The sequence below is a fragment of the Phodopus roborovskii genome, unplaced genomic scaffold (assembly GCF_943737965.1).
Source record: "Phodopus roborovskii unplaced genomic scaffold, PHOROB, whole genome shotgun sequence".
Taxonomy (NCBI): Eukaryota; Metazoa; Chordata; class Mammalia; order Rodentia; family Cricetidae; genus Phodopus; species Phodopus roborovskii.
The window spans coordinates 29926123-29998211 of record NW_026125295.1 but is presented as its reverse complement, the minus strand read 5'-3'; the positions used below and the strand labels follow the sequence as shown (position 1 = coordinate 29998211).

Below are 72089 nucleotides of genomic sequence, written 5' to 3'. Positions count from 1 at the left end.
TTGGCTTGTGTCTTCTGATTGGAGAATTGACAACATTAATATTAAAGTTATTTTTCAAATGTGTGAATTAATTTTACTTATTGTACTTTTGATTTTTGGTGTTGTTTATTTGTGTTCTTAGTACTCTGTGTTTTAGTAACTATGGCTGTGCTGTGTATGTTTATGCAAGTCTCTTGGTTATTCTTATTTCTCTCTTCAGATGAAATATTGCTTCTTGTATTTTTTTTTTAGACTTGATTGGTTGGATATAAATAATTTTAGTCTATTTATATTGTGGAAGATTTTTTTCTTTAAACTACAACAGATAGCTTTTCTTGGTATATTAGTATAGGTTGAAGATCGTGGTCTTTTAAGACTTGGAATGCATTGCTCCAATGTTATTCTGGCTTCCAAAGGTTCTATTTAGAAATCAGCTCTTCCTGATCCCGCTGCTCCTGTGTCCTGTCCCCATCAAGAGTACCCTTGGAGCTTTGATACACCCCCATTCATCCTGACCACGAGACTGCCCCCGCTACCCTGTGCCCTACCCTGCCCACTGTCCTGCTGCTCTGGTTGAGAACTGGGACAGAGGGTGGAGCCAACAGTCCACCCTACTTCCGGGACTTCTCTGAGCAACTCTGAACAAAGGAGACCGGCCTATCCATGTGGGACCGTAATTTCCACCTGCTTGGTCTCTGACACCACCTCCAGTCCTCTGCTGGAATCCCGGGCCCCTTCCAGAGACCTGCCTATCTCTGCGGGAACACTCTGAGTTTCTGCAGGCATCTTCTACTGCATCCTCATCTCTGACCCCATCCCTGGATCCCTGTCTGTGGAGAGACCTCTTATAGAGCTTGGACCACCCAGAGCTACAGATATTGAATCTCTGACCCACATAAGCCCACCGGGGAAGTACCATAGAGAGAGGGGGAGACCCCACCAACACCTACTGGAAGAAGCTATGGGAAGATGGCAATACAAGAAAACACCTAACAACAGAAAGACAAGCATGACACCACCAGAGTCTAGGGAATCTATACCAAATAGAACGGAACACAACAACAAAGCAGAGGAAGCAGAAGGGAACGACTTAAAAATTACTGGCATAAAAATGATAGAGGCCCTCAAAGAAGATGTGAGAAAATCCCTTAAAAAATGGAGGAAAAAAGAAACAAAAAGTGAAAGAAATGAACAAATTCCTTAAGTAAAGAAAGTACAGAAAACCAAAAAAAAAAAAAAAAAAAAAAAAAAAAAAAAAAAAAATTAAGCAGGTGAAGGAAACAGTTCAAGACTTGAAAACTGAAATAGAGAAGATAAAGAAAACACAAACCGAAGGAATGCTGGAAATAGAAAAACTGGGCAAAAAATCGGGAACTACAGACACAAGTATAACCAACAGAATTCAAGAGATGGAAGAGAGAATCTCAGGCGCAGAAGTTAAACTAGAAGAAATAGATTCATCGACCAAAGAAAATCATAAATCCAACAAATCCTCAACACAAAACATCCAGGAAATGTGGGACACCATGAAAAGGCCAAACCTAAGAATAATAGGCATAGAGGAAGGTGAGGAAGCCCAGCTCAAAGGTGCCGAAAACATATTCAACAAAATCATTGAGGAAAACTTTCCAAATCTGAAGAAGGACATGCCCATGAAAGTACAAGAAGCATACTGAACCCCAAATAGGCTGGACCAAAGAAAAAAGACTCCTCGACATATAATAATCAAAACACCTAGCATACAGAATAAAGAAAGAATATTAAGAGCAGCAAAGGAAAAAGGACAGGTAACATATAAAGGCAGACCTATCAAAATTACACCTGACTTCTCCATGGAAACCCTCAAGGCCAGAAGGTCCTGGATAGATGTTCTACAAGTATTAAGAGAACACGGATGCCAGCCCAGGCTACTATACCCTGAAAAACTCTCAATCACTGTAGATGGAGAAAACAAGATATTTAATGACAAAACCAGATTTTCCCAATATGTATCTACAAATCCAGCCCTACAGAAAGTATTGGAAGGAAAACTCCAATCCAAGGAAGGTAACTATGCCCACAAAAATGTAGGCAACAGATAATCTAACTACACCAGAAACCAAGGGTAACGAAGAACTAATATATTCACAATACCACTACCAACAACAAACCTAAATCAAACAGGCATCAACAATCAATGGTCCTTACTCACCCTCAACATTAATGGTCTTAACTCATCTATAAAAAGACACAGGCTAACAGAATGGATACAAAGACAGAATCCATTCTTCTGCTGCACACAAGAAACACATCTGAGTTACAAAGATAAACATTACCTCAGGGTAAAGGGTTGGGAAAAGATTTTTCAATCAAATGGAACCAAGAAGCAAGCAGGCATGGCTATCCTAATATCTAACAAGTTACACTTCAAACCAAAATTAATCAAAAGAGATGAAGACAGTATTCAACACAGGAGAAATCCATCAACACAAAGTCTCAGTTCTGAACATCTATGCACCTAATAGAAAGGCACCCACATTTGTAAAAGAAACACTACTAAAACTCAAAGCTCTTATAAAACCTCACACACTTATCGTGGGAGACTTCAATATAGCACTCTCAACACTAGACAAGACTGACTCAGGCCCCCCTGAATATGGGTCTCAGCCAGAAGGACTGAGAGTCTAAGGGACCTCAGACAGTGGAACCAGGATGTATCCCTGGTGCACAAAAGGACCTTGCAAACACATCCCCCATGGAGGGATAACTGCCTTAACCTAGAGACAGGAGAGAAGCCTTAGTCCCTACTTCACATGACCTGTCAGATCTACATGACCCCAACTGGATGGCATTCCCCTACATATGGAATTGGAATGGGGGGATGGGAGGGGAGGGTGGTTAGGGTGCATGTGAGAGGGCAGAGAGGGTAAAAGGGAGGAAGGGAGGGAGGGATGGAGGGAGGGAGGGAGATGGAATTGGGATCAACATGTAAAATAATAAATTAAATTAAAAAAATGCTTTGACTCCAAAATTTAAGTTCAAGGACAAGTTACAGGGGAAAAGGATTTCTATTTTTGTTTCCACAGAAAATGCAAAGATGTGGATTCCTTCCAGACTAATGTGGTTTGATCAAGCCAGACCACCTGAAACAGAGTACCAGGTGATCCTACATTCAAAACAGCTGGACAAAGTAGCCTTGCAGACTACAGCCATGATTTCTGCATCTTCTTAGAATCCCGCATGACAGTGCCCCTTACCAGTAGGATGTAGTTTGGAAATAATGACGCCCAAATTCCCAAATATTGTCTATAAATGTTTGTTTTGAGTTAAATGGACTTGGTTATAAAAAAAATTAATTCAGCTCTTATTTTGATAGGTTTTCCTATATATGTCACTTGTGATTTTTCTTTTCTAGCTTTTAGTACACTTTCCTTGTTCTGTATACATAATGCTTTAACTACAATATACTATGGGACTTTTTTTTTTCTGCTTGTCTATTTGGTGTCCTGGGCACTTTTTTTTTTTAAATCTGAATGGGTGTACCTTTTCTTAGTTCTATGATCTTGTTGATGATCTTGTCTATACCATTGTCTTGGGATTTTCTCCCTCATCTTTGCCGTACTTTGAAGGTCTCAATTTTTCACGTTGTTCTACATTTCTTATATGTTTCTTTCTTGTATTTAACATTTTTCTTATTGTTTTCTTTTTGCTAGATTCTGTACTTTACCTTTGAGCCCCGATATTCTCTCTTCTTCTTGGTTTATTCTACTTGCAAGGATTTCTTGTGAGTTTTCTGGTTGGGTTATTTGATTTTAAAATCCATCTTCATTTCAGCACGTATCTTTTTCAATTTTTCTCTTATTTACTGCATTCTGTCCTCAAGTATTAGGTTGTTTTCATCATATTTACTAGACTTATGTTTGTGTTTTCTTAGGCATCTCTCCAGTATGTATTCTGAGTTCTTTCTCTTTACTTTTATTGCACTGTTTATTTGTGCACTCTTTAAACTTAGTTTTTTTAGAGGGAACATGCTGGCTTGATTGTTCATATTGTTTGTAAATTTGTTATATGATCTGTTCTTGTTGGCTTCTTTTGTTAGTTATGTGTCTGATTTGGGCAGGACAGCTTAGGGGAGAAGAGAAGATGTGCAGGTAGTTGGATACTAGAAGCTGGAAATGGCTCAGGTGAAATGAAATTAGGTAGACAGAAGGGATTTCTCTGGTATGCAGGTTATGCATCCTGGTCTAAGCCTGGAGTGCTTACGTAGATCTGTGTTTTGATAATGGATGTACCATGACAGTGACTTGTGGCTTGTGGGATAGGCAAATGAAGACCTGGCAGAAGCCTAGAGTCCTATTGTGGCATAGGCAGGGCTTTCAGACCAAGGCTAGATATAGAGGATTGAAGAGAGTGCATTTACATAACAAAAGAATGGGTTTTTGTCAATCTCTATCAAGGATGAAGGACTTTTTTTTTTTAAATCTTGGTAGGCAGTTGTGTTCTAAACACATTGGAAAATCACTTTGATACACTTGAGTGTTATATAGTTGGAATTAATAAAACAAAAAAATATCTGGAAGTTCTGTAGCTTGTGACTGCTAACTCTGCATGCCATATACCTAGAGAGTCTCATATGAAAGGTGACTAATATGAGATGACTTAACAGAACCCATGAGAATGTATTAATGGCCTCCTGCTAGAGAAACAGGAGTTAGTCAGGGGAAGGGACATGTGTGTAAGAAAGTATCTTCTGCAAACCATGCAGTCATATGGAAAGAGAAAGAGAAACAGCACAAGGAGACAACATTATAGAAGAAAAAGAAAAAGAATGCACATATTTAGCTGAATAAAGCACTATTTGCAGGGAGTGGGTGCACTAGTATGGAGGGTTTTTTTAATGTGTAGCCCCAGCTGGCTTTGAACATGTGATCCTCCTGCCTCTGCCTCCTTCAGCAAATTCTACCAGCTTGCATCACCACAACTGGCGGGAGTTTTTTTTTTTTTTTGTAAAGTTGTATGCTTAGGAAAACAGCCCAAACAATTACTTTAAAATGAAAAGAGTGTCTGCTAAGGTTGCTAGTTGCTTCGGAAAATGTTGACTCATTTGAAGATGTTCTGAACAGTGAGATACTGAGGAAGGAGATGGAGAATTAAACAGGGAAAAATTATGTAATCATACACTCACTAGGAGCAATTTCACAGCTCAGGCATTTGACTTTTTAAATGGAAGTTCTTTTGGTGTTGTACATTACATCCAATTGCTCCCTTTGTTCATTATATTAGTGATCATAAAAGAATCATTACTTAAAAATTACTTCTAATTCCCATTTTCCTTAGGAACTGCCATACTGATCTCGAAAATGGCTGTATGAGTTTGCAGTCCCACCAGCAGTGGAGGAGTGTTCCCCTCTCTCCACATCCTCTCCAGCATGAGTTGTCCTTGGTGTTTCTAATTTTAGCCATTCTAGCAGGAGTAAGATGGCATCTCAAAGTTGTTTTGATTTGCATTTCCCTGATAGCTAAGGATGTGGAGCACTTTCTTAAGTGTCTTTCAGCCTTTTTAATTTCCTCTGTGGAGAGTTCTCTCTTCAGTTCTGTACCCCATTTTTAAATAGGGTTATTTGGTGTTTTGTTGACTAGTTTCTTGAGTTCTTTGTATATTTTGGAGATCAGCCCTTTGTCAGATGTAGGATTGGTGAAAATCTTTTCCCAGTCTGTGGGCTGTTGTTTGGTCTTGTCTACTGTGTCCTTTGCCTTATAGAAGCTTCTAAGTTTGAGGAGGTCCCATTATTAATTGTTGATCTCAGTGTCTGTGCTCCTGGAGTTACGTTCAGGAAGCAGTCTCCTATAGCACAGGACCCAGCAATCCCCCTCTTAGGCATATACCCAAATGATCCACATCCATGCAACAAAGACATGTGCTCAACTATGTTCATAAGCAGCATTATTTGTAAAAGCAAGAACCTGGAAGCAACTTAGATGCCCCTCAACTGAAGAATGGGTAAAGAAGATGTGGCACATCTACACAATTGAATACTACTCTGCAGAAAAAAAAATAATGGAATCTTGAAATTCGCATGCAAGTGGATGGAACTTGAAGAAACCATCCTGAATGAGGTAACCCAGTCACAAAAAGAGGAACATGGTATGTACTCACTCATATATGGATTTTAGACCTAGAGCAAAGGATCATCAGCCTATAATTCACACCACAAGAGGAACTAGGATACAAGACATATTCTAAGAGATTCACATAAAGTCCCTCACAGAAGGGGAAGGGATAAGCCCCCCCAGAGCACATGCGAAGTGTGTGTGGGGTCAGTGAATGGAGAGAGAATTAGGAGAAAGAGAGCGGGAGGAGAGGAAAGCACGTGTGACTAGCAAGATTGAGTTAGGGAAGGGATAGAAGACAGGAGAGAGAGAGAGAGAGAGAGAGAGAGAGAGAGAGAGAGAGAGAGAGAGAGAGAGAGAGAGAGAGAACATAAAAGAGGAAACCATTATTGCTTTGAAGAGAAAACTGAACCTAAAGAAAAGTCTAGAGAGCTACAAGACTGCTGCCAACTAACAATTTGAGCAACCATGGAAAGGCTACCATAAATGCCCTTCCTGGATAGTGAGATCAACAACTAACTTCTCCACCATCATGGAGCCCTCATTAGTACCTGTTGGAAACAGAAGCAAACACCCATAACTAAACACTGAGTCAAACTAGAATCTAGATGCAGAAGGAGAGGACAAGACCAGGTTGCAGAAACACAGAGAGACAGCTGACCTGAACAAGGAGGAGCTAATGGGCCCCCAGACTGATAGCTGGGAATCCAGCATGGGACTTACTCAGATCCACTGAATATGGGTCACAGCCAGAAGGACTGAGCAGTCTGAGGGACCTCAGACAGTGGAACCAGAACGTATTTGGTACACAAAATGACCTTGTGGACACATCCCCTATGAAGCGATACTACATTAACCTAGAGATAGGAGAGAAGTCCTAGTCCCTTCTTCAAATGATTTGACAGATTTATATGACCCTACCTGGATGGCATTGTCCTACATGTGGAATTTGGGTGGGGGGATGGGAGGAGAGGGTTGTCAGGGTGCATGTGATGGGGAAGAGAGGTTAAGAGGGAGGAGGGAGAGAGGGAGAGGGAACTGGGATCCACATGTAAAAGTAATAATAACAAAAAATTTACTTCTAAGTTCACCTTAACAATATTAAATTTAGATGCATGAGAAATTGTTGTTCTTTTGTTCCAGTTATAAGGTAAAGCTGGAGAAGGGCGGAGGTTCCCACATGGGGGTCCCAAGTTAAGGAACCACGTGGGGGAGCATAGCAGGTTCTGGAGCAGGAGGGGATATCATGCCAGGCAAACTGAGCTTGAGTGAGAAGTTTATTTAGAAGGGGGAAGTGAGGGAAAAGGGGAAAGAGACAGAGACACTGGGAGCAGAAGTGAAGAGCAGAGAGAGCGAGCGAGCAAGAGAGAGAGAGAGCGAGAGAGCACAAAGAGCAAAGGGAGCATAAGTGGGCGGGGTCTGCCTTTTAAAGGGGTCCTTTGTACCTGCCTGCTGACTAGTACTCATAGAACCCTAATATCAATGTCGCTTGTGTATTTGAAAGAGACTTACAATCCTATTTATTCTTGCACTAGTATCCTCTGTGTGATCAGAATTATTCAATGACAAGTGAGGTAATCAATGCTCTTCTACATTTACACAAGGTCTGAATGATGAGTTTATAATTTCTGAGTCATGGAAACACTCATGACTGTGGAGTCTGTCACGACTAAGATATAAATCAATGCTATGGGAAAGACTAAAAATATCTAATGCCTTCTGCAAACAGCCATCCTTCTGGTGCAGCGGCTTCTGTTGATTTCCTGAGAAGTAACCAGACTGTAGTACTATTAGCATATCTAAAGATATAATAAGAGAGATTTAAAACTATAAATTTTATAAAAAACATTGGTCTAGTGAAAAATAAAAATTTCTAGCTATTAATTCCTCTTACCTCTTTCCAAATGACAAAGACAATGCTGTTAAATATCAAATTAACCTGAACTATATTAGTTCAAAAGTTTAGAATAGAGTTATGAAATTTTTATATCAATTTGAGGCCCAGGAAACTTAGGAGGTGCTAAAAGTGCATATGACAAAAAAAGTCTCTTGTTTCTGTCATGAGAAAACCATTCAACTATCAGTGAACCCTTGAGGTAAGTTATCATCTACCACCAGTTATAATGATGTCTGGATGAAGCCATGAGGTCCAGAAAATAGAGGAATAGAAAGTGAATGGTGTAGCAGTCCCATATTTATTTCATTTAAGTAAATATGGTGAGGTTTAGGAAAACCAGTGAAGGTTTCCCCAGGATGTGAGGCTTTCAGTACTAAAATTACAAATGGCCCAATGCACAATGAAAAAAAAAAAAATCTGGTCACTGTGAATTATAACTATCTAATATGAATCAGAATTCCAGGCAAACATTCATTATCTCTTCTTACACTCAGAATCTGTAAGCCAGTACCCTGCCTGAAAAGTTGTTTGTACTTTTGTTTATATTTACCCAATGCACACAGTGTCACTGGCCTATTAGTTTTCAACTCTTGAAACTATCATAACTCATCCAATATATTTATGCCCTGCCTTTTCAAATATTTTTTACTGCCTTTTAAATTTGTTAAAATGTCTCTTCATTAATAACAATACCATATTGTTGTGTGAATAGTTCTAGTATAGAGTATTGATGTCATGGTGAGTTATTACAAGATAGTAGACAACTTGTGTGTTTGTTTGACTAAGATTCCTCCCATGGCCTCAGGCACTTAAATGCTTGTTCTGTTGGCAGTTGCTAGAACAATGTGGGAAGGATTAGGAAGTATGGTCTTGCTGGATGAAGTATATGACTGGGGATAGGTTTTGAATGCTATCCTAGAGCCTTCACCCAGTAGCTGATGGAAGAAGAAGCAGAGACCCACAGCTAAGCACTGAGCTGAACTTCTGGAATCCAGTTGCATGGAGGGAGGAGTGATGAGCAAAGGGGTCAAGACCATGGTGGGGAAACCCACTGAACCAGCTTACTCGAATAAGGGGGAGCTCCAGGACTCCAGCCTGACAGTTGGGGAACCAGCGTAGAACCCAACCAGATCCCCTGAATGTGGGTATCAGTTAGGAGGCCTGAGCAGTCTATGGGGCTTTTGGCAGTGGAACCAGTATTTATCCCTAGTGTACATATGGTCTTTGAGAGCCTATTCTCCATGAAGGGATACTCTCTCAGCCTAGATACATGGGGGGAGGGAGTAGGCTTTGCCTCAAATGATGTGGTAGATGTTGAAGATCTCCTATGGAAGCCTTACCCTTCCTGGGGAGTGGATAGAGGGTGGGATGAGGGGGTTTGTCGGGGGGCATGGGATGATGGGAGAGTGAGGGAACTTTGATTGGTATGTAAAATAAGATTGTTTATAAATTAAACAAAAATTTATATAAAAACGAAAGTCTCAAAGCTTCAGGTCATTTCCAAATAGCTTTCCTTTCTCCACTTGTGGTTCAAAATGTGAGCCTTCAGCTTCTGCTCCAGCTTCTGTGTCTGCTACTTTCTGTCATGGATCCCCACCATAGCAGATTTAATCCTCTATAGGTGTAAGCCAAATAAACTCTTCCTTCTACAAATTGCCTTTTTTGTGGTGTTGTATTACAACCATAGAAAAGTAACTAATACAACTTTCAAAACCAAATATGTGTCAGGATAGGTAGTAAGGAAAATGTGTTCATCAGGAATCAGTCTGAGAAAAAATTGTCTCAATTCAGACAAATTATGTATTTGCATTTGGGCCATCACTAAATATTCATCAATGCTTTCTTTCTTCCATAACCACTTATCAACTTTGCTTTGATAATGATATATTTATAAAAGGGTAAGTCTCCATATAGGTACCAGAGCAACCTGAATTTACTGATATTTTTTTCCCTCACATTCTTAGCATGACATTATTATCATCTGGCTAATAAGGAAATAGACACTTAGATTGAATTGAATAATTGATATGCTATTATCACAAGGATACAAGTTTTAATCACAGCCAGTGTCTTATGCTTGCAGAGATTTTTCTTTTTATTCAAAGGCAGAATTAGCCTTAGTAACAGCTTCACAGACACTTGAGCATTAATACACAGAAGAACTTACATACACTCTTAAAAATTTACTAGAAGTACTTGGTACCTAACGTTCATTTTTGTTAGAAGCAGATACATATGCACACTTAAAAAAACTTCAACAAAAATTTAAAACATCACAAATAAGAAAACATGTAACTCACTTTGTCCTTAGTTCAAAGCATTCCATTTCTCTCCCCAAACCAGTAGCAGATGCTTCCTAATGGGCTATGTATTCACCCCTACTTTGAGATGCAGTTAAGTTAAATAAAAATCTCATCTTAATATCACACTAACTGTGTGAATGGATAGCTTGTGACAGATCTACTCTCATTAGTTCTGGATTTTTGTGCCAGGAAAATCTTAGCAAAACCTCATTTTCATCATGTGCTTTCACAAACTGATAATTCTGCTCACAAAATGAAATCCAGGTTCCTGGTTGTCTCACAGCCAACATTATTCCAAACTGTTTCTGTCATTTTGGTCTTTTTAATAATTTCTTTCATTGCAAACCACCTACCTTAAAAAGCTTAACTTTTCCTTGTTTTTTCCTCTATGACTTGGTTTTTCAGAAGCAGTCAAAAACATGGGGTAATTGTGACAGTTTCCACTTTTTTCAAGATGAATTTGCATATATTTTCAGTTTATAAGCAGTAGCATGATCTAATTAAACTTGTCATTCATGCTTTGGTTGGAACTAGAGGAAAAAAGGTTTAATAGTAATATTTTACTCCTTTTCAGTCTTGCACTGTCAATACAAGAAAAAATAAATGTAAATAAAGATATCATATGTACATTCAAAAGAAATAATGAAGACTACACCTACATTTTTTCAGAATTGCATAATAAATTTCATGAAAATTATTAACCTCATTATAATGAGGTAACATCATGTCTCAGGGGGAGGAATCAAATTGACATGATTCTAAGATTTATAAATAGCAGAATCAGAATAAAATAAGTATATTTTAACATATGAACATATTAAACAAATTAATTATTTTCTACTTTACAGAATGGTGCTTATAGGGAAGGGTCTGAAGATAGAGATTCACTTGGTAAAGTGTCCTATCTGTCATGAGTTAGTTTATTCAGCTGATAATTATGAATTACCTAACCATGCCATATAGTATGTTTAATACCAGAGATTTAACAGTGAGTACAACATGGTCCTTGCCATCAAGTTCCCTATAAGCCAGAGAAAGTTTCTCACAGTGAAAGTTGTTTTGAGACATTTGACATGGGACTTAATTTTACATAGTATATATTTATTGGGCTCCTACTATGGGTTTGGAACTCTCTGATAAAAAGTGTAAAACATTTAAATTATTGTTAAGTGATGACAAAGTGAGATGGTTATCAAATTGTATGTTAGTGCACTTCCCTTTGTTTATGAGGCAGTAGCTGTTTGGCACCCCCATTAGGCAGCATTTCTAGTACTAATGTCAAATTAAATTTGTGAATTGTTTTGTATTAAAATGATAAAATAGTAAGTACTTCCATCTATTCTTGCCTTCCTTTATTTGCCAGAGGAATTATATCACTGAGGGTGATTATTGAGAGTTCAAAGCCTCATGTTTTGGACTTTTTCATCCTCTTTGCTTTCTGCTTGTGGTTTAAGATGTAAGCCCTCAGCTTCAGCTACAGTCTCCATGTGTGCTTTTGGCTGCCATGTTTCTCCATCATAATGGACTCAATTCCTCTGGAAATGTAAGCTCAAATAAACTCTTCTATAGTTGTTTTATTTCCCTCTGAACCCACATACAATTTAACTGAGTACTGAACATTGTGTTTCAGGCTGACAAAACAGAGACACTCAATAAAAGTTTTTAATTGAACTGAGTTGAATCCAAGAGTAATACAGAACACAACTTAAATGAACAGGCAAAAAATTGCTTGCTCAGGGGCCACACTAATTTTCTTTGTATTGTTCTAATTTTAGTATGTGTGCTGCTTTTCACATATGTGACAGTTGTGTAGCTTGGCCTATTTGTGGGATTCATAACAATGGGAGTAGGGGCTGTGCCTAATGCTTTGGCTGACTTTTAGGAAACTATTCTTCATACTGGGTTGCCTTGCCTGGCTTAATACTTAGTCTTACTGCAATTTTATATGCCATGCTTTGTTGATTCCCATGGGAATCCTGCCCTTTTCTGAACAGAAACTGAAGAAGTGAGAGTGGAGGTGGGGTACAGTGGGGATGGGGGGAGAGGAAGGAGGAGAAACTGTGGTCAGGATGTAAAACAAACAAGCAAACAAATAAAACAAAACAAAACAGTTTGCAATTGGAAATGCATAGTAACTATCTTAACCACCCAAGACTTTTCTTAAAACCTGACCAGCCACTTGCACTTGAAAAGATGACCCCCAAAGTACTTATAGCCAGTATACCATCTATACAACCAGGCAGCTATTTCTGTTGAGTGTATCATGTTCTTTTGCTCAGACTAGTCATTCTTATCAATTTTTCTTTTCTACTAAATGGAAATAAGCAATTGTAGGTTTATATTTTTCTTAATTTTGATTTTCTAAGAGTAGGTCTCAGTCAATGAGAATTTAGACTATATATTTTATATCTTATTGCAATCTTTGGTTGCTTAGTATAGTTACACACACACACAAAAAAAAAAACTAGTAAAAACAGAATTCTAGTCAAGTTGTATAATGGGGTGTGACATAAAAATTCATGGCATGTAGTCCCATTCTGCTATATCTCATTTGAGAGATTAATTGTTCTTTTTAAGTACCTAGGTGGAATAGAATGTAAAAACTTACCTATGTATAAAGACAGACCTTATAATCCCCAAGCAAAATGCTATCAGTTGTTTTTCCAGTCTTACATGCCTACATGTTGTCCCCACTAATACTAATACTAATAATCTGCTACAGACAGATCAAAACAAAGAGATCCAGCATTTCTGTTTATGAAACCCCCAAGATAACACAATTGTCAGGTAACTGTAATACACAGATACACGATTGAATGTTTCATAAGTTATGGCTGCCAAGTAAAATTTGGATGAGCTCAAGTTTGACCCTAATTCACTATTATTTTTATCGTCCCTCTCAGCTTCCTAACTCTCCTTTTCATATGTAAAATGGATGAATGGAGGGACTGAAGAAATGGCTCAGTGGTTAAGAGCACTGGCTGTTCATCTAGAAATGCTAAGTTCTATTCCCAGCAACCACATGGTGGCTCACAACTATCTATAATGAGATTTGGTGCCCTCTTCTCGTGTGTAGGTATCCATGCTGGCACAACATTTTGTACATAATAAATACATCTTAAAAAAATAAAATGGATGAGTGGAGCAGGACAGAAAGCCAAGAAATGAACTCAAACATCTAGTAGGGTAATTGAATTCTAAAGAAAGAACAATAAAGTCAGATCCATATATTTCATCAGTTTCAAAAATCAACTCAAATGAATTAAAGATTTAAGTATAAAAATTGAAGCTGTGAAGTAACTTAGAAGAACACATAAGAGACATGTTTTAGGACCCTGAAATTGACAAGTTTCTTTTTCTTTTTTGCATATGACTACAAAGTGCATAAAACAAAAGCAAAACTAGACAAATGGGGTCTTACTACATTAAAGAGCTCCATCAAAGAAAAATAAATAATTAACCCAGGAAAGAGGTAACCTGTACGATGGGGAAAGTATTGAGAAACCATACAGTTAATGAGGTTGAAATTCAGAATAGGTAAACGGTATAAATAATTCATCAGGGGAAAGAAATCAAAATCTAACTGAATTAAAATGGAAAACAGACATTCCTCAAAAGAAAACATACACATAGCTAAGAGGTGCACAAAGAAATGTTCAACATCACTAATCACCAGGGAGACGTGAATGAAAAACAGAAAGCATTGTCAGCACACCCTAGTAAAGTTGGTTAATATTTGTAAAGTTAAAGCTGATCAGTGCTGGTAAGAATGTAGAGAAACACACATACACACACACACACACACACACACACACACACACACACACTTTAAAATAAAAATTAATTAAAAAATAACAAAGTCACTTGCCTGTGGAGACGTTTACATAATTATCTTATCTGTTTTCTACATGGGTGATAAGTTAAAATTAAGATATTGTAGGTCAACCATGAAATCCTTATCTTTTTTTCTAGATGAATACTTGCAATGCCATTTGCCAAATATTGAAAATTAGATTGGTGTTTTTGCAAAGTGATGTATTTATGTGAGACTGAAAGGTGTGTGTGTATGTGTTTGTATATGCTGTCTTGATAGTAATGTGACATTCCAAATTAACAGCATTCTAATATTTTAACATAGAATTACTTTGAGTTTCATTGCATAATATTCAGAAGTTTCTTTAAGGTTATTGTTGTTGTTATTATTATTTTTGTTTTTCGAAACAGGGTTTCTCTATATTGCTTTGGAGCCTGTCCTGGAACTAGCTCTGCAGACCATGCAGGCCTTGAACTCATAGAAATCCACCTGTCTCTGCCTCCTGAGTGCTGGGATTAAATGTGTGCACCACCAATGCCTGGCTTATACTTTCATAATGCTAGTTTCCTGTTTCTTGATACTACCACACATTTCCTGGTTTCCCAACTGAAGACTTGCAACTTTGTTCTGACAGCATTTTCTTCTCCAGTAGACTCTTCATTTTGTATCTTGACCTGATGGTGTTCACCATCTAAACTGAATTGCAATTTTAATGTGAATTGTAGTCGGAACACAGCCCCTAATTTTAGAGAATTATTATTTGAATATTTAATTGACTTTTTTCCTATGAAGAGTTGATGGTATCTAATTGTCCAATTCACAGTACTCAGGCAGAAAGGAGAGTGAAGTTAGTATTTTATTTTTTTCAATTATAAATATCAAACTCAATGTTTAATACAGTCTAGGTAAATACTCAATCTTTGAACTACACCCCTAATTATTAACTTCTATTTAAGGAAAACAATGAAGTAAAAACAATGAAGGCTGTTAGACATTTCTTATGTCTGAACAATAAATGCAATCAATATAATATTTTTAATTAATAAGCTCATAGCCTACCTCTAAGTGCTTGGCATAAATTAATTTACCAAGCCCATTAAATTTATACAACTTGAAAATTAAAGGACATTCACCACCAACTACCTAAAATCAATAGAGAATCTATTCAGCAACAAGATGAAAGATAGTTTGTGTAAGTCTCCAGTAAAATATACATGGTTTCATATAAGGATCTCTTTCTCATTAAATTCATTGAGTTTCGAAGCTCTCATAGTGCACGACATTCTATGTGACTTTTTAGCATGCATTCCTTTTCATCACAAGGCAGAATGAATCAATAGACATGTTCCATTTGGAAAATCAGCCATCAATGGCCACATTAATTACCATTTCTAGACTTTATACCTGAGACCTAGTAGCCATTTTGGGGACAAATACAAGGATATTAGATAAACATTGCTGACAATTGACACTGAAGACATGAAGCAATAGAAATATTCTCACCAGCCTTTTCTGCCTGAGTCATATAGGTTCTTATTTTATTACATGTCCCAAACTTAATACCAAATAATAAAAAAAATTAGTTCTCATCAAATCACATTCTGATCACTGTTAGTATGAAGAAAAACAAAACTTCAGGTTGTCTAACTTAATGCCTGTTTTATGTAAAATCAACTCATGGGAAACAGAAATCCTCACTTGTTTCCTTGGATTATGGACCCCCCCAAGAAGGGGAAAGGTACAAGATCTCCTGAGTAAATTGGGAGCACGGTGGGGGAGATGGGGAGGAGAAGGGGTAGACTTTCCCCTGTAAAGAGACTGATGACTTCTTAAAATGCCATCATATAGCCTTCATCCAGTAACTAACTGATGGAAGCAGAAGCAGAAATTCACAGTTAAGCACTGAGCCAAACTTCTGGAATCCTGTTGTAGAGAGGGAGGAGTGATGACAAAGGGTCAAGAGCATGCTGGGGAAACTCACAGAGACAGGTGACCTGAACAAGTAGTGGCTCACAGACCTCAGTATGACAGCTGGGGCATCAGCATAGATCCCAGGCTCCCTGAACTCTGAATGTGGGTGTCAGTTGCGGGGTCTGGGCAGTCTGTGGAGCCTCTCTGGCAGTGGAACCAGTATTTATCCCTAGTGCACAAATGAGCATTAGGAGCCCTTTCCCCATGGTGGGATACTCTCTCAGCCTAGATACACTGAGAAGGGTCTAGGTCCTGCCCTAAATGATGTAACAGACTTCGATGATCCCCATGGGAGGCCTCAACCTCCCTGAGTCATGGGCCGGAGGTGGAATGTGGAGTTGGTAGAGGGGATAGGAGGAGAAGGAGGAAGAGGGAACTGGGATTGGTATGTAAAATATGACTGTTTTTAACTTAAATAAAAATTAATTGAAAAAAGAGAACTTACACAGCTCACAAGAGGATTATTTTACCTACAAAACTGAAAATACATATAATACTCAAGCCCTCATCTAGTAGCTGATGGAAACAGAAGCAGACACCCACAGCTAAACACTGAGTTGAACTCCTGGAATCCAGTTGCAGAGAGGGAGCAGTGATGAGCAAAGGGGCCAAGACCAGGCTACAGAAACTCACAGAGACAGCTGACCTGAACAAGGGGGAGCTCATAAACCCCTAGTCTGATAGCTGGGAAGCCAGCATTGTACTGACTCAGAACCCCTGAACAAGGGTCTCAGTTAGAAGGCCTGGGAAGTCTAAGGGACCTCTGACAGTGGAACCAGGATGGATCCCTGGTGCACAAAAGGACTTTGGGAACATATTTCCCATGGAGGGATACTCCCTTAACCTAGAGGCAGGAGGGAGGGCTTAGTCCCTACTCCAAATGACTTGACAGGTTTTGTGGATCCCTCCTGGAAGGCCTCACCCTTTCTGTGGAGTGGGTGGGGGAAATGGGATGGGAGGGAGAGGCAACTGGGATTGATATGTAAAATAAGAAAAAATAATAAATATATTTATATATAAAAAAGAAAATCCTATCACCTCTCTTGTCCTTCAGCTATTGCTGACTATGTTCCAGCAAAAGACATCTGGTAACTAAAGGAAGCCTTTCTGAAGTGGGAATGTGCTGACTTGAGTGCTAGTAGAACAAGAAGTGGAATGTATGATTGAAGGAATATCATGGAATAAAGTAGGACTCCCTGGCACTAAATGGCATCAAATGCCAAGTTCAGTGCTCAAAGGATACTTAAAACAGCTAAGAAAGCATTTGGTAAAAGACACAAGTATTCAGTTCTGTGCAGAAATGTGAAGAGGACTCCACTGAGGGGCACATGGTTTATAGATGCTTCTGTGCATTTGACATCGGGATGCAAATGTGTTCCCTTTATATATGCATGTGAAATCCTTCTCACAATTATTTGTAAAGAAAGCAGCAGGGAGCTTACTGGCAAATATATGCGTTCATGGGAGGGAATGGAGCAGAGGGACAATGCTAATAGATATGAATCTTTTTAAAAGCATGGCCAGAGCAAGGTCCCACAAAAGAGCACTAAACATAAGGCTAGAACTGTAACTATAAAAAATAAAAAAACCCCAAGTCCTTCACTGTAAGAGAACAAAGAATAGTATGAATGTAAAGAACTGGGCGGATGTTGAACTGGGCGGAGCCACAGTCTTTTTCACCTTTCTTTGAACTTGTTTTGTTTTCCATCCATGATACTTTCAGGGTTTAGGAAAAAATGTCTGTGTGAGGGATATCTGGAGGTTTTTAAATGCATAATGTTGTTTTCTTTACTCCATGTTCTTCTAGAGCTCCATGTGACTTGTTTTGAATCTCCTATCAAAGATGTTTGTTGCATATAGCTTCTTTCTAAAATGCATTGTGTTCACTCATCAGTACTAATAGCAAATTATGTTGAATGCTGGCAAAGAAAATTACATTCTGTTGCTGGTTGTATCCATAGGCACTGCCTTTGGTCTACAAATCTGTCTTGTGCATTGCCTATCACAGAACACATGAACAGGGAAGCCAAGTGCAAAGAGGCCCTGTTGGGGACCGCTTGATTGTGAGTGTTTTGCCAACCATGATGGTCTAGAGGAATCAAAACATGGCTGGACCATCAGGTGTACACCAAACACACCAACAAGGGGAAAGCTTCAGGGACGCAGTTCATATTTCCAGGAAGCAGAGGGAGGAAGTAGCTCATTCTCAGTCTTTGAAGGGGGAACCTCCTATTTCTAAAAGATAGTGGGAGAAATACCAGCACTCACAGAGTACTATAGTTTACCCACCAATGATAGTTTTCCAAGTTTTTTTCAAACTGAGAGCAAACTGTCTCGAACATTCTATATAAAATCATAGCAAAATCTTGTGTGTAGATTAGCTAGCTATATCAGCCCAAAAAGGTACGTTTACTCAATAAAACCCAACAGAAACAAGAACAACGGACTCTTCGCTTGCCCTCTACCACTGCCCATCAGAAAAAAATGCAACAGTTGGTGAGAATGATACTATTAAAATAGAATTCACACCTTTCCACTAGACATTTCACACACGTTAATTCCAGCTACTCTCTTTGTTTTAAGCACGTAGTTAAGTGGTATGATTGTAAGGAGTACGGGTTTTTCTGCCTGCCGCTTGGTTTTGTCCTGCCGCTGCGCCGCCAGCCCCAAATAATACACAGAGACTCTGTATTTGATACAATGCTGTTGGCCCTGTTACTTGTTTCTTATTGGCTAGCTCTGCCTTAATTATTAACCCATTTCTGCTGATCTATGTATTTTCACATGGCCTTCTCTTACCGGGGAGGCGGCTGGCGTCCAGCTCTCTCCAGACTCTCCATCTTGACTCCTCCTTCCTACTTCCTATTTCCTCCTTGTCTCCTAGTCCCTCCTATCTTCCTTTCCTATTGGCCAACAGTGCTTTATTATTAACCAGTATGAGAAACATATACAGAATGGCATCTCCCATCATCTCCTCTTTTCTGTCTAAATAAAAAGAAGGGTTTTAACCTTAACATAGCAAAATATATCACATAACAGTTATCAAATAAGAATCACAATTAACAATATTTAGTCCATTGACATTTAGCAAGATTAAAGGAAACTATTCTATCATCTATCCTATATTTGTGAATCTAAAGTCCTATATGTATCTTATCTTTAAACCTAACTAAGGAAAACTATAACCATAACTATTTGTCTTCAACTCCATCAAAGACCACAGAAGGATAGTATATAAACTCTAGAAATGACAGAGACAACTCACTGCCTGGTCACCCGAAGTTCTTTTTTAATCTTCCATCTTCAGCCCATAGGCCATAGTGTGTCTAGCAGACTCTTCAGCAAAGCAGGAAACTTTAAACTGTCTTTTTGTATTGGCAGTTTGACAGTCACTTTTCTCTGTGTCCTGCATACTGTCTCGCAGACTCTTCCATGAAGCAGGAACTCTGTAGCAATGTCCATCTTGAATCAGCAGTCACTTTTCTGTGAGTCCTGCATGTCCAGTTTATACAGCACAAAGTCAAACATTCCAGACAAGAGCAGTATCTTGTCCAAATGGCTAGTCTTGCCGTATTGGAAGTAAACTCCATAATGAGTTTCTTAAATGTCCATCTTCCTTTTTGACGCAGGTGGTGTTACCAGGAGCATTTATGTCTCATTGTCAAGTAAAACCCTAAATCATTTTAAATGCCATATTCTGTAGGTCTTTGAAAGGTTTGAAGAATGCCTATTCATCTCAAATACATCTCTGTATATCTAGAAAACTTAACTAACTTAACTATAATATCTGACTATCATAGGTACTTATCTATAATCTGTACTACATTATACATTACATTTCTAAATAAGCTATACAAACAAGAGGAGAAATATACATATGACAAAATTGACCTTAAATTGTATCAATAAATGAAAATCCATTCCAAAACAAACTATGCATATCTATATCATAATTCCCTTTTTACCTTTAAAAAGAACTGGCTGTGATCATTAACCATTTATACCCAAGTCCATTTAAATGAAAACAAACATTTATAAACAATGTTTGGGAATTTGGGCGTCATTCTTTCCAAACTACTTCCTGCTGATAGGGGGCGCTGTCATGGGGATCCTAAGAAGATGCAGAAATCCTGGCTGTAGTCTGCAAGTCTGCCTTGTTTAAGCTGTTTTGAATGTTGGATCATCAGGAACTCTGTTTCAGGGGGCCTGGCTTGATCAAACCACATTAGTCTGGAAGGAATCCACAGCTTTTTATTTCCTGTGGAAACAAAAATAGAAATCCTTTTCCCCAGTAACTTGTCCTTGAACTTAAATTTTTGAGTCAAAGCATTTTTAAAATATATAAATTTAATTAATCCAGCAGCATTTCCTTTATCAGTTGTTATTTTTTCAGCAGTCAAACAATGTAGAGACAACACAATAGCATACAGTAACCAGATTCTCTCTGAGCTTTTCATCTTTACGTGCCTTTATTACTCTGTTTATTTTACTTTTATTTTTTTATTTTTTGACATAGGGTTTCACTGTGTAACTCTTATCTGTCCTGGAATTTACTCTGCATACCAGGTTTACTTTGCAAATCACAGAGATCTGCTTGCCTCTGTCTCCTGAGTGCTGGGATTAAAGGCGTGTGCTACAACACCCAGTTCCTCTTTGTCTCTTTAAAACCATTTTTTTTCATGTCTACGTATATTTTAAAACACACTGTAAACCTTTAGAGGTTTTTCTTAATATGAATCTGTCTTTACTGTAAATCTTTATCTTCGTCTGGCCACAAGTCTTTTATCTGGTAAACAACAACATTGCTAAAATGAAAGTCATAGCTGTGTCAGCCATGGTTATCAAAGATGGTGGCGGGTGCTTTTACCGCCAGCAATGAAAACTGTGGTCACTGCTCTGGTCAACGCTGCCATCCAGCAGGCATGCTGCCGGCTTGGAGATGTGGTCACTGCCATCACCATCTCTCATACACACCAATAAACTGTTAGCTGTGCGGTTTTTTGCCGTTTATGTTGAGTCAGGAACCTTCCCTTAAAGGAGCCACGCGAATATCTGCTTGTCTCTAGCAAGTCAGAGTCCAACCGAGAAAAATGCTGTTACCAAGAAACCTTGCTTGTCTCTGTTCTTTTGTTTGTAAAACCCTTTTTAAAGCTTTTGTTAAATTTTAAGTGGAAGTTCTTACTAGCCACGTGGGCGCCATTTGTAAGGTGTACGGTTTTTCTGCCTGCCGCCTCTGGTCTTGTCATGCTGCTGCGCCAGCCCCAAGTAATGCACAGAGACTCTGTATTTGATATTATACTGTTGGCCAGTTACTACTTTCTTATCGGCTAGCTCTGTCTTAAGTATTAACCCATTTGTGTTAATCTATGCATTTCCACGTGGTCTTCTTACCGGGAGCCGGCTGCTGCATACTGCTCTCTTCAGACTCTCCATCTTGACTCCTCCTTACTACTTCCTATTTCCTCCTTGTCTCCTAGTCCCTCCTATCTTCCTTTCCTATTGGCCAACAGTGCTTTATTATTAACCAGTATGAGAAACATATACAGAATGGCATCTCCCATCATATGATTATTTATGCTAGAAGAAGAGGAATGTCTGAAAATTGTGTGTTCTGTGAAGGCATGAGTAAGCTGTCTAGAAAAGATTGTTGGTCTGTGTAAAATTTACAAATTGTTGAGATGCTAATGGACTTTTTGTTTGATGTTCTATACTCCTAATAGACTCTGTATTACTTCTGGGAAAAGTGTCCTAGAAAAAGAAAAGGCAATTGCTTTTTTTTTGAACAAACCAGTAATCAATAACAGTTTTCTTTAATGGTAGCCGATTCTCTTCTATTTATATAACTATAAATCTATAAACACATTTTGTATCATACTCCACCCCAGATTTTCCTTTCTCTGAAACCAACTGTTAAATTTATTTTGTGTTCATGCATTTAGACCTTCCCCAAAAGCACATCTTTCTGTGACTGCCTTCAGGAACAAAACTTGAACCTTCAGTTTCAATACTCTTTGTGGTCTATGTGATTAAAAAAACCAACCAACCAAACAAACAAACAAAAAAACTCAAGAAACCCCATTCATTGAAATCAATCTTGGGAAAATCCACTGATCCACAATTTAAGATTATTTGGCTGATCACTGGCAAATGATTACACAGCACAGTCATTTAGTTATTCTTGATCTGAATTTTCTGAAATTCATTCACACGCTGTGTTGCAACTCACAGCAGAGAAAGGAGAGAAAAATAGCAGCAGGTTCCTGGGAACTGAGCTCTTTCACAGCACCGCCTTTGCAAGTGAAACTGAAAAGCTTCTGGGAGACTCAATGATCACTAGGATTGTCTCAGGTGTTTCATACTTGTATACAGACTAACAGACACATGTATGTGTGCATTCACACACAAGCACACATGTGCACTCATGCAAACACGGACTTCTTATGATGAAACTCATTAAGAAGCTTCTCTTTAATTAGGTTCAAGTTTGTGAGGAAGTCAGCTGCTCTTTATGTTTTCCTGACACAATTTCACTAAACACTATCCAGGCAGTATTTATTATCTTGTAAGTCCAGAGATAATCATTCCATTCAATCAGAACTGATGAATAATTCAGTAACCCCAACTTCACATAGGTTTTGGTTCTACTTTTACAACCAGTGAAAGAATCATTTGTATAATTTATTTATTTTTGGTGACAATGAGTAAAAGATAAAGGAGGTTTTATTTTGAGAATTTCTTTTCAAAGAAAATGAGCTTCTTGGTTCTTTCATTTCAAATTGGCCAAAAGCAGAGCCATACGAACAGAACAGCAATGAAAACGCACAGCAGTTACCTCTGAGAATTGTTTCTATATAAATTTGTTGAGGGAATTTTAATCATTGTAAATAGTTTAATATTATTTTATACACTACTGCCAGGAAACAATTATAGTTTCTGCCAGACTATTTTAGCTATAATTTCAGGGGTCATTTCAGCAAAGTGCAATTTGAAAACTACATTTGAGAGTATGAACTGCTTTAAGTACCAGGCAGAAGTTGATATCATTTATTCTTAGAACAGAAAATGTTGCTGTTTCTCATTTCCTGACACAAATGCTGAGAGACAATAAAAGACATTGTCTTTGCCCTTCACAGCGGTTTTGTCCTGTGGAACTTTCTACAGCACTTTTGTCTATGCAATCCAGTTTGAAAGCCATTACCCTTAAGCTCCTACAGGATATTCACTGTGGCTCCTAAGGAGGCTGAAGCTTTAGCTGTGGCTTTAAAAACTTTATTTAAATTTAAATGGCCATATGTGACTAGTGGTTCCACATTTGTCATTGAATTCTGAAGTCCAAGGAGAACAGTTTGTCAATTGTAAATATCAACAGGTAGATATTGTTCACATTCTTTTCTTAAGTGTGCCATTCCTATGAAATCTCTCATTTTTTTATTATGGATTAGCCAGACATTTGTTTAATCCATCATTTGCTCTCTTTTTGGTAATGTGTTAGGCAGAGATAAGAAACAGTTTACAATTGCTGTCTTTGATAAGATAGACTATGATGAGTTATGAAAGGCACTGTTAGCATGGATCAAGGTGAAGTAACAGAGATGTTGGCAGAGGCATAGCTTTCATTTCTATTCTAGCTTCTTACCAAGAAACAAAATGGAATCATCAATTTAAAAGATATTAACAGGAATGCTATTTGGCAAAGATTTCTTTTCTGTCTGTCTGTCTTCTATCTACCATCTATCCATTTTCTATATTTCTCTTCTCATCCCTTTATTTACTTTCTTGTTGGCTTCCTGAAATGATCATAAATAAGAATAAATCATGAGCTGAGATTGTAGCTCAGTTGCTTGCCCTAGTTTCCACCTCCAGTGCCAAAACGATCAGACCCACAGAATAGACACATAAATCACCTTTGTGCATTGTTTCTGCTTACAATTATTCTAAACATCCTTTCACCATTTATTGAGCACTTTCATTTCTGAGTGTATTTTTGGGTGCATAATTTCCAAAGATGATTCAAATAATATTAAACTAGTAATCACTTTACAGTTGTTTTGTATATGAGTATATATGTGTGTGTTACATACCAACTATATAGAGTATCTTAATACTTTAAGAATATACAAGAAAAACCATCAACTTGTGCAAACAAGAAGAATGGTAAAGATCATGTAATTTGACGTCAGAAAGAGTGAAGAATATTTTCCAACTGACGGTATGCCATTGTGGGAACATGGAGAGAAGTTGAAGGAATTCTTTGTCACTGAAACCTGTTACTTTAGCTCTTATTATCTTCATTAATAAAATGAAGCTAATATCTATATTGTTGGGTTATTGAAGGGATTAAGGAAATAATAATTGGGGAAAAAGCATTACTTCCTACTAAAAATGACTATTTGTTGCTACTATAAATAAATTTCCTAGTACATGCTGAAGTTCTATTTTTGTTTCTTTATTCTTTCAGAATGCTAAGTACCACTTCATAACCATCTCATCAAGAAAAGCATAAATATCTATTCTACCTTTCCCTACTCTATATTCTGTTAGTCTGAAATAGAAACATGTATTTGTTGAAATAAATTGCCTCTGTGTTTCTATTCTTCATGTTATACTCTCTTGAAAACTGGAAAGACAGGCTATCGGGTACATTTCTCTATCACATAATAAAATCTCTGTACTTTGTTGGCAAGTTTTCTTGCCATGTTAATATTTCAAGTATTTCTTCACTGAATTCCCTTTAAATCTCAGTAAGTTTTAATGTTGAATTTATATACAGAATAATTCTACCTTTAGATCAGAAATTAAGGGTGATTTCTTTTTGTATTTTCAGAGTTTTTCAAAAGAAAAAATTGATAGAATGAATATGCATTTATAAAACAGGTTTAATCAAATTGGATTACAGAATATGGTTCAGGTAGTTCCAGTAACATGAATATCACACTGGAAAGATCAAGAATATAGTAGTTGTTTAGTTCATGAGGCTTGATGTCTAAGCAGTTGCAATCTAGTGTTAAAGGCCTGGAAGATTTCTAGAGAGCTACTGGTCTTCCTTCTGTGTTGTAAGAGTGAGAAATTTGTTTCTAATACCAGAAAGGAATCTAGCAGCAATAAGACAGATAATTTTTCTGGAAGGAAGAAAAATAAGCAAAGTGTTTCCTTTATTTGTGCTCTTTTATCTGGTCATCTGGTTTATCCCTAGAAGGTATCATCCATATTTAAGGTGGTTTTCCTCACTTCAGAAAATTTGATCAAGAAAGTCCCTCACAAAAGTGCTCAGGAGCTTGCATTTTAATGTGATTTCAGATCCAGTAAAGTTGATAAACAAGATTAGTTATCATTCCTCCTTTGGTCTAATTGAATTACTTATCTATTGTAGCATAATGAAATACCATGAAGAGTAACTTGAAGGAATGCGTTTCCTAATTTACATTTGGAGAAATATCTTTATTATATAATCTTCTTGTGGTCTCGCAAAGCTGTATTTTCTGGACCACAGCCTGTGATTATTTAGAAATAGTAATTAAATTTCTTCACATGTTACACAAAAGATGTTAGAGAAGGGATAAACACCAGAAATAGGGGCCATTGTGACCAACTTAAACTTTATATTTCAAAGCAATGTTAAGGGGTAAAAGATTTTAGAATTTCATACTTGCAAAGAATTGTGCTCTCATTCAATTGTGTTTTTGCTGAAGACATAATTAATAAAAAATACAAGAACAGTTTACATACATTAAGAAGTAACAATAGAAAGTAAAAAAGAATACAACACCACTTCCAATACAATTTTCTATATTAAAAATCAAATACTCAAATTGTATTTATCTTGCACATGTCTGTTAGTTAATCTATTCTGGTAGAGCCATCATTAGGAAGCTAATTCATCATACTAGAAGAGTTGTTTGTGTTATGTGTTATAAATTACTATGATAATATCCTGCACCTGATAGCTATTCATTTCTAGGGCTGTCTGATTCATCATAAAATCAAACTCTACTCTTCTTGAAGATAAACAAATTGAAGTTCATTTTCTTGGTCTTTGGAGGATAAGCTGAAACCAAGATGCTTGAGAACATAATTATTAATTGGGAGTTAACTATATTTTTGGTCCAGATTTTGATTACCCAAAAATGGTAGTTAAAGTCTTCACAATGTTGTTATTAGATAAGTTTACATTTTGTTGTATGAAGGTCATTATGAAACTAAACTGGCTCATGTTATCTGTCTATCAAATAATGTTAGACAATTTCTTTAAACTACTGATTGTTGAAACGGGTCTACATCTGATATCTATGGATAGAATCTAGGAATGCTGCCACATATCCTGAAACATATTGTATTGTTTTTCTATCTCAACAGAGAATTATTTGACACAAAATTTAGAAAACATAAAACAAAACACTTAAAAAATAGAAGCATGAAGCAGGGTGTTGGTGGCCCATGCCTTTGATCCCAGCACTTGGGAGGCAGATGTAGGTAGATCTCTGTGATTTTGAGGCCAGCCTGGTCTACAGAGCTAGTTCTAGGACAGGCTGTAAAGGCACAGAGAAACTCTGTCTTGAAACACACACACATACACACACACACACACACACACACACACACACACACACAGGACACATTCATAAAACAATGACATCTGTTCAACTATGTTCATAGCAGCATTTTTTTTGTAATAGCTAGGACCAGGAAGCAACCTAGATTCCCCTCAACTGAAGAATGGATAAGGCAAATGTGGTACATTTACACAATGGAGTATTACTCAGAAGAAAAACAACAACAACAACAATGGAATCTTAAAATTCACAGGCAAATGGTTGGAAGTAGAAGAAGCCATCCTGAGTGAGGTAACGCAGTCACAAAAAGACAAACATGGTATGTATTCACTCATATATGTATTTTAGATATAGAGCAGGAATTACCAGCCTACAATCCCCACACCCAGAGAAACTAGGAAACAAGGAGATCCCTAAGAGATACATACGTGGTCTCCTGGAGAAGGGGAAAGGGACAAGATCTCCTGAACAAATTTGGACATGGAAGAAGGGGAAAGACTGTTAGGAGAAAGAGAAGGTGAGAAGAGGAGGGGGGAGGAAAACATGAGAGACCAGGATGATTGAGTTGGGGGAAGAATAGAGGAGAGCAAGAAAAGAGATACCTTAGCAGAGGGAGATATTACATGTTTAAAGAGAAATCTGGAACTAGGGAAATGTCCAGAGATATACAAGGATGAACCCAATTAACAATCTAAGCAATAGTGGAGAGCCTACCTTAAATGCCCTTCCCCTACAATGAGATTGATGGCTACCTTATTTGTCATCCTAGAGTCTTCATCCAGTTACTGGTGGAAGCAAAAGCAGAGACCCACAACAAAACACCGAGCCCAACTGGAATTCAGTTCTAGAGAGGGGGAGTGGGAAAACCCACAGAAACAGCTGATCTGAACAAGGGGGAAATTATGGACCACAGACTGACAGCTCAAAAACCAGCATAGGACGGAACCAGGCCCCCTGAACGTGGGTGTCAGTTAGGAGGCCTGGGCTGTCTATGGGGTTTCTGGTAATGGAGCAGTTTTTATCCCTAGTGTAGGAATGGACATTGGGAGTCCATTCCTCAAAGAGGGACACTCTCTCATCCTGTACACTTGTGGGAGGGCCTAAGCTCTGCCTCAAATGATGTGACAGATTTTGATGATGCCTAATTGAAGGCCTCACCCTTTCTATGGAGCAGAAGAAGGATGGGATGGGGTCAATGGGAGGCATGGGAGGATGGGAGGGAGAGGGTACTGGAATTGATATATAAAATAAGATTGTTTCTAATTTAAATTTAAAAAAGGAAAAAAAAATAGAAGCATGAAAACAGGGCAGTGGGTTGAACCCCCTCCCTCAAATTGAGGGAATAAGAAATCCCCAATACATAGAGGTATGCTTTTGGGAAAGAATGGAAGATCCAGAATTCAGATTATGTGGAACAAGGGATGAAGAAAGAAAAGCAGCTTTTTTCTTTATTCATTCTTTGAGAATTTCATATAATGAGTTATGATCATATTCAATATGGTTGTTAACTCCTCCCAGATTTGCCACTTTAATGCATATTTAACTTTGTATGCTCATTAAAAACACATAGTCCAATTTGCTGCCCACACGTTCTTGAATGTGTGGCCTTCTAACTATTGTTTACTTCCAGGGACTGCACTCTTAAAGAAAATTGACTCTCCAACATCTAAGAATTGTCAGTAGCTCCATAGATAAGGGTGAGACTTCATACAAACCTCTCCTTTCCATGCTGGTATTTGGTCTAGCTTGAATTTTTACAGGTCTTGTGCAGGATGTCATAACATTGTTTCTATGGGTAACAGAACCACCAGCTCAGGGATGATACCACCCATAATGAGCCATACTCTTTCCCATCAATCACTAATAAAATACACTACAGCCAGATTTTATGAAGGCATTTTCTTAATTGAAGTTCCATCCTTTCAGATAACTCTAGCTTGTGTCAAGTTAACATAAAACTGTCTAGCATACACATACACTATCTAAAGTCATCTATATATGTCCTAAGAAAGAATATTTTTTTCAATAGCTAAAGACATGAAGTTGTGGAAAATCAAACCAAAGCCCTCATAATTTATTGCTGGATTACAATGCAATTAAATGCCAATCTCAAAGGGCATTGGCAGAATACTGATTGTAAGGGCATTGATTGGAAAAGGTTGAAATTCTGTAACTTGTGATGGAACCTTGTAGGATATTGATAACACTGATGATACTGAACTCTCAGATAATTGTGGGTTTATCTTATCTTGGCAAATAATAAGCCTATCTCCAGTGGCAGAAGGATTTTTCTACTCTTGCACAGGGGAATTAATCTCAAGACAATATTGACCCCTCAGTGTCCACCCATATTTACCTGTAGATCTGCAACAAGATTCTTGGCTTAGTAGGTCTCCAAGAAATGTGTTACATTCTGTGAATCATGAGAGGTGAGCAATATTCCTAAAGAACATCTTGAGTTTTCTAATACATATAAGCACATGTTTTGTGTATGTGTGTGTGTGTGTGTGTGTGTACTCGCGTGCGAGTGTGCGTATGTGTATGTGAAAGAATCATAAGTGTGTAGGATATTGATGGAAAGGACACAAACTTCCTCAGTATGAATTTATTTAACTGAATGCATTGATCAGTTTCTTGGTTTTATATTGTGGGTTGTACTGTTAACATTGAGGCCAAAAGTTTGTTTGCTAGACTGAAGTACAGATCAAAAGAAGGCATACTGTGAACGAGCTAATGTTGCCTTATTGATTATGCCTTGTCTATTCCTCCTTCACTGTTGGTGAGGAGATTCAAAATGCAGGGCAATCAGAATGTGGCAGTGGATTATCATTGTATCACCCTCCTTGTGTAGTGTGTGGGGGAATGCGATGAGGGGGGGGTTTGGGGGCCATGGGAGGGAGGGAGAGGGAACTGGGATCGATATGTAAAATAAGAAAAACTAATAAGTATATATAAAATCAAAAAAGATTTTTCCTTTTTTTATTATTTTTTCTTTTTTTTACATATCGATCCCAGTTCCCTCTCCCTCCCTCCCATGCCTCCGATACCCTTCTCATTCCACCCCCCACCACTCCACAGGGAGGGTGATGTCTTCCAGGAGGGATCATCAAAATCTATTAAGTCATTTGGAGTAGGGAGTAGGCCCTCCCTCCTGATTCTATGTTAAGGGAGTAACCCTCCATGGGGAATATGCTCCCAAAGTCCTTTTGTGCACCAGGGATACACCCTGGTTCTACTGTCAGAGGTCCCCTAGACTGCCCAGGCCTTCTAACAAAGACCCATATTCAGGGGGTCTGAGTTGGTCCTATGCTGGATTCCCAGCTATCAGTCCGGGGGGGTCATGAGCTCTGTCTTGTTCAGGTCAGCTGTCTCTGAGGGTTTCTATAGCCTGGTCTTGGCCCCATTTTCTTGTCACTCCACCCTCTCTGCAACTGGATTCCAGGTGTTCAGCTCAGTATCACAGAAAATCTTATCCTCCACAATGAGAGAGCCCCAAAAATGCAGCCTCCGCTATCGCTTTAAGATACAGATTTGTGAGCATCAAACTACTTGAAAAAAAAAGTTTTGTCTCTGTTTCTATTTGTGTGCAAGACCTTAAACTAGGAGCCCTGACTCCTCAATTGAACGGGTATAACTGGAACCAAGAAGAGCAAGGGCTGAGCAGCAGTGGATTCTCAAAGGCAAAGACTACATATTTACTGTAATAGCAAAAGCAAAGAAATGTTCATTATGATCCGACTCAACTAGTTCTTGGTAATGTCTGATTTATCAGGATGTTCCCAGAAGGTAAAAATAGATGAGAAACCTACTAAGTTCTTGCTCCATCTATATAATTAAAAGAATTCCAGAGCAAATAAATGAACAACTATCTTAAATTAGAGCAACAGAGAATTGTGGACACAACCAATTCCCAGAATTTATTCAGTTTACAGACTAGAATTCCTTGAATAAAGAGCAGATCACATTTCCTTGATGACTTTGTTATAATACTTTAAAATCTTACAATCATGGGCCAGAGTGATTCCTCAGAGATTAAGAGCATGGACTGTTGTAATTTAAGAAAAAAGCAGCACGCTGGGCTGTGTGGTGGTGGCACATGCCTTCATACCTTTAATCCCAGAACACAGTAGGCAGAGGCAGGCAGATCTCTGTGAGTTCAAGCTCAGTCTGTTCTACAAAGTGAGTTAACAGGACAGGATCCAAAGCTACAAAGAGAAACCCTGTCTCAAAAAACCAAAAAAAGAAAAGAAAAGAAAAAAGTAGTGCACAAGAGAAAGAAGAGAAAGACACCATGTGTCAGGGTCAAGCAGAGGGATTTTTCTTTTAAATTAGGGGAATGAATCATAAAAAAAAGAGAAAGGGAAGGAGGGAGACCAGCCTCTGAGACAGAAGCAGCAGGAGAGAGAGGAAAGAAGGGACGAAAGATGGGAGAGAGGGAGAGAGAGGGGGGATACAGAAAGGAGGCAGACAGAGAGAGGAAGAGAAAGAAAGAGAGAGGGATTGGAGGTGGGCAGGGCCCTTTTAAAAGGGAGCATAGTGAATATGCACAGGTGATACTCTTAGTGGCTGCAGCTGAGGGTGTATCCTGTCAGAATCCCAATGACAGGCCATGCAGATGCCTGAATACTAACATGGACTTTTCTTGAAGAGGACAGATTAATTACCAACATCCACATTGTATCATCATTCAAGTGAGAAGATATAGGTCGTTTTGGATAAGGATAGGAGGAATACTTATAGTAAAACTTTAAAACATTACTTTCTTTTTACGATTATGTGTATTCTTGTGTTTTCTGTGTGTGCACATTAGTGTAAGTGGTCATAAAGGATCCAGTTTTACCCATTGTATTTACATTGTTCATATCAGATGGCTCATGGCCACTTATTGCTCCAGCTATAGGGGGATCTGATACCTCTGTCATCAGTATTGTGAAATGTACTGAAATTTAATCATATGCCACTACTTGGCATGTACCTGAATAATTAGACATCCTATTCCATAGATACTTACTCAGTAATGTTCATTGTCATTCTATTAATAATAGTTAGGAAAAGGAAACAACCTAGGTGTTTTTCAACTAATGAAAAGATGATTAAAATGTGATACATTGTGTAATAGAATTCTCTTCTACTATAAAAGGGAACAAAATCATGAAATTTGGAGTTAAATGGATGGACCTTGAAAATATACTAATGGAGGTAACTCAGACTCAGAAAGGGAAATGGCACATTTTCTTTCCTAATTGTTTATTCTAGCTCAAAGTTTTAGATGAGAGTGCATAATATGAAACAACTGTAGGTAATAAGAAAGCAAAAAGAGACCATGTTGGGAGAGAGACAGGAACAGTAGAGGGAGCACTAGCGGGATACTGGTGCTACGAAGGAAGAGATGGATAATGAAAAGTGACTACCTTTAACTGGGGAATAAAGAGAGAGGACAATGCAGAGGGAGAGGAGGAATACGTAACACTGAGAATGTAAAAAATATAAGGAATTGTTATGTATGTTTATTTAAAATTACAAATTATATGTGTATACACATATATTATGCACATTATCTATACTTTGTAACGAGTACAGGTTTTTCCGCCTGCCGCCGCCTGGTCTTGTCCTGCCGCCACGCCAGCCCTAAATAACACACTGAGACTCTGTATTTGATATTATACTGTTGGCCAGTTACTACTTTCTTATCGGCTAGCTCTGTCTTAAGTATTAACCCATTTGTGTTAATCTATGTATTTCCACGTGGTCTTCTTACCAGGAGCCGGCTGCTGCATACTGCTCTCTCCAGGCTCTCCATCTTGACTCCTTACTACTTCCTATTTCCTCCTTGTCCCTCCTATCTTCCTTTCCTATTGGCCAACAGTGCTTTATTATTAACCAGTATGAGAAACATAGACAGAATGACATCTCCCATCAATACTTCAATATATATTCACACACATACTCTTTTTGGGGAGGATTAGGAGATGTGGCCTTATTGGAGTAGGTGAGTTGTTGGGAGTTGACTTTGAAGTTTAAAAGTCTTACTGGGCCCCATGTCTCTTTCTGATTGCAGATCAGGTTGTAAAGCTCTCAGCAGTTTGTTTCCCATCATAATGATCATGAACTAACCCTCTAAAACTCTAAGCAAGCCCCTAATTAAATGGTTTCATTTGTAAGAATTTCCTTGGTCATGGTGCATCTTCACAGCAAGATAATGGTAACTATGTTAGCTTCCAACCAAATTCACCCCATAGCTGTTTCTCCTGTCTCAGAATGCATAAATAGGACAGGGATAGGTGGTATGTGTACGTATACATATAAAAATTTCACAGCTTGGTGTTCTTTGGGAACCTCTATTAAGGAATTCTTAGATCAGATTGGCCTATAAGAGATTATCTTGATTCATGATTGATATGGGATGGGCCAACATATCTGGCTAGCATTTCTCTATACAGTTGGGTCTGAGCTGTATAATAAAGTTAGCTAAGCAAGAGCCAATGAACAAGCCAGTAAGCAACATTATTCCATGATTTAGCTCCTGTCCTGACTTCCCTCAATGATAATTGTGACCCGGAAGTGTAAGATGAAATAAAACCATTTTCTCCTAAGTTGCTACGGTGGTTTGAAATCATAATGACCCCCCTAGATTCATAGATTTGAATGCTTTGTCACCAAGAAGCGGTACTAGTTGAAAGGATTAGGAGTTGTGGTCTTGTTTGAGGACATGCGTCACTGAGGATGGGCTTTGAATATTGAAAAAGCCCATTCCAAACCCAGTGTCTCTGCTCTTCCTGCTCCCTGTGGATATGGGTGAAGAACTCTCAGCTACTTCTCCAGCACCATATCTGTCTACATGCCACCATACTTGCTATGATGACAGTGGACTAAACCTCTGGACCAATAAGCAAATAAGTTAAATGCTTTCCATTATATGAGTTGCAATGGTCATGGTTTCTCTTCACAGCAATAGAACACTGATAAGACCATTGACTTTTGGGCATGGTGTTTATTATAGTAACAAAAAACAAACTAGAACACACCTCTTTGTCACACAACTCAGGGAATATTATGAAACAAGGAGCAGAAATACTTTAAGAGCCAAAGATAAAGGTAGGCTATAGCCAAGCAGTATCTTCTGGATGTGATAGAACCACTGCATTCAGAAACTCACAGCAGGTGTAGTTTCCTGCACAAGACCAAGCCAATGTACACTCTAGTATGAAGATGGGAGGTACTCATGAACACTCATTTGTATATGAGAGAACATCAATAATTAATGGCTTCTAGAAGAGAGTTGATATTTTAGAATATTGTGCCCTTATAGGTCAGCCATACTCCAGTGGATGACCTCACACCCATAAGTTTATGGAAAACACAAATAGAATATAGTGCACTATTTTTTAAAGATGACACGAAGTCAGGGGGGTGGGAAGCTGTTGGTAGCTAGGAGAAATTGGGGGCAGAAATGATAAAAAAAATACATTGCATACACAGCATTCTCAAAGGATTGATAAAATATTTTATTTTAAAGCTAATAATAATGATTCCAAAGTGTCAGACTCATGAATCCTAATAATCTACCTATATGAGATAATACAAATGTGTCTTACATAAATACTAGTAGATTTTATAAGGCGACACCAGTTTTATGTTATATGGATAGTATACAATAAAAAGCATGTGTATCACGCACACATAATTTGGGCGGAAAGTCATATAACAATGCTGTTCAGTGAAATAGTTGTCAGGTGGCATGCCCTGTGTGTGTTTATTGTGACGTTTGAATGCCATTCTTCACACAATGAAGTATTCTATTTTCTTAGAACATCTCAGGCAACTTTCCATAAAAATAAATATCTAAATCAATATAAAATTCCTACTCATTATCTCAGTTCTTTTGTAAATACAAGATCCCTATCATTATGTTAATTTGAAGTTTGTTTTTTGCAGAACAAATACCTGTGTGGAGCACAAGCTAGGAAAACTGCTTTTGTAGTAATAATGCTGAGGAAGCCAAGGCTTATACACGTATAGTTCATATGTAGCTGTGTCTATCTCTGGTTGCACTAAAAAAAATCAAGTATTCATTATGTCTGCATAATAATTTTCTTTGTTTTTTTTCATTGGTCTGTATCATTGTCAGTGTTCTGTGGATGAAGTTACAAATGACAGAATCATTAACATCATGCCAACTTTTAGACACTTAAAACACTGTTTTGTATTTTTAATGTGTCACAGTTGGGCACACAAATACAAAGATAGGATTCCCATATACAGAATGATTGCATTCCACTATAACACAGGGCATCTAACAGAAAAGGAGAAAACTTGGATTTGGGTAATTGAGCTCATCCGTATCACATGAAGTCTGCTCTGATGCTTCACACTTTCCACTTGCCTAACAGCCACTTTCTTGTCTCTTTTAGACTCCCTTTCTTGATGCTAAAGAGCAGAATCATTAGGCCTTCACTATATTCTTTAATAGACTTGGAGTTTGCAATCACAACATTATCTCCCTCTGGGATGTGATTTCGTGTTTGTTTTCTGAACTTCCTGAAGAATTTTCAAGTCCCTAAAGGTAGAGACTAAATCTTCTAAAGAAGGAAGACTATATAATACCATTAAAAATGAACTTCAATGAAGCACATATAGAGTTTAAATGTAACTGAACTGACATTGTTTAATATTTATAGAAGAACTGACAGAAATGTTTCTTTGTTTAATGTTCACAAATATAAGTAAATGTGTGTAGTGATGATCAAAAGATCACAAACATTGTGTTTGTGTTATTCACTGTGTTTGGTACCATGATCATAGTCTGATTATTCTTATTTCTCACCCTCTTTTGCTTCCTCATATCTGTCTATCTACCCTCTTCATTACAGGTCCTTTTTCTACGTTCATGTCTTTTTGTTGTTGTTGTGGTTTTTATTTATTTATTTATTTATTTTTGATTTATTGACCCTGGTGAGCTCATCAGTGGGTACATATCCGAGACACTGGATATTTCTCTTTACTAATGCTCCAGTAGCCAATAGCTCAGAAGTGAGGAGTCAGTTCCTATGAGCTCCTCCAATATCCATTACTGACTATTGATAGATTGAGTCTTATAGATCAAGGACATGCAACTACAGCTGTTGTATATGCAGGATACCAAGGGCTATTCCATACTCAGAAGATACTTCACTGCCCTTCTCCATTACTTCTGGATTTCATTACTTTTATATCTCCTGCCATTATATTTCTTGAGCCTTACAGGGAATGGAATTATTGTCCTGTTTGGGAATAAGCACTTAACTATCCTTTTTTTTCCCCTCAACAATTTGAGAAGCCAAGAGCATCTGATAAACTAAGAGGATTTCTGAAGAGTACCTTCTCTGATTAAGGTGAAGAGCAGAATTTTTCTGTGGGTAGAAACAGGTGCTTATGATGCAGCATGATGCCACATCATTTAGCTAAACAACAATAATATACTCCCCCCATAGGGTCTATTACATATTCAGCCACAAAACTTTGAACAGATTTATAGTGCCAGGCTAGAAATCCTGGGTGTGCCTGAAATCTAAGCAGAGAGTGTTTGTTATCTCTGTGACTACTGTGTCACTGTTGAACCAGTGGACTCATCTTCCCTTGTAGATTGGCATTACAGTTTGTAAAATGCACAGTTGAGTAAGACCATTGATGGATTTTCTTCCATAACTGCCTGAGTAGCACTTTCTGGTATCATGGAATCTATAGAGGAAGGAGGAAGCTTCCAGCGTTGTTCCAGCTTGATTTCTATACATTTTATAGCTAAGACATATGGTGCCTTTGGCAATAAGGTCTTATCATTTAGTTCTGTTGGGCAATTGAGAGTAAAGGTAAGGGCCTATATTGTTTTAGTAATATTAACTAACATCTTATAAGAAGGTGTCATATACTTGGCACTATGATTTTTGTTTTAACATCCTATGGCTTCTAGGAACAGCATTGTATGCCGGAACAGAAAACCTTTCCTCTCAATCTGATTATTCTCAACTGTTTTTGCATTATAAATTTCATATGGCTTTCTTTGTATACCCCTTATTTTGTTTACCCCAACATCTCCCTCCATCTCCACCCCTGTTAAACATCTCCACCCTCAATATCCCCCTCTCTATATTTACATCACTTGGGTTAATCTAATCTCACCACCTTATTCCCTCTCTGGTATTCTGACTTTTACAGGTATTCCAAGTTAAACCTCTAAGGACCAAAACTTATTCATATTTGATAAATAATAACCCAAATTTGTGTTTCTGAGTTTGGGTTACCTCAGTACAGCCTTTTCAAATTTATCTGCAAATTTCATAATTCCATGCATTTAGCTGTTAATGTTCTGTCATATTTATAGTTGCCAACAACTTTTCTCCCATTCTGTTGGGTGACTCTTTTCTCAGTCGACTGCTTTCTTTTCTATACAGTTTTATAGCTTCATGGGGCACTGTCAAACATTGACCTTATTTCCTCAGAAAATGGAGTCTTCTGTAGGAAATTCTTTCATGTGTCTATCTTTTGTACTCATTATATTTTCTTCTAATAATTTCAGTTTTTCCATTGAGATGCTTGATGCATTTGGAGTTGAGTTTTATAGAGGATGAGAAACAAGAACATATTTTCATTTTCCTACATGTAGATGGCCAGTTTTCCTAGCATCATTTGTTTTCTTCTGGCATCTTTGTAAAAAGATGGTTGAAACTGTGTGAGTTTGTATTTGGGCCCTCTAGTCTATCCATGTCTGTTTTGGTGATAGTACCATGCTGTTTTTTCCCTATTTCTCTTGATCTATAGAATAAATTGAAATCAAATATGATGTTTGTGATTTAATAGTCAACTTGACACAGCTTATAATAACCTGAGAAGAGAGTGTCAATGAACATTTGTCTTCATTGGGTTGGGCGGTGGATATGCCTGTGGGAATTTGTCTTACTTAAGTGAACTAACTTGAGGAGTCCCTGTCCTCTATAGGACTCAGCAAACCTTAGGGAAGGGAAGAGCATGCTGGACTGAGTACACACAAACAATCAAGCAGGTAAGCACATATGCATCCACTTCTCTCTGGTCTTGCCTGTGGATGTGTCTTCATCAAGGTTTTGCAGCTGTGACTTCCATGTTATGATGCACGGTAACCTGGGATTGTGGGTTGAATTAAATCTCTTTCCCTGTAAGTTGCTTTTGTTGATGTATTTTATCACAGCAAAGAAATAAAACTAGAACAATACTTGTAGAAATAGTTTTAGCAGTATTATTTTTGCTCTGAATTACTTTGGTTATCCAAGACCTTTTATTCTTCCTTATGAATTTTAAGAATTTTTCCCTATTTCTATGAAGAATAGCAGGGGTGTTGGTTTGAATTCCACTGAATTTGTGAATAAGCTTTAATGACTATTTTTTAAAATTTCTTATTTTTATTTTTAGTTTACATATTGATCCCAGTTCCCTCATACTTCCTCCCTCTTTCCCTCTCTCCCACCCTCTCATGCCCCCTGACCACCCTCCCCTCCCTCCCTGCACCCCTCCTTGTTACACCATGTAGGGCGATGCCCTCCAGGTGGGGTCATCTAAATCTGTCAGGTAATTTGGTGTAGGAACTAGGCCTTCTCTCCTGTCTCTAGGTTAAGGGAGTATCCCTCCATGGGGGATGTGCCCCCCAAAGTCCTTTTGTGCACCAGGAATACATCCTGGTTCCACTGTTCCAGGTCCCTTAGACAGCCCAGGCCTTCTAGCTAAGACCCATGTTCCCCTGAGTCAGTCCCATGCTGGATTCACAGCTATCAGTCTGGGGGCCCATTATCTCCTCCTTGTTCAGGTCAGCTGTCTGTATGTTTTTCTGCAGCCTGGTCTTGTCCTCCCTCTCTGCATCTGGATTCCAGTTTAGCTCAGTGTTTAGCTATGGGCGTTTGCTTCTGTTTCCATAAGCTACTAGATGAGGGCTCCATGATGGTGGATAAGTTAGTAGTTGATCTCATTATCAGGGAAGGACATTTAGGGTAGCCTTTCCACTGTTACTCAAATTGTTAGTTGGGGTCAGTCTTGTAGGTCTCTGGACATTTCTCTAGGTTCAGTTTTCTCTTCAAACCTATTATGGCTCCCTCTTTTATTCTCTCTCTCTCTCTCTCTCTCTCTCTCTCTCTCTCTCTCTCTCTCTCTCTCTCTCTCTCTCTCTCTCCTCTTGTCTATTCCTCCCCTGACTAAATCTTCCTAGTCCCACATGCTTTGCTCTCTTCCCTTCTCTTTCTACTAGTTCCCTCTTTACTCACTGCCCCACTCCATGTGCTCTAGAGATCTTGTCCCCTTAGTGCAAGGAACTTCCCTCATAGCACTGCTTTCAAGAGGTCCCATAAGTTCAGGTATGTTGTGTCCTCATTCTCATTAAATTTTAGGAAGTCCTTAATTTCTTTCTTTATTTCTTCTTTGACCCAGGTGCAATTGCACATTGTTCAGTTTCCATGAGTTTGTAGGGTTTCTGTGATTTGTGTTGTTGTTGAATTCCAACTTTAAAGCATGGTGGTCTGATAAGATACATGGGACTATTCCAATTTTTTTTTTTTTTTTTTTTTTTTTTTTTTTGGTATCTGTTGAGGTTTGTTATGTCGCCTACTATGTGGTCAATTTTAGAGAAGGTTTCATGTGGAGCAGAGAAGCAGGTATATTCTTTTGTGTTTGGATGGAATGTGCCATAGATGTCTGTTAAACCCAATTGAGACATAACTTCTGTTAGTTCTTTTATTTCTTTGTTAAGTTTAAGACTGGTGGTCCTGTCTATCAGTGAGAGTGGGGTGTTGAAGTCTCCCACTATAAGTCTGTGAGGTTTTATGTGAGCTTTGAGTTTTAGTAGCGTTTCTTTTACTAATGTGAGTGCCTTTGTATTTGGGGCATAGATGTTCAGAATTGAGACTTTGTGCTGATTGATTTCCCCTGTGATGAATACAAAATGACTGTCTTCATCTCTTTTGATTGATTTTCGTTTGAAGTCTAACTTGTTAGATATTAGGATAGCCACGCCTGCTTGCTTCTTGGGTCCATTTGATTGGAAGATCTATTATCAGCCCTTTACCCTGAGGTAATGTCAGTCTTTGAAGCTTAGAAGTGTTGTATGCAACAAAAGGATGGATCCTGTCTTCGTATCCATTCTGTTAGCCTGTGTCTTTTTATAGGTGAGTTAAGACCATGTTGAGGGAAAGTAAGGACCATTGATTGTTAATGCTTGTTTGTTGTATATTTGTGGTTGGCAGTGATATTGTGAATATATTTGCCCTGCTTTACCCTTGGGTTCTGGTGAAGTGGGATTGTCTATTGCCTATGTCTTTGTGAGTGTAGTTAACTCCCTTGGGTTGGAGTTTTCCTTCCAGAACTTTCTGTAGGGCTGGATTTGTAGATACATATTGTGAAAGTCTGGTTTTATCATTAAATATCTTTTTTTTTCTCCCATATAGTGATTGAAAGTTTTGCTGGGTATAGTATCCTGGGCTGGCATCCATGGACTCTTAGTACTTGTAGAACATCTACTCAGGACCTTCTGGCATTTCCATGGAGAAGTTATGTGTAATTTTGATAGGTCTGCCTTTATATGTTACCTGTCCTTTTTCCTTCTCTGCTCTTAATATTCTTTCTTTATTCTGTATGTTAGGTGTTTTGATTATTATGTATGAAGGGGTCTTTTTTCTTTGGTTCAGTCTATTTGGTGTTCGGTATGTTTCTTGTACTTTCTTTGGATTGAGAAACTATTCTTCAGTGAGTTTGTTGAATATGTTTTCTGCACCTTTGAGCTGGGCTTCTTCCCCTTCCTCTATGCCTATTATTCTTAGGTTTGGCCATTTCATGGTGTCTCACATTTCCTGGATGTTTTGTGTTAAGGATTTGTTGGATTTAAGATTTTCTTTGGTCGGTGAATCTGTTTCCTCTAGTTTATCTTCAGCACCTGATATTCTCTCTTCCATCTCTTGAATTCTGTTGGTTATACTTGTGTGTGTTGTTCCTGATTATTTGCCCAGTGTTTCTATTTCCAGCATTCCTTCAGTTTGTGTTTTCTTTTTTGTCTCTTTTTCAGTTTTCAAGTTTTGAACCATTTCCTTCTTGGCTTTCCTTACTTTCTTTAAGAGATTTGTTTGTTTTTTTTTTCTTCCATTTCTTTAAGGGATTTTCTTCACATCATTTTTGAGGGCCTCTATCATTTTTATGAAGATATTTTTAAGTCATTCTCTTCTGCTTCATTTGCTTTGGGGTGTTCAGGTTTAGTTGTTGTAGAGTCCCTACATTCTGGTAGCGTCATGCTTGTCTTTTTATTGTTAGGTTTTTTTTTTTTTTGTATTGCCATCTTCCCATTGCTTCTTCCAGTATGTGTAGGTGGAGTCTATCTCTATGCTACTCCCCAGGTGGGCTTAGGTGGGTCAGCAGTTCTATGTCTGTACCTTTGGGTGATCCAAGCTCTCTTTTCAGGGAGGGGCCCGGCAGTGGGGGTCAAAAATCAGGCTTCAGCAGAGGTCAGGTGATGGGGGTCAAAGATCCAGCAGGCAGGGACTCAGGATGGTCCCAAGAGGATAGGTGTATCTCTGGGAGGGGCCCGGAACTCCAGCAGAGGACAGGTGGTGGGGGTCAGAGATCAGGCAGGCAGCGATTCAGGGTAGTCCCCCTTTTTCACAGAATTAATTATAATATTTGACCATATAAACCTTTTCATTTTCTTGTCCAACCCACTGTTTCTTTCTCTCTTTTTGTTTTTCTTTTCTTAATTTAAATTTGAAACAAGCTTGCTTTACATGTCAATCCCAGTTCCTTCTCCCTCCCCTCCTCCTGAGCTCCACCACCTCCTATCCCATCCCCTTTCTGCTCCCCAGGGAGAGTGAGGCCTTCTATGGGGGATCTTCAAAGTCTGTCATATCATTTGGAGCAGGGCCTAGGCCCTCCCCCATGTGTCTAGGCTGAGAGAGTGTCCCTTTATGTGGAATGGGCTTTCAAAGTCCATTCATATACTAGGGATAAATACTGATTCACTACCAGAGGCCCCATAGACTACCCTGACTTCCTAACTGACACCTACAATCAGTTGGTCCTATGATTGTTTCTCAGCTATCAGTCTGGGATCCATGAGCTCCCTCTTGCTCAGGTTAGCTGTCTCTGTGGGTTTCTCTGGCCTGGTCTTTACCCCTTTGCTCATCATCCCTCCCTCTCTCCAACTGGATTCCAGGAGTTGAGCTCAGTATTTAGCTGTGAGTGTCTGCTTCTGCTTCTATCAGCTACTGAATGAAGGCTCTAGGATGTCATATAAAGTAGTCATCAATCTCATTATCAGGGAAGGATATTTAAGGCAGCCTCTTCACTATTGCTTAGATTCTTAGTTGGGGTCATCCTTGTAGATCTATGGTCATTTCCCTAGTGCCAGATTTCTCTTTAAACCTACTGGCTCTCTATTAAGGTATCTCTTTTCTTGCTTTCCTCTATTCTTCTCTTGACTCAATTTTCCTGCTCCCTCATGTCCTCTTCTCCTCTTCTCCCCTTCTGTTTCTCATAACTCCATCTCCTCTCCCCCCACGCTCCCAGTTTGCTCAGGAGATCTTGTCTCTTTCCTCTTCTCCAGGGGACCATGCATATCTGTATTAGGATCCTCCTTGTTTCCTAGCTTCTCTGCCGGTGTGGATTGTAGACTGGTAATCATTTGCTCTATGTCTAAAATCCATTTATGAGTGAGTACATACCATGTTTGTCTTTTTATGACTTGGTTATTTCACTCAGGATGGTTTCTTCTAGTCCCTTCCATTTGCCTGCGAATTTCAAGATTCCATTGTTTTTTTTCTGCTGAGTAGTACTCTGTTGTGTAAATGTACCACATTTTCTTTATCCATTCTTCAGTTGAGGGGCATTTCGGTTGCTTCCAGGTTCTGGCTATTACAAATAATGCTGCTATGAACATAGTTGCACAGATGTACTTGTATGATTGTGTGACTTTTATGTATATGCCTTAGTGGAATTGCTGGATCTTGCTACCCACTATTTCTTTCTTCAGTTTTAAAGCTTTAACTGTAGAGGTCCTTCACTTCCATAGTTATGTTCCTGCTAGGTCTGATAATTTTTTCTTTGAAAATTCACAGTTCTGTGTTTTAGGTGGAGTTAAAATGTAACGGAAAAAGGCAGTACATACTTGGTAGTTGGTAGTCAATGTGTTATTCCAACTTCTATATGGGAAAAAAAGAACGGAATGGATGCATAGTCCTTGAGATGTAGAAATAGTGATGGACAAAGAAAGTTTAAGGAACTGGATTTTGTAATTATAAAGATGGAAAGTTCAAAATGTGTAGAGTAGGTTTAGAGGTCAGAAATCCAAGGAAAGGCCAATTTTGAAATTTGGGTTAGAAATCAGTCTGTTGTAAAATGTTCTGTCTTTTGTCAGAAGTTCCATTAATTGTGTAAAGCACACTCATATTATGGAGGATAGTCTTCTTTACTTATGTACTACTGATTTAAATATTATGATATTAAATTAAATTCATTGAAACATAAAATATTGTTTGTAAAATAATTGGGTGCATTGACTAAGTTGATAAATGAAATGAAACATCTCACTCCATATGACCAACCCATCTCTTCTTTCCTGAAGTCTAAAATGAATAAACAGTTTTGAAGTGCAAAGCTGTTAACAACCTTTGTAGAATTCTGTTCTGTTAGAAATAGAAATGTTTAATAATTAAGAGTAATGTACATGGATCAGGAGAGATAATTATAGCAGGTAGCAGGCCTTCTTCTTCTTCTCCTTCGTCTTCTTCTCCTTCTTCTTCTTCTTCCAGGCTGGCCTTGAACTCACAAGATCCACCTGCCTCTGCCTCCTGAGTGCTGGGACTAAAGGCATGTGCCACTACTATGAGGCTTAGCAAGCTTTTTTATAGGCCGTCAACCAGCTCCCAAATCATGACATAGAGACTTATTTGTAGTGAATTCTTGGCCTTATCTTATGCTTGCCCACTAGCTCTTATAACTTAATTTAACTTGTTTCTCTTTATCTATATTTTGCATCAGGGCTTTTAACCTTTCATTCTGTGTTCTACTCCACATCTGTCTGTCTGTCAACTGCCTGTCTGTCTGGACCTGGGCATCTCCCTCTCTTTCTCCCTTAATCTCTTCTCTCTCATTCTCTTTCAAGCCTAGATGGTTACATGTACTTATTCTTTCTGCCTGATAGCCCCACCTATTCCTCTATTGCCTACCTACCAGCTATTCATCTTTTATTAGACCAATCAGGTGCCTTAGGCAGGCAAGGTAAAATAGCAACACATCTTTACATCATTAAACAAATGCAGCATAAACAAATGTAACACACTTTTACACAGTAAAAGTAATAGTTCACAACACATAGCTCAACAATTAAGAGAACTTTACACTTGCATAGGACCCCAATTAATTTTGTAACTCCCATACAGTGCCTCCCAACCACCCATACTTCAGCTCCAGAGGGAGTTGGTGCTTTCTTTTGATCTCAATGTGCACAAGGCATACACATGGTGCACATACATACATGCAGGTAAAATATTCAAACAATGAAAATAAGTAAATCTTTGAAAAGTTAAATAGAAGAGTCAAGGATCAATATTTTTGTTATTAAATTCATAACAGACTGTTTGTGGCAATATCATGTGTTTTAGTTATTCTAAAAGAATTTTCCTATTGCGAGGAATTCAGTAGGTCCACACAAATGTTGGATGTAGTATATACTCTATACTGCAGAACATAACCATGCCCCTGGTGCTTTGTTACTTCTGCGCCAAATACAGAGAATCTGAAATCAAATATTTGAAGCCTGAGATGAGGAGATATTTCTAAATTGAGAAGTTATGATCTAACCCTGTTTAAGGTCTGACAAATTGATTTTTTACTTGTTCCTACCAATGTTCACTACTAGAAGAACTCTAAGTTATAAACATTTTAAAAAAGATTCTTTAGTATATCCATAAATATTGCTTACCAGTTTTATTTGTTTAAAATTTTCTACAAAACACAATTGTCAATGCTTCTTTTGGGAAAGCAGCTTGAAAGTATATTCATCTTCATGGGAAAGGAAAGACCTGTGTTTGGGCCATGTACACAGACAGGTGGCTGTCTGGAAAGGGTCTACTTCTTTACATTCAGGATGAGAATAAGTAAAGTAGGCTGATAGTAAAGAGCCAAAGAGCTTAGAAAAGGGTTTGTCAGAAGGTGGGCAAGGCACTCACAGCACTGCAAAGAAGGATGGTATTCGGCAGGCTGTATTCTCTCTTGACGCATACACGTTCGGTTAGTGGAAACTGCACTTGCATTTTTAGAAAGCATGATGCTGTATGGGGTGCACAGGGAAAGAAAGCACAGGAATGAGACTTTTTAAAGACTTTTATTTTCTTTTAAGAAAGAAAGGGGAAGCAGGATAGGATAAAACCCCCAAACCATTTTGTGTCTATGCTCCTATGGTGATAATTATAACTGTGGCTGCCAAAATGAAAGCCTGCACTTTTAAAAGACTCTAAATGTGGTTATGTGACCTCCCACTCATGGGTAAGCCCACGTTTAACAGCTTATTTGAGACCTGACACTTCAACTATGCATTTTATAGAACAGCAGGTATATTGCATAGAGATTTTAACTTTATTTTTCTCTTTTCAGTTATTTATTTTCAGATTTAAAAATATTATAATTACACATTATATGAATTATGTTACTCTATAGGTATAACTCTTCTACATAGTGTAAAAAATACTTACATTTAAAATATATACTTTAAATAAAGATAGCAGTCCTTCATTCTATTAAAATATATTTAAGATTACAATTTTTGGCAATAATTGACACAGAGATTATTTAGTCCTTGTTAGAGCAGTTAACACAAAATTTAAATAGAGGTGTACGTCTTTGAAGTGCATAAGATGTTGACAATGTTGTAAATATTTTGAATTCCTAGCATGTGTGAAACACTTGCAAAACAAATTCTGGCAAATAAATACTGAGTCAGTTCCAGAAAGGACTAAAAATAGAAATGTTTTGTGTTCTAAGTCAATTCATTTTGGCAAGCTACATGGTAAGCTTTTTCTATAGCAATTAAAAAATAGTTTCAATGTAAGTCATGAATAGACCAGTTCCTAATGATTAACATTTACTACATGATAGTTCATACATAATAGAAATAGATGTGATTTCTGCAATATAATTTAATCAAATGCCTTAATTTTTTCTAGTTTTTTGAATATTGACCAGCCTCCAATTATTGCTGTGTGTGGTTTGTGTGCACAAAGAAAAGATGATCACTTTAGCATTGCCACTATGACCCCTGGGGCTGTAAGAATTATTAGGACCACAGCTACTACTTGGATTTGAATGGGCAATTAATGATGCTGGAACTTATCTTGTTCCACTGGATAGATTTACCAACATTTTAAAAAATAAAATAGATAAGGCTAATTAGACTGGTGACTCTTACTGTACCTTCCTCAGAAATTACTGTCCCTTTTCATAGTAATTCTGCTATATATTCACAGTGATGTGCCTATTATAGATGAAGAAACAGCACGTGGGAAGTTACCACATTTGAATCACTAGGATTAAGCTTTCCTTGGTATAAGATGTTTTTCCTCTACTTCCACTTCTGTCTTCTTGTGGGCAAAGGCTTATCTTCAACCAAGAACTTACTGGTGAGTAATTAAATGTTTAATGTCCTACAAGTAATTTTGATGCGCAAAGGGAAAGTTAGTTTTTCTCATGTAACTTGTTTTGCAACATAACTTCTTAATTTTAATATAACCTACAAAATACCATATAATACAAATAAAATAAGAGGTACAATGAAAAGACATAATTTTATGATATTTTAAAATGTAAGATAAAGATTTTTTTGTTGCAGATGAAAACACTTTTAAATGCATAGTGTTTTACAAGTATATGATTGTATAGATTGCTTTGATTTTTTTTCTTATAAATTTAGGAATTGGAGGATGTGTACCATGTTGTAATATTTGCTAGGATCAAAGTATTGGATTGATTTTACTCATTTCAGCTATTATTTGGATCCATAACTACAAGTAACATGCCAGAACTTCCAATGTTTGCGAGATCTGTTTCCTGACCAAATGTTTTGCGTTTGCATACAAATGATAACGATTTGAGTTTTTGTTAGCATAATGAATCTAGGTGCTTAAAAGCTTTCTCCTGTCTCAAAGTTTTTAAACAGAAAAGAAAACTTCCTGCTGTTTGATTCAAATTGGATTTCCAGATGTGCAGGGTCAAAGGTCAAAAATAAAAGTATCACATTTTGCCCTGATCTACCCAGGTGGCATGTCCCTACATGTGAGTGTTTTCCCAGAGGGTGTTCTTTTTAAATCTGGCCCCTACTGTAGAAGTTTCATATCCTCTCTGGTGAATCACATGTTTTAATTTTACCTTGTAAGTAACCTAAGTCTGTTGAATTTACTGTTTTGAAATGTTTGCATTATGTACCTTTAAGACCTTTCATACAATTGGCAAGTTGGTGATTCTCTTCTCTCTCAGTTTGATGTGATGTTAGGCAGCTGAATATTAGCATTATGGAGGGCATTGGGGTTTGGCCTCCCAGTTTATAATCAACAGTATGTGAGAACAATGACTGCATAGGCTAGAGTCTAGTTACTGCTCAAAAAGTTGAGACCAGAGTCACATCTGTTCTGGAAGAGACACAACAACCTGAACTGCTCCAAAGGTCATACTTGATAACTGTTTAGACCCAGCCCCAGCCCAGGAGAAGACTTTCTGGTAGAGAACAAGAACGTACCATACCATTGCCCCCTCCTATAAGAGTCAATCTAAGCAGGCCTGTGAAAGGACTTGATACAAACAAAAACAAAAACAAATACAAAAAAGCATATCATAGGAAAAACTAGTTTTTTTTAGAGACTTGTGGGAAACAAGTCTTCCATTCTGTAATAACCAATTCAAGTGCCTCAGCAGAGAAAGAGAAGGCAAAGCTTTACTTTCATTTCTACAGAACACAGCGCCATCCTTAACAAAGTGCCACATGTACTGTCCAAACAAAAACATTTTTAATAGCTCTGAACATGTGCCTACCCCTTGCTCTCCATTGGCTGAGAATGTATGTAAGTGCAATCTTTCTCTATTCCAATTCTTTTTCCAGGTTTTCTTTATTTCCTACTTGGGTGAGTATTTTCTTTGGTCAGTTCTATTTCCTTTCCATTTTTTTTGCAGATGATTAACCTTGTAGATCACCCAATAGGGAGTCCTACAAGACAAGGAGTCTGCTTAAGTGACATCAGCTGTTGACTGGGCAGAGGTGAGTGAATTCTTCTTCCTGTAATCCTTTCCTGAAGTGAAATCCACATAAGGCTTTTTTTTTTTTTTTTTTTAAATTGAAAATGGACCATGGTGCCTTTTATTTCTTATAGATTTTATAAGTACTTAAAAGCCTGTATAAAAAAAATAGATGGGAACAATGCTCCCTTTGGCTGTTGTTCACTCTCATCACTTGAGAGTTTGCTGTACTATGAAGGATGTGTCTTTTCAGAACCCTTTCAATGGAGACCACAAAGCTCCGAATCCATTGTGATGGTGGTAGGTAAGGTCAGCAGAATGAAACCCTAGTGACATCAAGTGATGTTAGGCACCATCAGGTGATATTCTCCTTGTCAATTACTATTATAAACTGAGAAGTACAAGATAAAAGAACAACAATAGACATTATAAATTTGATTTTCTTTTGCCTAATAGCTTTTAAGATAGCTTTGTGGTTTGCTGCATTTTGTGTGGGTTTTTTTTTTTTTTTTTTTTTTTTTTTTTTTTTTGCTCTGTTTTGTTTTGTTTTTGCTAGGCATATTGCATTAACTATTTGTTTCTGTAGGAGACAGTCTGATGAAGGTTGTTTAAGGGAGAAATTGTTTATTCTGGCTCAGACATACACTGTACAGGGAAGCTGTGGAAAATGAGGCAACTGGTCACATTTTACCCACAGGTGGAAGCAGAGATAGTGTTAAACTATGAAGCTCATTTCTTTTTTTTCTTTTGGTCTTTCAAGTGTGGAACCCAAGCCCACAGGATGTCATCACCTATGATAGGTTTTGACGCCTCTGTCAATAGTCTCTGGAAACACTCAAGACGTATCTCTCAATACCATAGAATTTCTTAAAACAGTCAAATTGACAGTCAAAATTGACCATAATGTAAATAGTTTGAGAAATATAAGTTTTACTAGTATATATAAGGGGATTTCCTTTCAAAGTCTTGGATTTTAATGTCAAGTTGATATACCATTTATAAAAAAGCACTTACTCTGTTACATATAAGACTTATTTGTCTTCATTGTTTATGACATTTATCAAGTTTGTGGCCATGCTGTGGTTATACTTCTCCAGGTGTGCAGGGGGCACCCACTAAAGCAGTGAGTAGCTGAGGGCAAGAACAAAATTATTGTTTCCTTTCATTCTCTTAAGATTAGGTTGATTAAATTGAATGGGCTTTACTTTTTTGACAGTGAATTTAGTGTTGGGGATTGTTGTATGGCCAGTGGTTCTCAACATTATGGATCGTGACTCCTTTGCGGATCACATATCAGATATCCTGCATATCAGATATTGACTTTATGATTCATAACAGTAGAAAATCACAGTTATGACGTACAATGAAATAATTTTACGGTTGGGGGGTCAGCATAACATGAAGAACTGTATTAAAGGGTCATAGCATTAGAAAGGTTGAGAGTCACTGTAGGCCTTTATGTGTTGCCAGCATCTTTTGGTCCCATGGTAAGAAAGACAGAATAGTAACAATACAACAAAACAAAACAAAACATAAATGCTTCTAAATGAGCAAGCAGAAATTACTGGAATAAAAATAGTTATGCCCCAATCGATCTACAATCCATAATCAACACTGAAGAATATAAGATAAGGAGTGATATGTTGTGTGACTGAAGGGTACTGGGCTCTCTTGTCAAAGTTTCCTACTCCAACTGTTGCAACTATGTCTGTATTCAAAGGGAACATGTCCTGGGTGTGTCGTTTATTAATTCCTTAAGAAAGTCATTACACAGACTCCTGGAAAAAACCTGCTCACATCTCTCAATATCTGCATTTAACCAAGAACTACCATTCCCTTTTCTATGAATTCATTGAACCCATTAGGTATTGTCAGTAAAACATGAGACTGTCAGTTTGTCTTTCTCATAAATATGTACATAAATATTAAAATGTACAGTAGTTTATTGATAATTTATTAGTAATACATTATTAATAATTTATTATTTTTTACTGTCTGTGAAACTATTTAACCTAAAGTGTTATTGAGCACAAAGATTGAATACTCTCATAAATAAATGTCATGGCTGTTAGAACCCTCACTATCTCAATTTTGTAAATTTGTTTGCCCAAGTTACTGTTCTCTTTTCTGTAACTCTATTAGAGTACTTTTTTTTTGGTGGATTAGAGATGTAGTATATACAAATGACTTATCATTGCCAAACATGTAGCAATTACTATTAATTAGAATGGAAGCTTCAAAGGAGTAGGGATTTTTTGTCCTATTTATATAATAATTTATTTTACACACCTAGAAGAATGATTACATACAACAGAAACTCAATAATATTTTCAAATATATGAACAGACCTATTCAAAGAGTCAGTTTATGTTAGTTATAGTTAAGTAATAAAATATTATCATCAACCTATATTAATATCATCAGAGACAAAGGAAACAAAACATTGTAATCAAGTAAATTTAATTCAATGCAAAGAAAGTTTGTAAAGAAAAAAATTGGATTCACTTATTATTTAAATGATTCATAGATTTTAATTTTAAAATTTCAGGTATAGTATGTTTACAAGAGACACATCTACGGGAAATAAGAGTCACACATGAATACATGATGAATGATGTACAATGTCAGCTATAATGAAAATAAAAGTGACATAGCAATACTACAAGACAGAATGGAATTTAAGGGAAAAGTCATTAGTAGGAACAAGGAAGACCATTTCATGTTCAGAAAGAGAGCAGTTTTCAAGATGATGCAATTATAAAGTTTCAACTATCTAACATCTTAGGTTTAGATATATAACACAAATCAAACTCATGAAATTATGACAAATAACTTAATGTCTACACTGGAAATTTAGATGACATGTGCTATTTCTAAATGTTTCCTTGATGTCTCTAAAATTGAAACAGGAATAGAAAGACATGAATAGATGTCAATAACAATCAAAGTAGGTGCCATGGTCAGATGTTTTTCTGAACAAGCTTTACCATATGTTCAGAAGAGGCATAATCTCTCTCCAATCATATTCTGTCTCATAGAAAACATAAGTGAAGGTGAACAAAATACAGAGTAACACATGTATAGTTACTCAAAGCTAATTTTATTTGTTCTTTTTTCTAATTGTGCTTCAAATACTTAGGAGATGGTGAGATATGAGCATGCTAATAAAGTAGCTCTCCACATGTATCAATGGACTACAGAAATGAACAGTCAACATAGACTTAGTCATACTGTCCAGACCTGAGAAATCATTCCTTCAATTCTTAATCTCTCTCTCTGTCTCTGTCTCTGTCTCTCTCTCTCTCTCTCTCTCTCTCTCTCTCTCTCTCTCTCTCAGAACAGAGAGACTTGGTCTTTCCATGGAATTCTTTTAAAACAGAAATTGCCTGACTCTATATTTGTAGTTTATTTCAAAAGTCATCTCTATCCCTTTTCACTAGCTCACAATCTTAGCAGGAAGCATGCTTAGCATCCAATTGCTGTCCTTTTATACTCAATAAAGTAGTTACACAGAACAGACACAGATATGGAGTAGATCCAAGTATATTATATCTACATATAAAAATATAATAATGACCTCTCTTCTTGTGCATCTCAATAGATACATGAATAATTAACAAAAAAGAAAATAGCACAAACTATTTTCTTAGTTATAATTTTTTATAGACAGTTAAAACTTTAGAACCTATATTAACAAGGTCATATCTCCTAATACTTCCTTTATGGCTAGCTACTCGACAGGGGACCAAGATTTCAAACGTGTGGGTTTATGGGGACATTCTCTTTGTAACCATTGCAAATGTTCCACTATGGGGACCATTTACACTATCAATACTGGAGTTATAGAATATACTCTTTCCCCAAACTATTTAGTCATTATTTAAATTTATAAAAAAGTTCCTCTTTAGTGGATGAATGACTTTGTCTTTGCTGATCCTACCATATACAGTTAATATTTTTGCCCATCTTGTAAACTATTACCCCCATTGTCTCCTTAAGAAGAAATATTTTCAAGGCATAGATGAGACCACTTTAAAACTAAAAACCATAATTAATAGAAGATAAATAGTCATGTGTCATTCTTTGATACTTGATTGAACCAATCTTTGAAAAATATTAGTACATATGTTCAAAATTATTTTGATATATTTGTTTTACACAATTTCCCTTTCAGTTTTTAAAATGTTAACAAAAATAGAACATGGTTATGAGTACAGTTCATTAACTCATTTTATTCCCAATTTTGTTTTCAGCTAAATATGCACTTTGTAATAATATATTGATTTTAATTATAATTTAGCATTTAGCATTGTTTAAACATTAACAAACATATACTAAAAATTCCTTTGCTTGTTTTCCTAAACTCACATGCATCCACACCAATTCATGCTGTTTTGAAAAATTTTTTATCTTTTCTAATTTAGAGTTACTTTATTACTGTTCTATAGTCACCCTGTTTAACTAACTCCTGCCCCACCCAAATTCCTTTTATTGAAGTTCTCTGAGAGACAATTATTCATCCTCAGAAAATTACTGGTATGTCTAAAGGAATCCTCAACTGGGAGAATTTTTGAGTAAAGAAGACATTAAAGGACATCAGGAATTAGAGAATGCTCACCATGTAGCTTCCAAATTTTAATGCATCATTTCCTAATGCTCCCATCCTCTCATGACCTCTATCAACCCCCCATCCCATATCCCATCCACTCCCCAGGGAGGGTGAGGCCTCCCATGGGGATCATCAAAGTCTGTCACATCATTTGGGTCACGGTCTAGGCCCACCATGTCTCTAGGCTGAGAGAGTATCCCTCCATGGGGTATGTGCTCCCAAAGCCCATTTGTGCTAGGGATAAATACTGATTCCACTGCCAGAGGCCTCATAGACTGTGCTGGCCTCCCAACTGACACCTATGTTAAGGGGTTCTAGTTCGGTCCTATCTTGGTTCCTCAACTGTCAGACTGGGGTCTAGGAGCTCCTACTTGCTCAAGTCAGCTGTTTCTGTGGGTTTACCCAGCATGTCTTGACCCTACTCCTCTCTCTCTATAACTGGATTCCAGGAGTTTGTCTCAATGTTTAGCTGTGGATCTCTGCTTCTGCTTCCATCAGCTATTGGGTGAAGGCTCTAGGATGGCATATAAGGTAGTCATCAATCTCATTATACTGGAAGGGCATTTAAGGTAGCCCCTCCAGTATAGCTTAGATTCTTAGTTGGGGGGGGGTCATCCTTGTAGATCTCTGGACATTTCCCTAGTGCCAGATTTCCCTTTAAACCTATAGTGGCTCCCTCTATTAAGGTATCTCTTTTCTTGCTCTCCTCCATTCTTTCCTGGATCTTCCTGATCCCTCATGTTGTCCTACCCCCATCCTTTCCCCCCCCTCTTACTCCTAACTTCCTCCCTGCTCCCCATATGCTCCCAACTTGCTCAGGAGATCTTGTTCCTTTTTCCTTCTCATGGGAACCATGTATGACTCTTAGAGTCCTCTTTGTTTCCTAGTTTCTCTGGGGTTATGTATTATAGACTGGTAATCATTTGCTCTATATCTAATATCCACTTATGATTGTGTACATTTGTAGATGGAATTTTGATCTTTAAACATTATAGGATGGTTATTATTTTGGAATTTTAAAGTTATTAAAATTAACACAACTTTATATGTGTATATATTTTATGTATTTTATGTAAAATAATTGTTTATTATTTTTTACTCTTACAACATTAAAATTTCTAAAATACATCCCAAAGCATTGATTACCAACATGAGTACTCACATCTCAAATATCCTGTTGTATATACATAGTGAAAATTGCTACAAATTAACTCACATATCCTTGTAAACTTTGAATTTTTCTAGGGTTCAAACTTACAAGGCTACCACATTATACAGATAAATAATATAGCTAATTTATTTAACTTTACATTTCTGTAGAAAGGTCTGTATAAATTCTTTTCACCAGTATTTGGATGTTCCTCCAACAAATATTACATAATAGCAGAGCATCCAGATATATTGAACAATGGACCTTCACGGAACTTCTACAGTGAAATAATTAAATGTATGATTAATTTGAGGCCACATATAATCCTGATTACATGGAAGGAAAATGCCTAAGAGACTCATTTGTTAGCAAGCTCTAAGGGTGAAAAGAACTACTTCCATAAAAGAGGTTCAAGCAGAGGGTACAGCCATGAGGAAGGAATGTACATACTGGGTACGTATAAGGACTTGAAACGTCCACTATCACCGAAACAAAAATCAATAGCAAATGTGTTCCAATATATACAAAGGGCAGATAAAATCTGCAGCATCTCTCCATGGCATTTGGTAAGGATTGAGGCTTTACCTTCAGAACAATGAACTTTAAGAATTTTAGACTTGGGTGGGAGGGGCTGGAGAAATGGCTCATGGTTAAGAGTCACTGGCTACTCTTCCAGAGGATCTGGGTTTGGTCCCCAGCACCCACAGGGTGGCTCACAGCCATCTAAAACTCTAGTTGCAGAGGATCTCATGTCCTCTGAGGGCACCAGGCACATGTGTGGTACACAGACATGCATGGATCGAAATACTCATGAAATATAGTTTTAAAAACTTTAAAAAGAAAAGCATAGACTCCCTAGTAAAATAAATAAATTGTAAGTAAAAAAACACCTGATTATAGAATGGGCCAAGATCTAGACACTTCATCAAAGAACGTTTACCAATGGAAATAAGAATTCAAAATGAAACATATGCTATTTGGAATTACACAAATTAAACCAAAAAACTGCAAGGTCATAGGTTCAATCCCTGTTACCTAACTAAGTGAGAAACTGTACACGCATTAGAATTACCAAATTCCAAAACACCATCGATTGGCCAGCACAGGAACAATGGGTTGGAGAGGGGTGGAAACAGCAACATTCTGGAAGACAGCTTGCCTGTCATAGGTGAAAGTTGTGTGTTGAAGAACCTAGTCTGAAAAGACTACCGACAGTAAGAGTCCAACTGCACATTCTGAAAAAGGAAAACTACCCAGAGAACAAAAGGTCTGACAGTGTAAGGGCACAGGGCCTTAGACTTAGACATTTTTCTAAGGTGGTTAATATTTGCCCAAAGCACAACAACTCACATGACAGACTTTCCATTGGGAGGGGAAAAAAGCTTGGGGCTTTCTTAACTGAGAAAATGGCGTAATGACACTACAGGATATGACAAGCATAGCCCATGCATCGTGCTAGTGTTTGTGCTTTATGCAACTAAATACTAATTACCATGGTTTTAACAGTCAAAATATCACTTAATATTGTGCAGGGATAATCAGATCTCCTTAAAGTAGCTAAGTATCATTTATCAGGTAGTAAGGACGATTTTTGACCACTTAATATATCATTAAGAACTAATATTTGACATAAATTTTAATTTCATCTTGTACACATTGGGTAAGGAGATTAACAGTCTTATCCTTGTCAAGATGTTTGTTTTGGAGGACTGATTCCATCTCTTCAAACACTTCTTTTTCCAGCTTCCTTATGTTGTCTAACGTTGTCTTGCTTTTTTCCTTACTGTTACTTATCACTTCCCAGGCCTGTTGATGCTTTTGGTAGAGTGGGTGTCTTCTGTCAGGCTTGACATATGGCTTCTTTGCCATGGGCCTTTCAAGGTCAAATGTTGGTGATTTTGTATCCAATAGTTGTGAAATGTGTGGTACAAATATGAAGGGCTTAAAAACAGACCTCTCAGGATGCGGCGTCCCTGTAAAGAAGTGAATGCAAGGAAGGCTGGGATCCTGAGGTAAAATAGAAACCATGCTTGAGGTGGTCAGGAATTCTCCCTTCATGTTGATGCCACTTGGTTCATCTCGAAGAATTTCCATCATTGTTTCAAAAGTTATGTTTCCTTTATGCTTATTCAGAAGCTTGACGCCCTGACAGTATCTGCTTGATGAAGTCATCATTGAAGCTGTGTTAATGTAAGAATATGCTGCAGTAAAATCAAAGTCCTCTTTGCCATTCCACCAGCCTTTCTGCTTAGCGTAGTTTCTCATGTTGGGGTGTTCCCGGTCGATCTTGCTTGTTATGGAGAGCTGACTGGAAATATTCCGAACTCCTTGGACTTTTTCTGCTGCCCAGTACTTCGCTGAAGTCTCCAGAATCCAGGCTTCGTTCCTATCAGCTATCAGGAAACTGTTATAATAGCTAAATTCTTCACCCTCTGCACAATTTCCACCTTAGTCATATTTTTCTAGTAAGTCAACAATGACATCGAGAGCTTTTTCAGCTTTATCAGCTCTTTCAAGGCCAAGTCTGACTAGGTCCATGCCCAAAAGTGCTTCCTCCTTAGAAATAGCTTCTCTTCCCCATACAGCTTCATTCCCAATGCAGACTCCATGCTCATTGGCTCCCATTTCTGCCCCCCCACAACCAAGCTGGGCGACTAAGGACAACAGCATAGGTTTCAGGAACTTGATCGATTTCTATATAAGTACACTTAAGACGTTTTTGTAAATCATTATGAACTGCAGCTGGAAAGTAAATTACTTCTTGTACTTCATCAAAGAGTCTGTCTGAATTTTTTCCAAAAATAACCCTATCATCAACTGTTGCTGGGGGTAATGCTACAAAAATGTCGCAGGAATAGGGTTCCATTTCTCAGCTGCGCACGCGCGGACGCCGGGTCACAATTAAGAGTCTTTTGAGGAACATACACAGCAGACATTTTCTAGAAAAGGGAACTCCAGTAAAATAAAATGGTCAACATTACTATATAATGCTCTAAAATTTGACAGGCAACCAACACACTTAAAATGGGTTTATGTCTCATATCTTTAACTTTAAAGTTTTGAAATGCTTTTTCATTTTTTTAGTTGTTTAGATATAGTTTAAATGGAAACTCCATATTGAAAATCTTTAGTACAATTGAAGAAATGTTAATAGTTTGACACATTTTAAAAATCTATTTTTTTAAAAGTTCAGTCCCAATTCTTTAGATAATTTATAAATAGATTTTTTTTTTTGCATTTGTTTCTGGAACAAAAATATAAAACAAAACATTGCCAAATAATTTAAATATGTTTATATTTTCAAACTATTTATAATATTACATATTTAAACTTCAAAGAATCAGATAGCACATTCAATAAATGGTGCTGAGAAAACTGGATATCCACATGCAGAAGAATGGAACTAGGCTCCTATCTATCACTCTGCACAAAAATCAACTCCAAGTGAATGAAATACCTCACTTTAAAACCTGAAATGTTAAAGCTTCCAGAAGAAAATATAGGAAGTGGTATAGAAGAGGTAGGAATAGGAAAGGACTTTCCTTAGGAAACAAGTGGAATCTCATAAAACTAAAATTCTTTTGTACAGCCCCCAAAAACAACCAGTTGCATGAAGAGAAACCTACAGAGTTAGAAGGAATTTTTTCCAGGTATACCTGTGACAGAGGATTAATATCCAGAATATATAAAGAACTCAGCAGGGCCTAGAAAACAATTGACCCAATTAAAAAAAGCATATGAATATAATCAAGAGTTCTCAAAGAAGAAATGAAAATGGCTAAGAAATACTTTTAACAATGTCATTCTAGGCTATTAGGGAAATGAGAATTAAAACAAGTTCATGGTCTTGTCTTATCTCAGTCAGGATAGCTCTGATCAACAAAACAACAGAAAGCAAATGCTTTCAAAGATGTGAGAAAGGGGAGTTCATGTTCACCATTGGTGGAATGAAAACTGGTCAAATACTCTGGAAATAAGTATGAAAAATCTAAAACTAAATCTACCATTGACTCAGCAATACACATCTTCAGATGTGCCCAAAGAATTGACATGCTACCCTGTAATCACCAATGTTCATTATTGCTCTATTCATAATAGGTGGACATGGAAACAACATAAATGTCGTTCAACTGATGAATAGATTATGAAAATGTGTATGTGTACATTGTAATACTATTCTGCTGTAAAGAAAAATGAAAGCATGAAGTTTGCAGGTAAATGGATGCAAATAGAAAAAAAAATACTGAGTTAAATAAACCTTTAATCCTAGCACTCAGGAGGCAGAGTCAAAGATCTCTCTGAGTTCAAAGCCAGCTTGGTCTACAGAACAAATTCCAAGACATGCTCCAAAGCAATCCAGAGAAAGCCTGTCTAGAACCCTCCCCCCCAAAAAAAAGAGAGAAAAGAAAAGAAAATATACTGAGTGAGGTAACCCAGACCCAGAAAGACAAAGGCCTCATGTTCTCTCACATTGCAGTCTCTTATATTCATATTTCCTGGTGTAATTTTATAACCTGAAGTTACAGACAAATCAAAAAGGACCACTGTGAGCTGGGGACACTAGAGAAGGGTTGCAAGACATAGTTGATTAAAAAAGAGAAAATGAGAGAAAAAAAAAAAGCAGAGGAGCTTTAATTGGAGAAGTGGGTAGGAAGTCAACATAGATGGAAAAGGTGGTTGGAGGGACAAATAACATTAAGTACATTAAGCATGTTTAATGCCTCAAGGAATCATGTTTTCACACACACACACACACACACACACACACACACACACACTCCAGAGAGAGGAGAATAGAGACAGAGAGGGGCAGGGAGAAAGATAGAAACACAGAGAGACACACAGAGAGAAAGGGCATTTAGGCCACTGATGCTTCTCATGAGAGCCATAATATAGGTACCTGGCATGAGAAACCTCCATTCCAGTGGTTGGTCATAGCAGTTCAACTGACTCTCCAAAAATGTAGGTTTTGCCGTTGTTGTTCTTGACTGACTTTCCTGGGTTGAGGATGAGTCCCCATTGTTGAAGAAGAAATGCTCTCCAGACAGGATTAAGGAGATTGGAACTGGATCTACCCTGAAAGCCTCTTTCCTAAGTCTAGTTTTATTTTATAGTACCAGAATTGAGCTGTGCAAGCTCCAAGAGAGGGAAGCAATCAATAGTCCTATCTGTGTTGCTTATGAACCACAACAATAACCAGGATTGCAAGATAGGCAATCATATCTGGGTGGCAATCTGTAAATGGAGGTTTCTTTGTCCCACAGCTCCTCCTAAATAATCACTCAAAGACTTAATATTAACTACAGAATGTTTGGTCTGTGGTTCAGGCTTATTACTAACCAGCTCTTACATTTAAATTCATCCACAAGCAAAGGTTTCTTTGCCAGTCTGTTGGCATCTTGTTTCTTTGGGCAGCTGCTTGAATCTCTCTTGACTCTGCCCTTTCTCCCTGTATTCAGTTGGGCTTTCCTGCCTAGATATATTCTGCCTTGCTATAGGCCAAAGAAGTTTTTATTATCAACCAATGAGAGCAACATATATTCACAGAGTAAAGACGGTTTATCACACAGCAGTAACCAACATCTGTCTAATTGATCATAATGCCCACTCAACAATAGGAAAATCATACTTGTTATTAGAAAACTAGCCAGCTACCTAGGATTAGTAAGGGCATGGATCTCAGAGAGAACCTACTACTGCTACTTTACTGGACAAGCACAATTGCTAACTTTATTCTAAAACTTATCCTTATGCCTACAGATAAATTTAGTTCTCATACCACATAGCAGAATCCCACATGGAGACCCTTACAGAAACCTACAACTGTCCATAATGCAGAAAGAAAACAGTCATGGGCAGTCATGGGCCCAACAGATAAGTATCTATAACAGAACTCCTGCACCTAAGGTTTAAGAAAAACATGCAAGAGGGTCTGAAAAATTCTAAGACCCAGAGGACCAAGCACTCTTCTGTGAGATTGTATCTCCTGGAAAATACACCCACAATACTTCAACAGTGTAGCTGCCTAAACAAGACCTGGCCAATGACAAAACCAATAGACATACTAATGCAGAAAGTGGAAATCTCTTGGGAGTTCTTCTCCAAAACAAAGACAGTAGGAGAATTTGTCTCCCCCGGGAAGGAGTCCTCTAATTGGTTACCCAATACAAAATTATCAACGCTGAAATTGTATACACCTAAGCAATACCAATTGGACTAGCAGTTTGTATTTATATATTTAGGCATATATAACAGTATTAATCAAAGAAAAAGAGGCCATCAATTTAAGAGAGATCTCAGGGAGAACATGGGCGATGTTGGAGGGGAAAACAGGTAGGATTGAAGTAATGTAATTAGGTTTTAGTTGAAAATTTAGAATGTAAATTGAAAGGTGACTAAAATATTTTCTTTAGTAATCAATATATCAATAGTGACACATGCTATTTCATGACACTTCAAAATATAAAGAAATTATCTCTTGAAGAAGAGTTAAAAGCCATGCTTTTACTGAAAATTAGTACCAGTTTAAAATATCTGAAACGATTTTCTAAACTGTACTTTTAATGGGAACAAAAAAGTCTGCAGATTTCTGTGAAGACACAGGTTTTTAAATATTAAGAAATGTGCTTTTTACTAAGTATGGTTCTATGATTTACATCAATTTCTTAGATTATTAGACATAAATGACAATTTTCCCTTCCACTATCATTGATACTTTGCCCCAAGCCTTTTCTTGCATAGGCATTTACAATAAATAAATAAATAAACAAACAAATAAATAAATAAATGTAGGAAGATAATCTCTGAACAAGTTCAATTAGTGATTCAGCACTCATCCCTCAGCTGATATGTTTATATCTGGGTTACTTTTCTACTGCTGTGAAGAGACACCATGACCAAGACAACTTACAAAGGAGAGGATTTAATTGGGAGCTTGCTTGCAGTGTCAGATAGTTAGTACGTTATCATCATGGTGAGGAGAACTGCATCAGGTAAGCAGGCAGGTACAGGAGCAGTACTTTAGATCTTATTTTTGGTCTGCAAGCAGAGGAGAGAGAGAAAGAAAGAGAGAGAGACAGAGAGACAGAGAGAGGCAGACAGACAGACACATAAAGAGACACAGAGAGAGACATAAACAGACAGAGAGAGACAGAGACATGGACAGAGCCTGGGTCTGGTCTGGACTATTGAAACCTCAAGTGATACTTCTCCTCCAAGGCCAGACCTCCTAGTTCCTCCCAAGTAGGTCTGCCAAATCAAACATTCAAACACCTGAGTCTGTGGGAGCCCCTGTCATTCAAACCACCACAATTTACTAAGATGGATACAGGCCATATGTCAGACATTGTTCTTATTATCTTTTTTTAAAATTTATTTTATATAACCAAGTCCATTTAGGCATTGTTCTTTCCAAACTACTTCCTGCTGGTAAGGGGCGCTGTCATGGGGGATTCTAAGAAGATGCAGAAATCCTGGCTGTAGTCTGTAAGGCTGCTTTGTCCAGCTTTTTTGAATGTAGATCACCTGGTACTCTGTTTCAGGCATCAGACATTGTTCTTTATATTTAATTATTTATTGCCATCAAATATTATAAATGAAATCATGTTTTTAGATGAGTAAAGTAAAGCACTGAGAGGTAATGTGCTGCCAAAATTTGCACAGGCATAAAATAAAATATTTAGGTCTCAATTCCAGATTTTGTAATCATAAAAGTTAGTCTTTGAAGACTTTTAAATTATTTTTTATATTTTCAAATACTAGTTTTAAGGAGATCACCCAGTATTAGTCTATGAGGAAAAAAAGGCAAAAAGTATTAATTGGAGGTATGTAAGAATATAGAAAAATATCTATTAGTATTTTAGAGCCAAGAAATTCTGTTCATATTAATAAATGCAATTAATTTGTCAGTGATTTTTCCCCCAGATCACTATCTATTTTAAACAACCTTTATATTTAATTTTTAAAAATGTTTTGTATACATTTCCCCCAACATCAGGAAGGCTTCTGATCTTTCTAAAATGAGCCATTATTTCATTTCCTTAAATTTATATTATTTTTCTATTATTATGTGAACAATAACAACATCACACTCTTACAGAACCTTAATGGAGTAAAGATAAAATTGATCTTCTAGACAGACAAAAGGCTTTTGTAAATTAGTCACTATCATGCAAAGAAGATCGGAATGTGAGCTTTTTGAAGAACAAAATTTGTCTTTCCAATAATGTAATTTATTTTCTGAGTGAGAACCAGAAAATGACAGTGGGACAGAGTGATGATACTGGTGGCTAAGAGCATTAAACTATTAAACCAAAAAATAATTAATTTACCTGTCACTTATAGAATTAAAACACAAACAGAAACCTAAAATTCTAATTCAGAATTCATCACTCCATTAGCTGTATCGCTTGAGTATATTTCTGTGAGTGAGATTATGAATCCTTGAAGTCAACTTTTTTATGACCACAGTATGCCTTTGTATATTTGCAGTTGACTGTAGTCCTCCGGGAAGATAGCAGGCACAGAAATTAGTGAGCAGATATAGACTTCCGGAATGTGGAGATTTCTTCTTGGCTAGTAACTTATAACTGAAACATCCTTTCTCTTTTTATTATAATGACATCTTAACTCTTCTATTCTCAAATTGTGGTGATATATTATTTATGATTTATCAAAGTTTGCCTGAGTATTTAGAAAGCAAAGTCAGCCTCAAGCTATAGAGATCAGGCACTGGTGATATACATCTTTAATCCCAGCAGACAGAAGTTAGGAGGTGATGGTACATACCTTTAATCATAGGACTCAGGATTAAGAAGTAGATGGATCTCTGCTAGTTCAAGGCCACCCAGATCTACATAAGACTGATCCAGTCCTAAAGAGAAACAGCTCACACAAAGATGATCTCAGTACTTGGGATCACGTGCCTTTAATCCCAGCACTAGAGGAGTATCAAATACAGGAGCAGGGTCTTTAGTATTCAGTATCAGGCATTCATTCTTCAGCTACATTGAGGATAGGAAGACTTTGAAGTCTCAAGATTCTCCAGCCTTGCTGAGGAGAGGTTATAGTATGAGGTTTGGTGGAGTCAGCATCACCTTTCAGTCTGAGGTAGAGTGAGAGCTAGTGCCTGGCTGCTTCGCTTTTCTGATCTTCAGCTTGAATTTTGAAGCCCATTATAAGTCTCTGGGTCTTTTATTTATCAAGCAACACAAATATCTCTAATTGATACTTTTCTAGGACTGACAAAGCAAACTTATCAAGTCTATATTTCTATCCTTCATTAAGTAGTAGGAAATATAAATGTATTATATTTTTACATTTATATTGTCAATGTTCAAATATTTTCCCCTAAATGTATATTTGGATATGAGCTAGCTCTAAAGAACAATGAAGGGTTTTTTCAAACATATATAACTTTTATATAAAATAATAGATTCTTAAAACTTTGTAATTAGAACAACTTAAAAAAATGGAAAGTTGCAACTAAATTGTTTCTGAGAACCTCATTTTTTTTTTTTTAGTTTTCTGTTTTCATAATCAATGATATTACTAATTAATTGTCATGAAACATTTGCTTTTTAACTGAGAATTATTAAGAAGTAAACATATCCAAGCATTTTAATGTATATAAGATTTACATGAGATGTTTTCCTTGTTTTTTAGAAACCTATGCACATTATTTTATAGACTCTTGAGAGAGCCAGCATTAGTTTTTGAGAACAGATAGGGAATTAAAGCAAATCTAGTATGTAAACTTCAGCAATGATAGGCTGATTGGTGTCCACTAATTATTACTCTTCTCTGAAACTTCCCTGTGACCTCATAATACAATTACAATAATTGTGCTTTACTCTCTGGAGTCCAAAGCAAAATAATTTTATATAATCTTTTATAAAAAGTATTATTGTTATAGGCTTTCATTCAGGAACAATGGTGTTGACTGAATTCTAAGCCAATGGCTCTACTCTAGGGAGTTTGGCTACAAAGGTCTCTTCTCATAAGATGAAGATGTTGCATAAGAAAGAAATACTTCTCTAGTAAAAGGAGGATTCTCTGTAGTCTGGGAAGCACACAGGGTGAGAGATGCCATATTTTCAACATTTTATGTGAATTAAAAGGCAAAGACATTTTGAAAACACTTGATTTGTCACCAGTTTAGATAGTTTATATTAGATAACTTCTTTGGTTGTTTTTACTTTGTATCTTTTCAGCAAAAGGATTTGACCCACTATACTTTCCACATCCAGATAGAGCATTTATAAACATTTACATAAAGATTTCTTAGTGGTTTTAAATATTTTTCAAAAATGGTAATATGCCAGTCTTATTATCTCCTCAGTTTATTTTATTTTATATTTTCTTTGCCTTAGGAAGGATATTTTTCTAAGGTTCCATATAAATTATTATCTATAAATGCCATTAGTAATAATTGATGTTTTTTAATGTATATTACAATTTAGCTACTATCATTTTTGTCAGGTTTTTAGTATTGTTAAATGTAGATAACATCATCATACATATATATATATATATGTTTGTGTGTGTGTGTATGAAAACTAGGTTACACATTTGCATACAAATATACTGTCTAGTTAGTATTGTTTTTTTGCTTATACTTTCAGGGATGGCCACTTTGTATTGGATTACCAACTGAAGGCTCATCACAAAGGAAGACAAATTCTCCTCTCAGCAATAACCAGTTTCCTGTAACTTTTCATGTAGAGTTGGGGTCCTATGAGATTTCTTCCTTTTTCATTAGTATTCCTATATATGTACCATTTTACAAGCCTTGTTTGGGCAGCGATATTGTTGAGGTGTTATCAATGTAGACCTGCCATCATTTCAGGAAACAGTATCTCAGCAGACTTTCTCACCCTCTAGCACTTATAATCTTTCAAACTGTCTTCCATAATGGTGTCTGAGCCTAAGGTATGAGCTTTTATTGTAGATGTATCAACTGGGAACTGGCACTCCATGAGTAGTTGGTCTCTGCATTTTGACCTATTGTGCTTTTCTTCAATGATCTCTAATGCAATGAGAAGCTTCTGTGATGTAGTTTGAGTGCTACATTTACCAGAAGTTATGAGGATAATTTTTAAAAATTGAGGTCAGGAATTATGATGGTTTAGGTAATTGATAGTAGTAGGACCTACTTGAAGATCCAAGACCTCCTTCACTAGCCTCAAGTACTTGGCTAGATTTCCATTACTAAGGATGATTCCCCTCCTGTGAAGTTATCTTAAGTCCAAGTAAACATGCATGCCACTATTGTACCTTTAGGAATTCCTTGCTAGTCTAGTCATTGTTGTAGTATACAGGCATCACAGCTAGGAGGACTACCATTTGCTTCCCTCCCTTAGTAACTTTAACAATGCCTTCTGGAACTGTGAGAACTAGTCTTATGGGGGAATACAGGCCATATATAGCTTTAATTCTTAAAGTCTGTGTCTGAAACACATATTATTTTCAGCATTAGTGACTAATAAGTCTAAGTAACTCTATAAACAACACAGGGTGTGCCAGTTGTCCTTTACTGCCCCCAGGATGATTGAGGAAAATCTCAGGACAGTGTCATTGCTATTTATTATTATTTTTTAGTCAGCTTTAGTCAAGATTTTTAAGACAGAGATATTAGTTTCTTTGCCAGACTACAGCAGTTCCCAATGGAGTAATTCCTTCCCTCTCAATCCTCAAGAGCTGTGCCTTTCTCTCTGAGTTCTAGTTATTCAAACTCCCATCAGAATGGCTTATTAAAATATGCTGGCAGCATTGCAGAAATTTCTAATTCAAAGTTACAAATGCTTCCACATTCTTCCAACAAACCAGTTCCAATGGCCTAGAAACACTATCATCAGGTTTATCACGGTGATATTCCTACTCTTAATTACAATTTACTGTATTTACTATTTCTCTCTTTTTTTTTGATTTTTTAAGACAGAGTGTCTCTGTAGCTTTGGAGGCTGTCCTGCAACACACTCTGTAGACCAGTTTGGCCTCAAACTCAGAGATCTGCCTGCTTCTTAATCCCAGGAGCTGGGATTAAAGATGTTCACCACCTTGCTGCCTTGAATGACAATATACCTGACAAAGGGAAAGCTAAAGAGGTAATGTGAATCTGTCTTTACTGTAAATCTTTATCTTTTTCTGGCCACGAGTCTTTATCTGGTAAACAACAACATTGCTAAAATGAAAGTCATAGCTGTGTTAGCCGTGGTCTATCCAAGATGGCGGCGGCTATTTTACCGCCAGCACTGAGAGCTGTGCCCGGCTTGGAGATATGGTCACTGCCATTGCCAGCTCTGATACACATCAATAAATTGTTAGTAGAGTTTCTTAAAAGCTATGCGGTATTTTGCTGCTTATGCTGAGTCAGGAAATCTCCCTTAAAGGAGCCGCACAAATCTCTGCTTGAATCTAGCAAAACAGAGTATAACCGAGAAAAATGCTGTTAGCAAGAAGCCTTGCTTGTCTCTGTTCTTTTGTTTCTAAAACCCTTTTTTAAGCTTTTGTTAGATTTTAAGTGGAAGTTTCTATTAGCCACGTTGGACACCATACTGTTGCGAGTAAGTTTTTTCCCCAGGTCCGGTCCTATTGCCACGCCAGCTCCAATTAACACACAGACACTCTGTATTTGATATAATGCGGTTGGCCAGTTACTTGTTTCTTTTCAGCTAGCTCTGTCTTAAATATTAACCCATTTCTATTAATCTAAGTATTTCTACATGGTTTCATCTTACCGGAGAGTAGGCTCGGTCCTGTGTTCTCCCCAGTCTCTCCATGCTGACTCCTCCCTACTACTTCTTCTTTTCTCCTTGTCTCCTAGTCCCTCCTATCTTCCTTTCCTATTAACAAACAGTGCTTTATTCATTAACCAGTAAGAGAAAAGTATTTACAGAATGACAGCTCCCATCAGAGTTTATTTTGGCTCACAGTTTGAAGGAGCAGTCTATCATGGCAGAGCAGGCATGTCAGCAAGAAGATGCAGCAATATCTGCAGTCCAGAAGCAGAGAGTGATAAATATTGGTGGTGAACTCATTTTCTCTATTTTATTGAATTCAGAACTCCAGCCCTGGAATGGCGACACCAACATTATGGTTGGTCTTCCACCTCAAGTAGCCCAACCTAGAAATTCCCTCACAGATACAGTCAAAGTTTTCTTTGCATGGTGACTCTAAATCCTATGAAGTTTATAATCAAGATTAATCACCACAGTGTGAATTACTTATTCATAGTCCTTAGTTACATATGGATACTTTTCATACAAATTTATGATGTACTAATGGTGTATTTTTCCTCATAACCTCCACTTTGTCAGTTATCTTGGATCCACTAGTTGCTGAATGGTTTCTCTTCCACTTTCATTAAAGGACATTGATTTGAAGTTATGGAATATAATGGACAAGTGATGAGCCTGAAAGAAGGATTAAGTTTGCTTTTTTTGTGTTTTATTTGCCTTATAACAATTCCATAATTACACAAATAAATAAAATATCTAAACACCAAACAGCATAGTTTTCAAAATTCAGAACTGTTTTTTGAAAGAAGAAAAAATGATTAGCCTGAAACAATAGTATATATGAGAGTAATTGATAAATAGTTGTAGAAATAATAGTGACATAGAATATAGGGGAATCACTTGTTGCTGGAGTTTTGTTGTCCCACCAGGTCCTTCCACCCTAGCCCCATGTAAACACGCAAATGTTATATTAATTATTAAACTGTTGGCTAATGGGTAAGGCTCCTTATTGGCTAGCTTTGTCTTAATTATTAACCCATTTTTATGAATCTATGTATTTCCCCATTGTCTTGGCTTACCAGAGAATGTCCAGACCTGTTTCTACTTTGCCAGCTACATGGTATCTCTTCTTGGTCTCCCTCTGCCTACCTTTCCCAGAATTCTCCTCATCTCCTAGTCCTGCTTATCTTTCTGCCTCTATTAGCCAAACAGTGTTTTATTCATCAACCAGTAATAGGAACATATATACAGAAGGACATCCCCCATCAATTACTTTTCTGTTGGTAACTTAATAATAAGTGCTTGCAAACACGATCTAATTCAAGGGACGATAGTAACATTCTTGAAGATAGGAGGCTTTATATTTTTGATAGAGCCCTTCACCCATAATTTTATTATCTCTCAGAGTTTGTGAAATCCAAGGAAGATCATAATAGTACATTTACTGGTCAGAATACTATTATTGCTCATGTTCTCTTTAGTCTGTCAAAAGTACATGTTTATAAGTATAATAAGACAACATTTTTCTTATCAGCATGGGAAATGTCAGATAACTATAATTTGGCTTTGCAAACAATAGTAAACAAACATAGGAGGATATTAAAATGTAGTATAATATTTGAGGCTTAGCACAATGGTCCTCAAATAATTCCTGCATCTTTTCTAGAGCAGGTATTAGAAGTACACAACATGGGTAGAGGCAGTCAGTTTTCTCCTTAACTCACACCTGGTACTCAGACTGTATTTGCTTTTCTTCCTAGAAACTGAGAAAGCAGCTGCCAGCTCTTTAAAATTCAGTGCCTCTTTTCTTGACCTTCCCTTCATTCTTCCCTGAGGTGGATATCAGTAAAGGCTTCAATGGTCCAAGTTAAATATCTGAAGGAATCCCAGAGACCATCTCAGTGAGTGGCATTTCAGGAGGAGTGGAACACACATTTCTGCCATTGGCTGTGTTACATCTGAAATCATCTTGGTCTTCTTCATGCTCATTCAGAATCCAGCAAACAGCTTTCATCTCAAGACACTTCAGGCTTAATGAAGAAATAAAACCATCACTTAAAAAAAAAAAAAAAAAAGAAAAGAAAAGAAAGAAAGAAAGAAAGAAAGAAAGAAAAAAAGTGCACACCCTAGAACCTGCTGAACCAGAAATACTGGGGGTGGAGTTTGCTACTGTTATGAATCATATGTAAATACCTGATCTTTCTAATATTCTTAGGTGACCCAAAGGGGTCATGGCCCATAGGTTGTTAAAATTAAAACTAGAAAAGATGACTACTTTAAATGCCATCATAGAGCCTTCATCCAGTAGCTTATCTAAGCAGCAACAGAGATTCACAGCTAAGCACTGAGACTAACTCCTGGGATCCAGTTGTAAGGAGGGAGGAGTGATGAACAAAGGGGTCAAGACCATGCTGTGCTGGGAAAACACAGAAACAGCTGACCTGAGTAAGTGGGAGCTCATGGACACCAGTCTGACAGCTGGGGAACCAGGATAGGACCGAAGCAGGTGCCTTGGACATGGGTGTCAGTTGGAGAGCCTGGGCAATCTATGGGTCCTCTGGCAGTGAAACCAGAATTTATCCCTAGTGCATGAATGGGCTTTGGGAGCCCATTCCCCATGAAGGGACACTCTTTCATCTTAGGTACATGGGGGAGAGTTTAGGTGCTGAGCCAACTGATGTGACAGACATTGATGATTCCCCCATGGGAGGCCTCACCCCTTTTGAGGAATGGATGGGGGGGGGGTGGGATGAGGGGAGTGGGAGAGAATTGGGATTGGTATGTAAAATAAATTAAAAGTTTGCTTTTAATTTAAGTTAAAAATTATTTTAAAAACCTAGAAAATATAAAATGTTTGTGGGCACTAGGTTTGGTGGTACACACCATTCATTCCAGCACTTATGAGGCAAAGCCAGGCAAAGCTCTATGAATCTAAGGCCAGCCTGTTATACATAGCAAGTTTCAGGGCAGCCAAAGGTACAGAAGGAGACCCTGTCTTAAAACAAAACAAAACAAAACAAAGCAAAGCAAAGCAAAGCATAGCAATGCCAACCAACAATAACAACAGCAACAACAAAAATAGCAAGGAAATAGTTTGCTGGGATGCAGAACAATAAGAATTCTTAAAATGCTATTAATTATATTCCAGGTAACATCTCAAAATAATTCATGATCATTAAACTTCATAATTCTGAATTCCAATTCCACAGTAGCAGTATTTATAATATCTCCATAGTAGAAATGACTCTTCATTAGTAAAATAGATAAATACATTATGATATAGCTGATCATTGTGAACATATTTCAATAAGAATGAAGAATAATTACACAGAAACAACAAGGATGAATTACAGAAGCAAATGTGGAAATTTTTAAAATGCAATTTACAATTCTATTCATCCATTTATCCTGCTGGTTTTACTCCTTTATCTTTGATTCATCTTCTTTGGTCTTGCTAGGTTTTTTCTAAGGACTCCCAGTGTTCCATTCTAAGTTCCTCTTTGTTAATTGTTTATGTGCCCACACAGGTTCATCTTTCCAAGAGTACCCAAACTTATATCTGTCATGTCAAACATTACAATTTTAGACTTATGCACATAATCATATGGTTGATAGCTCCATTGGTATTTTTAATAATAATTCTGAATCCAGAACATTTAAATCACAAACTTTAGTCTTTCTTCCTCAAGTCTCTTTCTCCCACACTACCCATTTAGTAGTGTATTCCAGAAGCCTTGAAGTCATAGTTGCTTCTTCTCTTTCTATTGTACCCCACTTCCAATATCCAAGCTCTGCCTTTAAATTCTGTATCCCCACTGTTTCTCATTAACTTCATTGTTGCATCTTCACGTGAACTCTCTTAGTCTCTTAGCCGGGTGTCACAGGAGCCCTCTTAACTAGTCTTTTCACTACTTCTGCCTATACTGTTGCCCCCTGTCATGCATGCTTCTCTCCTTCTATTCTATTTTCAGCACAGCAACAAGAATTTTTCTTTTAAAAAGAGTCTGGTCATTTTTTGATCAAAATACTACAGTTCTTCCTTAAGCACACAGAAAAGATCTGAAGTCTTTACAGTGATCCACAAACATCCATATGACCTTTCTCTACCCTCTCTGACCTTGTCTCTCACTATTCTACCCTTTTATCACTCAATTCTGCTCACACCAGGTGATTTTATGTCCCCTGAACACATCAAGCATACTCCTCCAGGGGAGTCTGGCACAGCCTGGGTAATATGTTCTTCCCCCAGATGCTCTGGCCACTCTTCTGTCCTTCAAGTCTTTGTTGAACCGTCACCTCAATCTTTATTATATGTGGATTTTAGTCCATTATCCATCACTTATACTCGAATTTTCCCATAGCATGATCCTCTCATCTTCTAAACCATAATTCAAATGCTTACTTTTGTTTAGTGTCTGTTTCTCTTTAATGGCTAGTAACGATGAAAAAAATATATTTGGAAGAGCTTCACTAATCATTTCCCCACTATATTCCAGGTAGCCAGCTAGACATGCTGGTCCATGGTAAGTGTTCTATACAAATCTAGATATTTTTGTCTATTTAAAAATATTTCTGGCTTTCTTTTCACCACAATTAGCCCCTAGAATATTTCATGTTTTTGTTTTGTTCGTTCATAAATCCCAAATTCCTAGAAAAATGTCTACCACATCATTGTAATTCAAAATTTATTGCATTAATAATTAAGAGCTGATACAAGCATTTTAAGTTGTGTACTTTAATTGAATTGGAAAATTTAATCACATAAGTAAAATTCCACAAGAAAGAAAATACATTTATGAACATCTATGGAATAATACAATATTGCTACTTTTCACAAATCCGAAAGGTCTTAAACATAGAGAAAAATAGTATATTTTATCATTTATCAATCACTATATTCATTTTAAAAATATGAAACCTAAGAGAATCTCAGTGAAACACCACCACAACATTTTAGAGAAAAACATAGATCCTTTAATATTGGACTTCTTGAAGGATCTTTTATGAACCACTTTCCATTTTAATCATTTCTTGCATATTGTATCTATTTTCATAATCATCACAATAAGATAATTGAAACCTCTTTGCTTGCAATCAAGATTTTTCTTCATTCATGCACACACACGCACGCACGCGCACACACACACACACACACACACACACACACACACACACACACACATTCTTATACGAAACCCTGCAATACATGAAATGGGTCACATTACATTGTCTTCCTATATATGAAGCCATAACTATGTCATTACAAGGAAGTCTGACATTAGTACTTTACCTGCTTTGTAAATGTTTTCTTTTATGCTGGTCATCATCATCTTTGACACATACACTTTCAAAATTTGAAGGTATCCAAGTTTCAAATGCACATAACAAAACCTGAGCTTCTTCCCTATTCTCAAACCCAACCTCTTCCTTAATTTTCTCAGTAAATGATCTTACATAATGAACTATATGAACATCATTCTTGACTTCTTTTACATTCTTACCTATTCTTTTCAACTTCATTTATTAGTCATATACTTTAAAGCCTTCAAAGTTGCCTGGCTGATTATATGATTATGAAAAAGGTCCTAAGGTTAGCATTAAGTTTCTCTGTAACTTACTATTTGCTATTGGAATTCTTTTTGCCTGTCCATGGCAGTCTTGTACTTTCTTCTTTCTACTCAGTGTGTTTCTTGCTTCTCTGACTGCTTGATGCACTATCTAACTTCAAGTTCTC

At 37.3% G+C, this 72089-nt stretch overlaps 1 protein-coding gene across 1 annotated transcript; it reads right to left on the bottom strand.

The window, feature by feature from the left end:
* Positions 1-55235: 55235 nt before the first annotated feature.
* On the bottom strand, positions 55236-56508 carry LOC127234295 (secernin-3-like). The gene is given in 2 exon segments (XM_051201190.1): positions 55236-56252; positions 56254-56508. Coding segments are annotated over 2 exon segments (1248 nt in total). The 5' UTR covers positions 56485-56508.
* Between the last annotated feature and the right edge of the window lie 15581 nt (positions 56509-72089).